We start from the raw sequence: 72,089 nt of genomic DNA, 5'->3' as shown, positions 1-72,089 counted from the left end.
TTCTTTGGATCTTAAAGAAACTTGAGAATGTTAATATCTCTCCTAATGAGGGTAGGGCAGGACTGGAGTATAAACACAAAAACTGCACCCACAAACCTATGTGTGACACTATCGACTGGTGTCATGTGCTATTCTTAAAATAGATAGTTTGCCAAAAAGGATTCTCAGTATAGAGCTCTCTTCCAATTTTTAATAAGGAATTGGCGCTTGGGCATAATGTTGATATGATTTTACTTTTTACAAAGAATCTCTACAAAGTACGTTCAAGCTCTGGAATTCTCTCTCTGCACTTCCTGCTAATTTTTAAGGAGTGTCCAATAAATTCCAGTCCAAAGGAAATGTTTTTAATCACACACTTGCTTTATGGTTCTTCTTCTTGGCCATCAATCAAGTCTGCACACACAGTAATTATTTTTCTTGTCTTGCTTCCCACTTAGCAGGTACTAGAGGGAGGATCTCGCCTTAGATGTTTACGTCACCCAAATGTAACCAAGCTCTTCTTCCAGAAACTCCGAATGCAGTTGGGGAAACTTACTCTACTTGGAATGTTGCATTAAATCTTGGCTCATGCCACCTATGTCTGAAATGTTTAATAAGCACTTGATCTCCAAAATACAACTTTGATGGTGGCAATAATTTGCTTGGATCAATTACTGTGCTGTCCTCCTCTGTGTTTCTCTACCCCTCCCTTCCATGCTTGACTTGAGCTGAAATGAAAGGAACACTGGTAGTCATACATGTCAAACAATCATGCATCTCATCACCTAGAGTCTGCGCTACACTCTGGGCATCACTCCTGACTCTAGATGGGGGCATAAGGGGTGTCCTCATGTGGCCCCCTGTTACTAATTCATGGGGTGTAAGATGGTGATCTGAACCTGGCTGATTTCGAAGAGCATACAAGGCTTGGGGTAGGCAATATAGCCATCCCTTTTCAAAGTTAATGTTATCTTTGATATTCTTTACTTTAAGAGGCCATTGAGCCTCTCACATATCCCGTTTAATTATGGGTGATAAGCATCTGCTTATGATAAAAAAAGCCCTATTTGTTCAAACAGCTCATTGACAAAGTGGGGCCCATTATCAGAACTTAAAATTTTGCACACACCCTGTCTCGGAAATACCTTGCCACTAAGAACATTGCTGTGCAGGTGGCATGAGTGTGTGTACAAGAACCAGCTTCTATAGATCTACAAAAGGGACACACCACCACTAATAGATACCTGTATCCATTACATGTCTGCAGCATATCAATGTAATCAATATGCAAATGTTGAAATGGACCATTTGGTCGAGGTATTACACCTCTGATTGTTCTCAGTGTATGCCCAGCTGTAAACATCTGTCACACAATGCAATTCACAATGAACTGTGCAACGTGTTCCAATAGATTGGGAACAAACCAGTCTTCTGCAATGGTAGCAGCAAGACTTTTTTGGGTTATATGTGTGGGGTATTGCAACTGCTTGAGTGTGACTTTTAACAATTCTGCTGGCATCACTGGCTTTCCAGTGCTGTCCTGTCTCCATAATGCTTCTGAGGGTGTTACATAATACCCCCTACATTTCCATAGCTCCTGCTCTTCTTGTGGGGCTCTACCTTCAATACCTTGTGAACTTCTCAATCACAAATGCGGCTGCAGCCAAAGATTGTTCACATGGAAAATGTCCTCTCAAAGCTGAATCTAGAATCTCACTGTAATACCCCAAAGGTTTATACCCTAATGTTCTTCTTTGTGTGACTACTGCTATTGGTGTGTGAAAACAAATAAACGTATTCATGATAATTGGGAATTACTAAAACTGGAGCCATACAGATTGCTCTTTTTAATTCCTCAAATCCTTCCTCCATTTCTTCAGTCCATTCTATCTTTTCCTTACCAATTTGTTCTTTCTGAAGTGTTTGCAAATGCGATTTTGTATGTGTGCTGTAGTTGAACACCCAGGCTCTGCAATAACTGCATAAGCTCAGAAACTGCTGCATTATCCTTACTGTAATTGGCTTTGGTAGCTTCATGATAGCCTCAGTTCTTTCAGGTGTCACTTTCTTTCCTTCTTTCCTTCATGTGAAATTAACTGGACTATCGACAAAACCTCTTCCCTGCAATACTCTAACTTCTCCTTGCCTACCTTTTATCCCTTGTCTCCCAATATAGTCATTAACTGGACAGAGTCTTCTCCACATTCATCCTCTGTTTCACCGCAGATTAATATGTCATCTACGTACTGAATTACTGCACTCTTAAGTTCAATGTTGTAGGACTCTGTTAAAGATTGACAGTGACTCACAGTACCCTTGAGGCAATAGAGTATGTTTTAGTCGCTTTTGACCGAGTGTAAAGGAAGTAATGTCTTGTGAGCCTTTGTGCAACGGGATTGAGAAAAACACATTTTTCAAATTGATCGCAGTGAAATACTTAGCTTCATTTGGGATGCTACACAATATTGTCTCAGGATACGGAATTAATTGAAATTCTGCTTCTACAATCTGATTAAGAGGGCACAATTCCTGGATAAATCTCAATGACCACCTTTAGATTTTTTAATTGGATATACCACAATTTTGCACACGGATTTGGATGGCACTAGGATTACCTGATTCAGAAGAGAGATGGAGTAAGATGATGACAGAGGGGGGATTAGAATTAAGGTTAGAGAGCAGGTCTTCACAGATGTTAAGGAAAGAAGTTTCCATGCTTCTGGCTGCTCTGAAGCCAGAATGATGGTCATGGAGACAACCAACAGATTCAGTGTGAAGATTAAGCTGGAAGATGGCCAGATTTTCCAGGAGTTTGCCCAGGAAAGGAGTGATGGAGATCGGCCGATAGTTAGCCGGGCAGGAGAGGTCAGCTGAGGATTTCTTGAGAAGAGGGTGCACAAGAGAGTGCTTCAGGGGGAAGGGAAGGCCACAGTAGTGAAGGAGTGGTTGCAGAAGTTAGCCAGGGCAGAAGTGAGGATGTCAATGTGGACCTTGATGGTATTGCAGGAACAGGGAAGAACCTGTTTGGACGAGACTTTCATAGATCAGACTTGTCTAGAAACCTTGTCAGGGAAGAACATAGGAAAGGAAGAGAAAGAGGGAGTAGAGGTGGCCACAGATGGTGCAAGAGGTAGAGGAGAGTGTAGAGGGAGGTGGAAGAGAGGATGAGAGGGTGGACAGCAGGTCCTGGGTTTTAGAGGTGAAATGAGAAGCCAGGGCTGTGCAGAGAGCCTGGGAGTGGACAGCAGAGGTAGAGACTGCAGCAGGATTGGCCAGCTTGTTGCAGATTTTAAAGAGTTCTGCCGAGTTGTTACATACCGCAGAGACACAAGCTTGGATGTGGGCTCTGTTCTTAGTGTGAACAGAGAGCCGGTATTGCCTTTGAAGCAGGTGGAAGGCCTGTTTGTCAGAGGATGCGCAAGAACCTAGCCCTTTCCTCTCAGCCACCCGGCACCTGCGTTTAAGGGCTATGAGATCAGAGTCATACCAGGAGTTGCACTTGGCTTTGGGCTTCAAGAGGATCCTCATGACAGGGGAAAGAACATCAAGAGTATCAGAGATAGAAGAGTGGAGCATGGCAAAAGCTGTGTCAGGATGTGAGTCCGCCAGAGGAGGGGGAGAGAAAGTGTTGGTGAAAGTCTCAACTGACACAAGCTTCATGGGTCGCATGACCGAGAAGGTAGGTGGTAGTGCTGTAGTTGGCCTGGCCTGAGGGGTAGAGAGGGAAAGATGGGAGGAAAGGAGAAAGTGATCACTCCAGTATAGAGGAGTGGTGAGGGGGATAGAGAGAGGGAGGTCTGAGGAGATCAGAACATCCTGAGTATGCCCTGCAGAGTAAGTCGGGTCGGAGGGGAGAATAGAGAGTGAGAGAGAGTTGTAGAGGTTGCAAAAGAGTCCAGAGAAGGAGGGACAGGAAGCATCCAAGTGGATGTTAATGTCTCCAAGAAGGAGGAGTTGAATGGTCGAGGCCACGAAGGAGGAGGAGAGGTCCGCCCACTCAGAGAGGAAGGAGGTGATCTGACCAGGTGACCGATAGATAGTAGCCACGGTAAGAGAGTGGCAAGGAGAGAGAGAGCCTGCAGACAAGGCATTGGAAAGAGGAGCAGACCTGCATTGCAATAACTGAGGCAGGAATCTACTCCGGGAAGATCAAGGTGACACCCCCTCCGGAACGGTTGGATCTGGGCATGGAGAGGATCTTGTAGCCATCAGGGAGGAGAGTGTCAAAGCTCATGACAGAGCTGGCTGTGAACCATGTCTCTGTGATGCCGAGGACATTGAGGTCAAGTTCTTTCAGGAGGAGGCAGATGTCAGAGGAGTGTTTGACAGCTTGGTGAGAGTTGAGAGTGGCAATATGGAGAAGGTTGCCAACCTTGAAAGACTTCCGGGGAGGGGTACAAATCAGAGGTATGCCCTGCGCAGGTCTAGAAGCAGCCAGGGAGGGGGCAGAAGCAGAAGGAGGAGAGGGCAAAGTAGCCAATGAGGAGGCAGAGGGGGAGGCAATGAAGCCGAAGAAGGGAGAGAAGGGAAAGCAGGAGAAGAAAGGAAATTTGATAAGGCGCAGGAAGCATCGATCAAAGAGGACAAGGTTAGCCTGAGGGCCTTGGACCAAGACAGTGACATTCAGGAAAACATTAATGATGACCTTAGAGGAGTGGAAGGGGGCCAGGAGGGCCTGCCATCAGGTGCCATCATTAATGGGAGAAGAAGAGAAAGAAGAGAGCACAGAGACCATATGAAGAGTCCATAGCTGTGTCTAGGGAACGACAAAGAGGATGTCGGTAAGGGTTTGTCTGGAGCAAGCACTGGTATAGGAGTCAGCGATAGGGAGGACTGGGTTGGAAACTAGGATATCCTTTTTGAACTTTTTCCTACTAGACTTAGTGAGGAGAGCAGGATAGTCGATAGAGAAGCAGTTTGAAAAGATAAGCGAAAAAGAGAGCACCATAGAGTAGATGGGGAAGAGGAGAGAGGAAGAAGGTGGGGGGGAGGCACACTAGGGGAGGACGAAATGAGGGGTGCAAGCAGACAAGACAGAAAGGGACAAGACAATCATGGATGATTCACTTAGTAGACAAGAGCTCAAATGGAAGAGCAGGCAGAAAACAAGGCAGTCCGGTAAGCAGGACATCAGGAACAGAGCAGCCATTAAAAAGAGAACCTAGAGGAGGGTGGAGCACAGCAGAACACCGAACAATATGCAAAAGAACAAAGCAGTCAAAAAATCTAAACAAAGAAGAAGGAAGAAGGCTGCATAACACAAAGCAATACAATGAAAACAGGGCAGTCAATGAGTAAGAGCAAAGGGGACGCGTGGGTGCAGGAGGCTGGAGAAGGGGGCATGAGGCAAATGCGATAGGAGTTGCGAGGAACCACGTGGTCAGGCAGGGACATGCAATGCGAACAAACCGCACACACACACTGCGGCGTGAGAATAAAACTTTATCAAATGTGCAACTTACTGTGCCACGTAGCATCTGTCCTCACCACAGCACTGGAGAAGTTGACGTTGGTATTACCTGATGATGGTGGGGATGGCCTGTGTGGACAGAAGGAGTAAATACATGTTGGTGCATGCTTACCTGCTGTCTGAGCAGGGGTTCTGGCCCTGGGTCTTTCTGGTATGAACAGGTGCCCTTTTCTTTGTCTGCCGTTCGGACCAGAAGGACCCAGGGCGAGAGATGCCCTTAATCTAAGAGTTAAGAGCAGTAAGGTAGAGGCAGGGCTAACATGGTGTGCAGGGCTTAGGCCAGGTGAGGCTAGATGGCTCCTTAAATATTGAAAAAGAGTGGCAACCAGGAAGGCACCAGGTGGGCAGGGCTTAGGCCAGGTGAGGCTTTAGGGCTCCTTAAGTAGGGAAAAAAGAGTGGCAACAAGGAAGGCACCAGGTCGGCGGGGCTTAGGCCAGGCGACCTAGATCCACTTTCACCTGCTCCCCATGTGCAATGGAAAAGAGGCTGGAGGGCTACTTAAATAGGGGAAAAGAGCGGCAACCACAAAGGCACCAGGTGGGCGGGGCTTAGGCCAGGCGAGGCTGGAGGGCTCTTTAAGTAGGGAAAAAGAGCGGCAACCAGGAAGGCACCAGGTGGGTGGGGCTTAGGAGTAAGAACATATATTTATTGAAGTTTTTACAAAGAATAATAGAACAGTCACACAAACATCAGCCACCAATGCCGTACTACAAAATATCACAATTTCAAATTACTTGCACCAATTGACTGACCTATATTTCTAATGGACTTTCAGTTACAACAACACACAGGTAAAATATAGAGATGGGCAGTCATCACTTTACATTAGATTTCTTGCAATGGAACCCATAGGAACATGTAAAACACACAGTGATTGCTTATTTTTTTACCATTCTCTTTTCTCCCAGCAACCTCCACCCTCCAGGCATCAAGCAAATGTGACCCCTTTGGTGTGAAGGCAAGTTACCGGGAGTAGGAGTGCAATGGGAAAATCATTTAGGCTTTTTATTTGAAAGGCAATGTTTGGGAGTTAACTCTCTGGGAAAAATAATTTTCAACACATAATAAAGTGAAATGCAAGGCTTTGAGGATTCTGGTTCGAGAATAGATGGGTATAAATGGGAGATTTTGTTTTGCACACCTAATATTCTTTTCAAAGTCAGAGTTTTAGGGTTATTTCTTTTTGGGATTAAGGACACCCCCTTCTGTACAGAAGTCAAGGATTTCAGAAAATGTATCACCCAAGTACGTATTGTCTATTCCGGCTCTAACACACTGGGCATGACCTTTGTTAGTTTTTAACTCTAACAACACTCATCCCGCAAATTTTCTATATGGGAATTAATTGATTTAGCTTTAATTAAATGTGCTAAGGATGTCACCCCCTCCCTGACAAATTAATGGAAAGTATTAAGGCAGGCAGTTCCCAAAACAATTCAACTGGATAGGGTGGTTTTCTATGGGGGAATTTATTTGGGTTATATTTAAAAAAACATTGCCAAGGGTCTCTCCAGTTCCACCCCCTGCCGGCTATGCAAGATGGAGATTAAGGATGGCAGATTCCCCCCACACGCTTTGTTGGCATTTGGATTAATCTACTTACATGGGAGACCTTGGTTATGGGATATCCAGGAAAACAGGAGGGCTCTTCTGAGAACAGCACAGATCTGGTCAAAGGCTTCGGTCAAGGATCATTCCGAGCACTCCGTCCTCCTCTGGCTTCTCAAATGGCAGGCCCACTTAGCTTTGAGATGTCCCAGTCTATGTCTCTCTTGCAAGGTTTAAGGCCTTCTAGGTAAGCACATTTTCTCCTGGTAAGGTTTACCCTGATGGCCTTAGTAGCCCTCCTTGTCTCTCTGCTAGTTGTTCCTTGCAAGAGTCCAGAAGTAGTCTACCTCCAGGAATAGACTGGACAAAGTAAAAGCAACACTCAGATTGAAAAGTGATCTCTTATAGGGCAGATGACACTAACATATTATAATAATTTCCATGTTACAGATTGGCTAGCTCTCTCCCTCCCCCTCCCACCATACACACCCACTGCCTGCTGATAGGACAATGTTTTGGGAGGTGTGGAAGATGGAGGCTGAGGGAGGAGAAAGATTCATCATCCCAAAATGAGAGGTGGGTTTAACTTTTCAGTGTTCTTAAAATCTCACAACATGGCAACTAAGTTATTTTTTCAGATAAATGCAGGCACATATATATTCTGGAGTCTATATTTTATGACGAGACAGAAAATACTAATCTTAGTATGGCACACCCTTCCTGGGAGCTATCATTTTTTTCAATTTGCTCCGGAGCCGAAATAGTTAAAAATCTGACACTTCAACATTCAAACATTCATTTCACAACCTATCTCCACACCAACTTCCATTTCCTCAGAATTATGAGAAGGGTAGAATCATAATTGTCTTTATGACTCAAATTGCATACATCAAAACGCATTCATATTTGCGTGGTACAGACAGGCTTCTTATCCCCTTTAATATGAGTCTGGGATGAGCTCACTGGAACACACAGACCTATTTTTATTAAGGGAAATGTAATCCTATGTTAATCAGCCAATGCTTCTCATCTGAATTCATAGTTTCATATGTAGCCCCCACCTTTTTTTAAGTTTCATTTCTCTTCTTTGACCAGACACATACATCTGTGGGTTCCTACAGTGTTTGAAAATCAATTAGTGGCTCTGAAGGACATTTCTTGAGGTCGAGTCAGCCCCAAAAATGTAATTTCTGTGGGCCAATAATGCACATTTAATGGGGAGGCCTGACCTTAAAGATCCGTTCTGCTGGCCGGCTTATCTAAACCCTCCCCAATTCCGATCTATTTCTTGTATTTCTTTTACATCTAACTGAAAGCCACACCTGTTTTCTTCTAGAGGGTCCCATCCCAAAGGCCTTAAGGTAGCAGTTTCATTTTAGTGCAAAGGCTAAAGCTGCATCCATACTTCCTTAAATCAACAAGATGTGTTTACATGTAACATTTAGTATTGCATCTGAGCATGTTGATTACAATAAAATCTTTCTTTACATACTGTTTGAACAGATATACATTCCCTTTTGGTATTATTCACACATGAGCCACAGTTGCATAGAAACCAGTGATGATTTTTACACAAAAAGAAATAGACATTTCCCTTTACATGTTGTCATTTTATATGATGAAATATTTCTTTTTATTGTGAACAAATGCAAAAATTCTTGGCTTTACTTTGGATTTCTGGATCACCATCTTGTGCTGTATAGAAGTCAAAGGGCCGCATTACAAGTTTGCCTGTAATATACGGCAGTTTTAAGCTCTCAGGCATATTTTTCTTCACTTGAGCGCCTCTCCATTTTAATTTCAACACAGTGGAAGGAGGCCCATTTCTTTCATTTCACTTGGCCTTATGTTGGAAATCACTGTGTTTTACTGGCTTTTATATTTCAATTGGACTCTACGTTAGCCAGCTTTACTTTCACAATAGGGGCCTACCATGGCCTCTCAATCTCTTCCACTATGGGGCTGTCTTTTCAACCATTATTTATTTCTCATAATTAAAATATTTGTTTTATACATGAGAGAGTAAGTAGCATTCATTGACGTCTATTGCTGAGAGTTTTGTCAGAAACATTTGACCATGAATATTAAGGGCTGGACACCTATTTAAATGTATTTGAATAATTGGATGTATATAGGGCATTCACCAAAGCGCCATAACAAAGTTGAAATAACAATGATGCAATCATTTGATGAACATCAAGTACTAAATCACAAAGCAGAAGACCCTGATAGAAAGTGGGACTTTAGATGGGTATGAAAGCAAATCTGCTGAATTACTGCCAAATTCGATTTCGGCTACTGTCACTTGGTTCTGTGGAGTTACCACGGGATTAAACATGGTGTTAGGCCGCTGTAATTCTCAATTTCTGAACTCCATGGACTCCAGGGGTATTTTTGGGAGATTTACCGGCAGTGGAATTACTATGGTGTAAATCCACAGATTTTCTGAGCTAAAGCTGGAGATGAATCAGCTACTTATCCTCCAAAAATCTGCTGATTTACTGCACAGTAGTTCCGCCGGTGGTAAATCTGTTAAAAATTATAATTCGGCAATGCAGGGAAAGATGCGGTAATTCTATTTCCATCAAACTTGTAATGACACCCAAAGTCCCATGCTGCTATCCGTTTCTTTGAAATTGTAACTTTTCATATTTTAAGAAAACAGCATTTCCAGCCACACATGTCTTTTCCCATTCATTGGGCATATCCAGCAGTTTTAAGCTCTCAGGCATATTTTTCTTCACTTGAGCGCCTGTCCATTTTAATTTTAACACAGTGGAAGGAGGCCCATTTCTTTCATTTCACTAGGCCTTATGTCGGAAATCACTGTTTTTTACTGGCTTTTATATTTCAATGGGACTCTACGTTAGCCAGCTTTACTTTCACAATAGGGGCCTGGCATGGCCTCTCAATCTCTTCCACTATGGGGCTGTCTTTTCACCCCACATTATTTATTTCTCATAATTAAAATATTTATTTTATACATGAGAGAGTAAGAAGCATTCATTGACGTCCATTGCTGAGAGTATTGTCAGAAATATTTGACCATGAATATTAAGGGCTGGACATCTATTTAAATGCATTTGAATATATTGGTTTATATAGGGCATTCACCAAAGCGCCATAACAAAGTTGAAATAACAAAGGCACAATCATTTGATGAACATCGAGTAATAAATCACAAAGCAGAAGACCCTGATAGAAAGTGGGACTTTAGACGGGTATGAAAGTGACGGTAGGTAGTGAAAGAACAAATCGAAAGAAGATGAGATTTCGAGTGGAGTGCGAAGAGAAAAAGAACAGAAGCGGGATGAAGCACAAGGGGGTTTAGGAACCACCAAACGAAACGTGGATTCAGAGCTAAGAGCTCATAGAGGGAATAGAAGGGAACAACAGAAGCAAGATAATCAGGAGCAAGACCAGGGAAACATTTGAAAATAATAGAAAGAACATAAAACAAAAGACGAGACTTGAAGGTGAGAATCACAGCAGTGGAGAGAGCAGACAAAATGGAAGATCGAGGGTATAGTGCAAAAAGTAGATAGATAGCAGAGCTGTATATTGAACAAAGAGGGGAAAGGCAGGTATCAGGTAATCCAATTAGGAGGGAATGACAGTAGTCAATATGAGAGAATATTAAAGCAAAGATAATGAGTTTGGCAGTGTGAAAAGACAGGAAAGGAGGAGCATGACAGAGATTATAAAGAAGTAACCGACAGTTACAGGCAGTAAGAGAAATATGATAGGTGTTAGAAAGAGAGGGTCAAAGAGAGCACTTAAGTTATGGGCATAGGAGGAGAGGGGAAGCAGGGAAAAGAAGCGGAGGCCGTGGGAAAAGGAGAAGGAGAAGAGGGGGGAAAGTACACATTTCAATTCTTTGAAGGGTTTAGGTGAAGAAAGTGAGAGGCCATCAATGCTCGGATGGAAGACAGACAAGCAGAAACTTTAGGATGGAAGACAGACAAGCGGAAACTTTAGAGTGAAGAGATTCAGTGAATTCAGAAAAGGAGAAAAAGATTTGAGAGTTGTCATCATAGAAATGAGAGAGGTTAAATGAAGAAATAAGAGAAAGGAGAGGAACAGTATAGAGCTAAAATGTGAGAGGACTGAGGGCAGGACCCTGAGGAACCCTTAGAAGAGAGTATGGGGAGAAGAAAGCTTGCCCGTCCAAGATACAGAGTAAGTGCGGCCAGAAAGATAGGGTGTAAACAAAGCAAGAGAATACAGAGAAATGCCGAGGCAGGAAAGGGTAGATATCAATGTGGGGTGATCAACAGTGTCAAAAGCTGCAGAAATATCAGGTTTAATCAGGATATAGGAGAGTTCATTGTGCAGAGCAGAAAGAAGAAAGTCTGAGATGTGCAGGAGGGCTGTCTCAGCTGAGTGGCCAGGCCTAAAACCACATTGAAGTGGGGGGAAAAGAGATTGAAGATGAAGGTAGGATGAGGTTTGTGAATAGACAATCCTCTCTAGGAGTTTGGATAGGACAGGAAGTAAAGAAATAGGTCTAAGGTTAGTGGGCAGGGAAGCATCCAGGGATTTGTTTTTAGAATAGGTATGACAATAGCAAGTTTAAATCAGTTGGGGAAAACAGACGAAAGAGAGAGGTTAAGAAGAATAGTGATATGAGAGAGTTTTAGGGTAGACCAGAGGAATTGATGTGGAAGGAATAGGATCAAAGGGAGAGGCAGTAGGGTGAGCCCAGGTAAAAAAGTGAGCAGTATACGTCTCAGTGAGGGGAGAAAAAGACAAAAAGGAAAGGACATGGTGAGAAAGAAGGAGGAAAAGGGGTAACTAAGGAAGACAAGGAAGGAGGGAAAGAGGCATGGAGATTGGAAACTTTAGTAGTGAAATAGTGAGCGAGATCAGAAGCAGAGAGAGAGAGGAAGAGTGAGAAGGGTCAAGTGGATGATGGGAGAGAATAGAATTAAGAAGCTGGTACAGATGATGAGGCCGCTGAGAGAAACATAGCGTCTGAAAAGACAAGTATTGCTTTTTACTTGTCAGAAGTAGCGAGTTATAGGAAGAGTGAGCTGTAGACAAGAGATCATAGTCAAGCAGGGACTGGGACTTTTTCCACTGGCGTTCTAGTTTCCGGGGCGACGTGCAAGAAGAGACGGAGTAAGCCATGGATATCGGGATTATAAATGGTGCATGTCGTTAATACACATACAAAGGGTTACTCAGAGGTTTGAGCAGTGGACTATCAAAAGAATTATATGTGACATTAGTAATCCCCTCCTGGGACGATGAAAGAGATTAGCTGCCTATTGCAGGGGCTGTTGCCTACTGTCTTTTCTGATGCACAGCGATAGGTATATGCTTTTCCCTATCTCTATTCCTACCACAGCCCCTGCTGGAGGGGCATTGGACACTCCCCTGGGGGTGGAGTAAAGGCTCTGGAGATGTAGGTGATAAGAATCACATCAGTAAGACTTGATTAAAGCAAGTTCAAAGAGTTCCCATGAGGAGGTGTTTTGGATGGGGAGGGGCAGGAACTGGGTGAGATCGGCCACAGGGATTAGCATGCTCATGGGCAGTCAATGGGTTGGCAAATTACCAAACGACATCTACAGTCTGTGTGTTACCTCCTCATATGTCTTTTTCCTTATCTGTACTCTAATGCAATAGTAGGAGTTACAAGCGTCACCTAATAGCCAAAACTAAAATGAAGAATAACATTGAGATATATTGGTTCCTGTGCCTGTGAAACGAACAAGAAAACACCAGTGGCTAGTGTCCCATCAGTCCTTCCACTCATGGCCAAAAAGCATGCCATCTGATGGAAGTTAAACATTCTCTCTTCACTTTAGCCTTTCTGCTGAAAGTAGAGTGATAAATCTGCCATCACATCACATGAAACGTTTGGCACTGTGTATGAAAACTGTATTTAAAAAGGCAGGATGGACACGCTATCACTAAGGGAATGGCAGGACTAGAACCCAAGAACCTGTGTGATGACCTTGACATGTTGCCACCATGTAGAACCAGGCTTTCTTATACTGTGTTTTCCACGATGCACATGGTTGATGGGCATATGCCACATGTGGACCTGAATGCAGCACACAAAGCAGCTGCAATAATAGCAGTATATTTATTGCATTCATACAATAGCATTTTCCTTGTTTATAAGGACTCCCTACATTTGCAAAAATGGTTTTCCCAAGGTAACCCAGTATGACAGAGTCCTGAATAAAACTCAGGTTTCCACGAGTACCCATCACCAACTTAGTTACTAGGCCACACCTTTTCCCAGGAAGAAGATGCTTACAAAACATGACAGTTCCCAACAAATCTCTACCTTAGAATGATCTGTAGGGCTGGGGAAGAGTCTGCCAGTCATGTATCTGGAGGCTGCCCAACTCCAGCAGAAGTTCCATATGATCAACCTTCTGACCAATAAACTATAAAGGCCAGTCCATATATATATATATATATATATATATATATATATATATATATATATATATATATATATATATATATATATATATTCAGTGAAAAAACTTTGTTAAAGGGACGTTATGGTTCAAAGTAAAACCGAAAAACCCCTGAAATTCGGCAGTTATTGTAACATAAGCAACCATAACTCGCGCCACCGTGCACTGCTAACACTAATACCCAGGACATCAAAAATGACATCACAAATGCCAAACTCAGCCTTTCATCCTTCCGTGGTCGATAAATGAGCACCACACACCGTGGTTAATAATAAGCACCGCTTAGATACCTCACGGTTCTTAGCGCTATATGAATGGGAAAATATTATTATTTTATTATTAACATACTCCGTTGCACTATCTTTGATAGCAAATAGTTTCACGCCCTAATAAATAAAATGATGATTTTTAATGAAGATCGGCTGGTGAGACTAATTTATGTTTTTTAAAACAGGTACCTGGCCCCATTTTGCCTATGTCACGATTTACAGACTCCAGCGGATGGGGTCTTCAACTGCCAGGTGCAGGTCCAAATATGCAACTTCATGACCCTCACCATTTTATGGGACAATCGCCAAGGACCATTATGCCCTTACGCAGTACTAGCGGCTACAAACAACATACCAACCAATAGGGTGGTCTAATGGCTCGTTGTTGGAGCAACCTTCCGATTATCAGAGCGACCATTTACTGCTTTTATCATACACCAACAGCCTATCTACCGCAAAGGAACAACGAGTGGCTCTAAATAAACTTTTGCTGATCGACAGCAGAGACAATAGCAAATCGCTGAATATTCACTAAACATTTCATGTGAAATAAATGTACTTTACCAAATGTACAATCCTGCTGTTTACTTTTAAACCACAGTTTCATATTCCGAATTGTGGCGCACTGAGTTGTAAGCTGATCTAACACCCTCTGTACCGCAAAGGAACATCGCGTGCCTTAACATGAACTTTTGCGGATCGACAACAAAGACAAATGCAAATTGCTGAATATTCTCTAAACATTTGATGTCAAATAAATGTACTTTACAAAATTTACAATCTTACTGTTTGCTTTTAAATCACTGTTTCATATTCCGAATTGTGGCGCGCTGTGTTGTGACATAATATGTGTTGTCTTCCGGGTTCTGTGTAAAGTCACTTAGGACTGCAGAGAACTGGGCACGTTTGATGACGCACCCTGTAACGTCACGGAGAGAGGCGGGGAATATGAATGCTTTGATAATAGCAGGCTTAGGGGCGGGAGATATGATTTAGTGTCGCAAAAGCAAGTCAGCCAGGTCAATAGCGCCAGTCATAGGATTATCACATAATGTTGGCGCACACCAGCCGGATTTATCGTTTCTTTAGTGGAAAAAAAAGTCGGTTGACGCCCATAGGAAATTGTAGTATTAGCGGACAAAAGGAGTGGTCTTAAAACACTTTCACCCTGACAACGAACAATACAAACAACGTTCTCAGAACACCCCCATTTTGTGTAATTACAACCATTTCGGGACACCGCGAGTGTTCTTAGAACACATTCAACTAGACAGATTACAATACGGACAGCGTCCTGAGGACACCCCCAGTTTGTGTATTTACGAACAATTAAGTACACCGCGAGTGTTCATAGCTCATTTTTACCTTCCTTGCGAGCAAAAATGACACATACTCCGTCCTCTAAACACCCCACCATTTAGTTTATTTACAAAATGTCAGAACAGCCGTGTTCTCCGCGGACAAATCGAACGCAACAAAAACATCTAGCACATAAAAAAACAAAACATTGAACCTATCTCATACTCCCCCACCCTCCCTAAACACTCTTACACACCAACACACGGCACTAAATACAATTTTTTATCCACGTTTCACCGCGCTGTCCGCGGTCGACGGCGAATACAAGATGGCGGGCGCCAGAGAAAATCTGACGCGCTCCATGCCCCTCGCCGTCCAATCAGCGAACACATCACATGTCCGCGGACATGACGCAAGGCCATGGGCCAATCGGGGTGCTGTCCGCGGAGCGAGCAGGGAAGTCCGTCCGCGAAGCGAACACAGATATCACTAATTTTTTTGCCTTACGTTTTGGTCATTTTATAAAAAACTACTGGACGGATTTACACCAAATTTGCAAAAGCACGCTTTTGGGACCAAGCCCCCGCTCCTGCTGCAAATTTAGTGTAAATCCGTCCAGCGGTTTTGCCTGTTGCTGTGCGCAAAGTTTTTTCCCATTATGTCTATAGGAAAAAACAAAAGTTTTGGGACCCCTAGACCAAACCTCTCCAAACTTTGCAAAAAAATTCAGAGTGGGCCATATACTTGCAAAGTTTGGTGAGGATTCGTCCAGAGGGAGCGAAGTTATAAGCCACCCAAAAAATGCTCTTCCTATGGAAACACCAACTTAACCATAACTACATGGACGCTACCGCGTCCATGTAATATACATATATATATATATATATATATATGTATATTACACTGCCACCACAGCAGTGGCTGTGTAGTTATGGTTAAGTTGCTGTTTCCATAGGAAGAGCCCTTTTTGGGTGGCTTATAACTTCACCATCCCTGAACGAATCCTCACCAAACTTTGCAAAGAAAGTATATGGGTCACTCTGAATTTTTCTTCAAAGTTTGGTGAGGTTTGGTCCAGGGGGGGCAAAGTTATAAGGGGGTCCCAAAACTTCTTTTTTCCCATAGACTGAATGGGGAAAAACCTTTGCTGATGCCTACAGCCCAAACCGCTGGATGGATTTTTACTAAATTTGGACCAGGAGCAGCGGCTTGGTCCCGAAAGCGTGCATTTGCAAATTTGGTGAAAATCCATCCAGTAGTTATTTTTTTAAATAACCAAAAAGTAGGTCACAAAAAATTAGTGATATCTATGTTCGGTCCGGGGACACACTTCCCTGTTCGCTCTGCGGACAGTGTCCTGATTGGCTAATCGGCTTGCGTCATATCCGTGGGCATGTAACGTAATCAGTGATTGGATGGTGAAGAGCGTGAAGTGCAACGGATTTTTGGAAACGCCCGCCATCTTGGATTCGCGGACATCCGCGGACAGCGCAGTGAAACTTGGTGGAAAAATAAAATTTAGTAAAGTGTGTTGGCGTGTAAGACTGTTTGGGGAGGGTGGGGAAGTAATAGTTGTGGTTAAATGTTGTATTTATTTAGGTGGCAGGCACCCCTGTTGTGTTTGTTCTGACCACGGACAACACGGGTGTCCTAAAATGTTCGTAAATAAACGAAATGGAGGTGTCCTGAGGACGCTATACCTGTTCGTACTGTTCGTAGGCAAGTTGAAACTGTTCTAAGAACACATCATGTGTCCTAGGATGTTCGTAAATAAATGAAATGGGGATGTCCTGAGGACGCTGTCCGTATTGTCTGTAGGCAAGATGAAATTGTTCTAAGAACACATCATGTGTCCTGGTATGTACGTAAATAAACAAAATGGGGGTGTCCTGAGGACGCTATACCTGTCTGTACTGTTCGTAGGCAAGTTGAAACTGTTCTAAGAACACATCAAGTGTCCTGGGATGTTCGTCAATAAACAAAATGGGGGTGTCCTGAGGACGCTGTGCCTGTCCGTATTGTTCGTAGGCAAGTTGGAATTGTTTTAAGAACACATCAAGTGACCTGGGATGTTTGTAAATAAACAAAATTGAGGTGTTCTGAGGACGCTAGACCTGTCCATATTGTTTGCAAGCAAGCTGAAACTGTCCTAAGAACACACGCGGTGTCCTGAAATGTTTGTAAATAAACAAAAAGGGTGTGTCATGAGGACGCTATGCCTGTCTGTATTGTTCGCAGGCAAGTTGAAACTGTTCTAAGAACACACGCGGTGTTCTGAAATGTTCATAAATAAACGAAATTGGGGTGTCCTAAGGATGTTATACCTGTCCATACTGTTCGTGGGAAAGTTGAAAATGTTCTAAGAACACTCATAATGTTCGCGGACATTAAAAGTGCCCATATGGCATAGTTAAAATGTTTGACTCTATGGGTGTGATATGCTGCGGTGGTTGTGTCCAGGTCATGGAGTCTTGGGTGCATGGCCATGCACCCAAGACTCTATGCCCTGGCCACAACCACTGCAGCATATCACACCCATACTGGCTTATAACTTTGGGACCCAAGAACAAATTTATAAGCAACAAAGCTATAAGCCAGTATGAGTCTGATATGCTGTGGTGGTTGTGGGCAGGGCCTAGAGTCTTGGGTGCATGGACAAGAACAAATCTATAAGCACCAAAGTTATAAGATACTATGGGTGTGATGTGCTGTGGTGGGTGTGGCCAGGGCCTAGAGTCTTGGGTGCATGGCCAAGACCAAATTTATAAGCACTGATGTTATAAGTCACTATGGGTGTGATTTGCTGCGATGGTTGTACTTATTATAATATACTTACTGTTTAGTTTAGTAACTGGAGTACATATATTCCTTGTTAATTTCTGTGATAAAAGAAAAGATCATGTTAGTATTGCTATTTTGTAATGACTTATAACATTGAATAATCAACATTTTTTTTTTACCCTCATATTTATTAGATTACAAACCAGTGTACTGTGCAATTTGCTCAGTTATTGTGTTTGTTGCTAAAATCATTGGGTCTGTGGAAAAAATAAAATCCATGTTGGATTAAAAAAACAAACTTTTTTTGTTATGCTACAGTCTATTTGTTTGATTGTTTTCAGTGTTCACTTGTTGTTTCTGGCTAATGTTCTATATGTTGGCTTGTTGCAGATTTCTGGAGCAGTTAGATACCTGTTGGCATATTCTGTCTATTTTTTGTTATAATGAAGTGGTATTGATTTATCTGTTTGGATATTGTAAAATCTTGGGGCAGTTAGATACCAGTTGGCGTATTCTAACTGTCTATTTTTTGTTATAGTAGTGGTATTGATTTACCTGTTTGGTTATTGAAAATCTTGGGGCAGTTAGATACTGTTTATTGTTTGATATGATTTAGTGGTATTCATTTATCTGTTTAGTTGTTATAGAATGTTGAGGCAGTTAAATAGCTGTTGACATATTCTAACAGTTTATAGTTTTTTAATAGAAGTTTTGTTAATGTTTAAGTACAGATTAGTTAATACATTTTGGTTTTAAGAAGATTAAATAAGCATTTGTAAGATTTGCTGGTAATCTCTGCTTTAGAGTAATGGTACTATCATTACATTTGAACCATCCACATTTTTTTAAATATATGCAGTATAGTGACCTGCATTGGTTGTGGCCCCTGCGTGGTAGATTATACCTATTGTTGTGAAGGTTTTCTTACCAAGTATTACTTGACCATGTGTGAATCCAGTCAGCTTGCAGTTGTTTTTGGTACCATCTGCATTGTAACATAGAAGCATTAGTATTATGTATTTACTATGTGTTTGTATTAGTAAGGTGGAGCGATTATCCGAATTGCAGGTAGTACATAATCTACCATGGTTTGCATTTTGTACAAGTTGCTGAAATGGAACGGATTCACAATTAGGTATGGATACATATACGAAGCTCTCATTAGGGATTTGTTCTTGTGTCACATTGTTGCAGAGAGTGCATGTATGTTTCCACATGTATGAAATCGTGAAGATTTCATTTATAGGTATGTTTTTGTTTTCCAGTACTTGTAGTACGTACATTAGAAATTCTTGTGGATCTTCTTCTGAGTTTATAGTGAACCTCACCATTCCAGCACAGTAGTCCAATTCTTGTCTTATTCCATGAACACTATACGTGTTGTCAGGATTGTTTGTTGCGTTTCTATGAAGTACTAACATTTGCAAACACAATTGGTCTGTACTGTGTAAGTAAATGTTGTCAACAATTGATGGTAATTGAAATAGAATATTCATTGCTACATTTGCCTAGCAACTTACATCAGTTATATTTGAAAGTTTAAATGGACCAGGTAGTTCTGTACCTGAGTGTTTTTTTTTTAGATTGTCTTCATTCTTTGAAGAAGTACCTGGTTTACTTTCCCTAGTAGGTTATTTTATGTGTGTGGTACTTGATGAAGTATTAATTTCTTTTACTCTCTTTGGAGGATTTTCAGTGACATCCTGTTGCATTTCTGTTTGATTTAGTTTTCTTTTACAACGTTTTACTTTTTGTGAAACAGGATATGTTTTTAGATGGGAGGTGTACAGTGAACAAAGTATATTGTATTCTAAAATGCAAGGAAAATCAGTGTTTACTTTACTTGCATCAAAGTTGATTAGAAATAGACCGTCAAGTGTACGTAAGCGTGATAGTGCTACGTAGCTCATGCCTTCTTTAAAGACTGTGTTACCAATGTCTATCAATGCTTTGTCTAGGGTAAGACCTTGTGATTTATGAATGATGACTGCGTATGCAAGAGTTAGAGAAAATTGTTCTCTACGTACATAAATGTCTTTGAAGAGAAGGAATCAAGCTGTTGAGCGTCCTATCCTTTTCACTTCTGAAAGTTTGTCAAAGAGAATATTGACAAACTGAATGTTGTTGTCACGTGGGTATGTTTGAAAGCCAACAACTGTACCCAGTGCTCCATTAACTTGTCCTTGATATCCACGGCAAGGTTACGTTTAAGCATTACTCTACAATTTAAGGATAATTTTAATATTTTTTCCGATCCAGCTGTGTTGGAGATTGAATTTTCTAAACTATTTAGTCTTTTTGTGGCTTGCTCACACATGGGTATGTCATACCATGTACGTGTCGTGAATCTCCCCCGTCTCACCTGAGATCGCTTCTTGCAAGGATCCGCGGGAAGATTCTTCTTGCGGGCGGATCGTGTTTTGTACAGGCCGGCACGAGTCTCTTCTGACTCCAGCGTGCATTCAGCGTTCCAGGATACTTGTGGGTTCAGGACGTCCAGGAAGTAAGAAGCGGTCTCAAGGATACGTGGATTCCAGGAACAAGGTGGAAAGGAGAGGGTGGAAGGAGTAGGAATAAGGGCCCAGGAACTTGGATAACAGTAGGGTTCGCAAGCTGCGAAGTATACGTCTAGTCACTACCTGTTGATAGCGTTGAGACCCTCGGGGGCGTGGCATATTTATGGGATGTACTACGTCCGCCATGAAGGCTGGTGCGAGGCGTGTCACGTGATAAAGCCATGTTGGGAGAAACAATGAATGCAAGCCCCGCCGCGATATGGACCAGGAAGTCCAGAAGGGGTGTGTTCTGTGGCTCATGACAGCATGCCTCCTCCGAAAACCTGTTCCACCAGGTTTGCCCGGGTGTATGAGATGATATCTTCGGAGCAATCGAGGGGTGTTCAGGTTAGAAAGTGGTTCCCAGGTTCTTTCACTAGGAGGATATCCTTTCCACTCCACCAGGTATTGAAGTTGACCCCCTTTATACCTGGAATCGCATATTCTGGATACTTCATATTCCAGTTGGTCGTCCACAACCACGGGACTGGGTCTGCAGGATTTCCAGGAGGATCGGATGTAGGGTTTCAATAAAAAAGTGTGAAAAACTCGGTGAATTTTCTTCCAGGAGTCTGGTAGCGTTAGCCGGAATGAGACTGGGTTGATGACTTCTTTTATGGAAAATGGCCCATAGTACCGGGGGGGTCAATTTGTTTGGTCGTAAATGTCGTGGTAGTAGTTTCGAGGATAACCAGACTTGATCACCGACTGAATAAGAAGGCCCTGGTCTTCTCTTGGAATCCGCATAACGCTTATTGTGTGTTTGGGCCTTTTCTAAATGTTCTTTTGGCTTCCTTGTGTATGTTGATGAGAGTTTCGATCCAGGAGTCAACGGTAGGTACTGGTGTAGGATGTGGAAGAACAGAAGGTAAAACTGACGGGTGGAATCCTAGACTGCAATAGAAGGGGCTGGTCTTGACTGCTGAGTGATCGGAATTGTTGTAGGCAAATTCAGCCACAGGTATAAGGAGCGACCAATCATCCTGTACCTTGGTGGCAAAACAACAAAGGTATTGTTCCAGGGTCTGATTTACACATTCCGTAGCTCTGTTAGTTTGTGGGTGATAACCTGATGAAAGAGCAGGTTGGATTCCTAGAATGCGACAGAGATGTTTCCAGAATTGTGAGACGTATTGAGGTCCTCGGTCTGATATTGATAGTCCATGAAGGCTGAAAATGTGTTCCAGGAAGATTCCAGCGAGTTCTGATGAGGATGGAAGTTTGTACAGGGGTGTAAAATGAGCCATATGAGTGAACAAGTCAATGGTGACCATGATAGTCGTGTATCCCCTGGAAGGTGGTAATTCCGCAATGAAGTCTGTAGCGATGAATTCCCATGGCCTTGTCGGTAGTGTAGGTTGCAGTAGGAGACCCGCCGGTCTCTTGTTATCGTGTTTGTTTTGACTGCAGATAGAGCAGGACCGGATGTACAGTTGTACATCAGTCTTCATTCTAGGCCACCAAAATTGTTTTTGTATAAGACGGAGAGTGATGGTGATGCCACGATGTCCGGAGTGGAGGGTATCGTGACAGAGGTTTATTATCCTTTGTTGTAGTTTCTGTGTGGGAATGACTAGAGCGTTATCTTTGAACAAATATCCATCCTTGGTTCTCAGATTCCATGAATTCTTCCTTGAAATATCCTTCCAGAGCTCAGAGGATTGGGTTTGCATCCGGACTTCTTCCAAAAGATTGACTGCTTGAGCTACAGAAATCGTGTGGGGAAACATCTTGGGATAGGCTCGATCTTCAATAGTTTCGTAATCAGGATGTCGAGGTAAGGCATCAGCAATTATGTTTTGTGATCCAGGAACATGACTGATGTGGAACTGGTACTGGGCAAAGAAGAAGGCCCAACGGGCCTGACAACTGTTCCTACACTCCAAGGATTATAGAACTTGAAGGTTTCGATGGTCCGTGCAAGTCTGAACTGGATGTCTAGCTCCCAGGAGTAGATGTCACCATTCTGTGAATGCTTGTCGGATGGCTAACAGTTTCTTTTCCAAGACGGAATAATGTGTCTCAACGGGAGTCAAGGTTCGTGAAAGGTAAGCAATGGGGTGTTCCAACTTGTCCTCAAATTCTTGCTTCAAGACTGCTCCTATGGTGTAGTTAGAGGCATCCGTCTCCACTTGGAAAGGCCGATTAATGTCAGGTTGGGCTAGGATGGGGGCTTGAGTAAACTCTGTCTTTAGGCATTGGAATGCCTTGTCTTGAGGTGCAGACCAGGGAAAGGGAGTGTCTTTCTTCAAGAGAGCGATGATCAGTTGAACAATCTAAGAAAAGGTGGGTATGAACTTTCGGTAGAAATTGGCAAGCCCCACGAAGGATTGAACTTGTTTCACGGAAGTGGGAGCCGGCCAAGATAGTATGGCCTTTACTTTCGAATGATCCATACCAATTCCTTCTGGACTACGGACAAATCCTAGATAATGAACAGAAGTAACGTGAAACAGGCATTTCTCAGGTTTGGCTAGGAGTCTGTGTTCACATAGTCATTGTAAGACTGCCGTTACATGCTCTTCATGCTTTAAAAGGTCCTTGGAGTAAATCAAGATATCGTCCAGGTAGACGATGACGAAGAAAAACAGCATGTCAGAGAACACCCTATCCATGAATCGTTGAAAGACTGCAGGGGCATTAGCAAGTCCAAAGGGCATGATGAGATATTCAAAGTGTCCAAAAGGTGTTCTAAAGGCTGTTTTCCATTTGTCTCCTTCCTTGATACGAATCAGATGCTAGGAACCCCTGAGATCCAGTTTGGTGAAGATTACAGCTCCTCCCACCGCTTCCAGGATATCCGAGATCAAGGGTAAGGGGTAGCGGTCCTTGAGGGTGCATTGATTTAATCCACGATAATCGAGGCAAGGTCTAAGTTCCTTGGTGTCCTCCTTGGGAACAAAGAACAGCGAGGCTCCAGCTTGTGATTTCAATGGTTTTATGGTGCCATTTTCAAGGTTGGTATCCAAGTATTCTCGGAGGGCCTTTTTTTCAGGTTCGGATAGGATAAAAATCCTCCCAAAGGGAATCACTGCTGAAGGCTTTGTGTCTATGGCGCAGTCTTCAGGTTTGTGAGGGGGTAGAGCCTGAACTATGGCAGTTGAAAACACATCAGCATAACTTTGAAAGGCCTTTGGGACCTGAATGATATTGGAAACCATGAGTGCCTCTTGTTGATCTGCTGGATTACTTTCAGACGATATCGAGGAGGGATCCAGGGATAAACAATGAGACAGACAATACTCTGAACCAAGAAACAAGGATCCTGCTGTCCAATTGATATATGGATTGTGTTTCTGCAACCAGGGCATGCCAAGTACCATGGGGTAGTGGGCTGATTTGATGATATCATACTTGATGAATTCCTGGTGATGGTTTATTGAGAGTTGTATTTCCTTGGTCTTCAAGGATATGGGTCCTGAATTGCCTCCACAGGTTGCATTACACCCCGGGCTTCATATGGAATGTGGTGCTTAAAGACCCAATCTTGATCAATGAATGCTCCCATAGCCCCACAATCCACCAAGGCCAGGATGGGGTAGGTCTCCTTCTTTGATAACAATAAGAAGGCTTGTAGAACCACTAGGTTGTTCTGTCCAGGAGTGTTCAAGGATGGAATAGATGTGGAGCAAACATCTCTCTCCGACACCTCGCTCCATCTAGGATTGGGAGCTGGCGTCTCCCGAACGCCGCGGAGGGGCTAGAGGACATTCTCTAACCAGGTGTGTATCCGATGCACAATACATGCACAAGCCTGTGTGGATCCTTCTCATCCTTTCTTGTGGGGAAATGGGTCCACGGAAGGCTCCTATTTGCATGGGTTCCGGGTCAGTGTCAGGGGTGGAACAGGATCAGTTTTTACTGAAGTCTCAAGAGAACTTTTCTGGAAGGGCATCTTGGTCTTTTTTCTCTCTGCCTTTCTTTCCTGGATACGAAAGTTTATCTGCATGGCTAAATCCATAGGAGCCTGGAATGAGCTAGGACGAGCTTCTCTAGCTAATTAATCTTTTATATCCTCGTTTAGGCCCCTACGGAAGAGTGAAACTTGCTTCTGAGGACCAATCTGCTTCCTTGGCCAATTGTATGAATCTTGTGACATACGTTAGCATGCCCTGGGATCCTTGCCGAAAGTCAAGTAGGCGTTCCTGGGCACTATAAACCTGTTCTGGGTGGTCAAACATGGTTTTGAGAGCCTGTATGAATCCGTCATAATCATCTAGAGGGCATCTCCAGAATTGACTTAGGGTGTAGCCCAAGTCAATTCATTTCCTGTGAGGTGTGAGATTATAAAGCCCACCTTTGCCCTGGAAGTTGAAAAATAATAGGGCTTAAAGGTAAAATGCACCAAACAGGAGTCCAGGAATTCACGAAGGGATTTTGCAGACCCATCATACTTTTCTACGACAGCACCCAGTAACACACTCTCTTTTGTAACGGAATCGCAAGACAAAACAAGTTGCTTTAATGCGGCATTCTCCGCTTTTAAGTTCTGCACCTCGGGTGTTAGTTCTTGCATGCCACGCATGAGATCCTGGATGGCCTTTCCCATGTCAGTTTCAATGTCGGTCGTTCGACGTCTCAAACTGTCGTGAATCTCCCCCGTCTCACCTGAGATCACTTCTTGCAGGGATCCACGGGAAGATTCTTCTTGCCGGCGGATCGGGTTTTGTACAGGACGACACGAGTCTCTTCCGACTTCAGCGTGCGTTCAGCGTTCCAGGATACTCGCAGGTTCAGGACGTCCAGGAAGGAAGAAGCATTTGCAAGGATACGTGGATTCCAAGTACAGGGTGGAAAGGAGAGGGTGGAAGGAGTGGGAATAAGGGTCCAGGAACTTGGATAACAGAACGGTTCGCAAGCTGCAAAGTACATGTCTAGTCACTACCTGTTGATAGCGTTGAGACGCGCGGGGCCGCGGGGGCATGGCATATTTATGGGACGTACTACGTCCGCCGTGAAGTCTGGTGCGAGGCGTGTCATGTGATAGGGCCATGTTGAGAGAAACAGCGAATGCAAGCCCCGCCGCGATGAGGTCCAGGAAGTCCAGAAGGGGCGTGTTCTGTGGGTCATGACAGCACGTCTAGTTTGTGTGTGGCGCTAATTTCAATTACTGGTTGCATTTCTTTTTTTTTTTTTGAAAATCAATTTTTATTAAGTTTCATTTGTGCATTACGAAATTACATTGCATTTGCTGATGTGAGTTAACAAGAAAAAACCAATCGCAACACACCCCTTCTCCCTCCGTCCCTTTCCCTCCCTCCACCCCCCTTCAGTTCAAATGTTCATAAATTGGTTAATTGCTTGCTTAACGGGCTCTTTAAAAAACAGAAGTGTCAATGCACTGTGCGCTTGGCACGTCGAAGTCATGTGGACCAACTGGGTAAAGTTCACAATCGGATCCGCGGGCCATGGCCCCGTGTCCTTGGGGGGGGGGGGTCCCTCGGCACCACCACTAAGCATTAGACCGTTCGGCCGTATTTGTCAAAAAAGGGGAGCCAGATTTCCTCGATGCTGGATTTGGACTCATCAAGCAGGTGTGTGAGGAACTCCATGTCGTAGATGGCCCGTACTTTGGTTACCCAGGTTTTTTCCCCTGGCATTTCCGGATGTTTCCATTTCTGTGCCAGGCAACATCTGGCTGCTACCAGCATTACCTGAAGCATATGGTCTTGAGTGCCCTCTTGGCCTTCCCCATTGTCAATTCCGAAGAGGAGGAGCCAAGGGCAGGAAGATCGCTCAACCCCATCCACCCCCTTGATCCAGGCCCGTACCTTGTCCCAATAATTTTGGACCACTGGGCATCCCCACCACATGTGAATGTAGTCTCCTCTTTCTGTCCTGCATTTCCAGCAGTGTGGGTCATATCCTGGCCTCATCCTAGCTATCCTCTGCGGGGGATAGTGCCATCGGTGTAGTATCTTGAGGGCCTGATGGCGATACTGGAGGGAGGCCGTGGATCGATTAGCCCGTCTACACATCTCCGTCCATCTTTCGTCATCGATTTCCTCACCTAGGTCCCTACCCCATTGTGTGCATGTTGGCGGCGGGTCTCTGGGGACAGAGAACAGAAAGAGCTTATAGAGGCGGGATATTATCCCCTTGGAGCCCCTCGCGGTTAGGAGAAGCTTTTCAAAGTCTGTGAGATCCCTCCTGAGAGTATCGCCCCAAGATGGCTCAGTGAGGACACCTTTGAGCTGAAGATAACGGAAAGGGGAAAGCGTGCCTATTCCCAGGGCCTCCTCAAGGTCACTCAGGGGTAGGAAAGAGCCCCCCACCCACATATGGCCAGTCCTGCTAAGGCCTGCCTCGAACCATGTCTGGTATGCTGCTGGTTCTGCTATTTTGGCCAGGAAAGGAGGGGCCCAAATGCAGCTTAAGGGGGAGGGCCATGTTGTGAACCATCTGTAGTAGCCTCCCTCTCTCCATAGGGACCACAGTACTTTCAGAATCGGATGGTTCAAGACGGTTCTGGGGATCTTATTCCTTGGGACCCAGAGCCATTCCTCTATTGTGACCGGTGCAAGGGGCCTATTATCCATGGCTACCCACTGTTTTTCCGTTTCCGGTGAGAAGTGATCAACCAGAATCCTCAACTGGGATGCCCTGTAGTATGTCCCCAGGTCGGGGTAACCCACCCCCCCGTCCTCCTTAGCCCTGGTCAATACCTCGTACGAGATTCTGTGTTTTTTACCCTGCCAGAGGAAATTAAGAAGGACTCGTTTTGTTTCTTCAAAGAAGGCCCTAGGGACCAGCACCGGGAGCATCTGGAAGAGAAACAGGAATTTTGGGAGAATCACCATTTTTATGAGATTGAGGCGTGCCATCCACGAGAGACCCGTTCCCGCCCACCTTTCTATGTCTCTCCTGATTGCTGACCAGAGGGGGGGGAAGTTGGCCGTATACAGGTCTTCAAGGTCGCGCGTGATTTGGACTCCTAGATACCGGAACCCCTCCTCACTCCGTTTAAAGGGGAGTCCCTCCACAAAGGCCATCTCCGGGTCCGATAGATTCCCACCTATGAATGCCACCGATTTGTCCAGGTTGATTTTATACCCCGATAGCTCTCCATATCGTGTGAGGCCCTGCAGCAACCGGGGGATTGTTTGGGACGGTCTGGTGACATAAAGCAAGGCGTCATCTGCGAAGAGGCAAATTTTGCAATGCATGTCCCCCATCTGTATTCCCCTGATGGCCATATCGTTGCGGACCGAGATTGCCCATGGTTCCATTACTAATGCATAAATTAACGGGGATAGGGGGCATCCCTGCCTCGTACCACGTTCAAGGGGGAATTCTCTTGATTCCGTTCCGTTTGCCACCACTCTGGCCTAGGGGGAGGAGTAAAGCGCAGATATCCATCCCAACCACCTTGGGCCCATCCCCATAGATGTGAGAACCTCCCTCATGAAGGCCCAACTGACCCTGTCAAAGGCCTTCTCCGCGTCGAGAGCCAATAAGAGTGTGCCCTCGTTTCTGGCCTCAGTTGTGGCAAGTATGTGAAGTGTTTTCCTTAAATTATCGGAACCCTGTCTGTTAAGGATGAATCCCGCCTGGTCTGGGTGTATCAGGCATGGGAGGGAGTTTTCCAGTCTGGAGGCCAAGATTCTAGCGAAAATCTTGGCGTCCAAATTAAGAAGTGAGATGGGTCTGTAAGACCCACAGTCCGTCTGGTCCCTGCCGGGTTTAGGTATGACGGTGATGAGGGCCTGCAGGAATGTCGGTGGGATTGTGTCCCGACTCCTAATCTGGTTGAACAGTTTAGCCAGGGGTTTCACTAGGATCGATTGGGTCTGTTTGTAAAAATCTGCTGTATAGCCGTCTCGGCCAGGTGCCTTTCCGGCCTTCAATCTTTTGATGGCTCCCTCCAGCTCTTCTTCTGAGATTTCCCCCTCGAGGGCCTCTAAGTCTTCGTCGGTCAGCTTGGGGAGGGGATGTTCTGCCAGGTAGGAGGAAATATCCTCCTGTGATTCGTCCACTTGCCTGGAATAAAGTTTGCTGTAGTAGTCAGCAAAACATTCCGTTATTTTCTGCCGGTCCCCATGAATTCTGCCTCCCTCATCACCAAGCTGGGCAATCCCTCTTTCCACTCTGCACCCCCGTGACCTCTGTGCCAATAGAGTGCCTACCCTGTCGCCCCGTTCATAGTATCTCTGTTTGGTGTATCGCATTTTTTTGACAACCTCCCCTATGAGAACCGTATGGAGCTCCTGCCTTTTGCCCTGCATCTCGTCCAGGAGTGCATCCCGGTCAACCCCCGGGGCACCCAATCTGGCCCGCAAGACCTTCAACTCTGCACGGAGTTTGCTCTCGATCAGGCCCCTCTCCCTTTTACGCCTCGAGCCCTCTGCTATGAGGAGACCTCTAAAAGTGGCTTTCCCCGCTTCCCATACCATGGACATGTCAGTCTCCCCGGTGTCGTTTGTCTCAAAGTAGGCCAGCATTTCTTGTTTCATAAAGTCGCGGAATACGGGGTCCCTAAGGAGCGTGTCATTGCACCGCCATCGGGATGATCTCGGGGCAATGGGCAGTGACCAGTTAGCCACGAGTAATTCGTGGTCCGACCACGTTATGGCCTCGACCCTTGGTTGGGTTACCACCCCGTCCCCCTCCTCTGAGATCAGCAGGAGGTCGATTCTAGTGTAGGTGCAGTGTGGGGGAGAGAAGAAGGTGTAACCGCCTTGACGCGGGTATGCTTTGCGCAAGGTGTCTACCCAGTAGTGATCCCTCAGGAGGGTTTGCAAGGCCAGGTTGTCCTTAGTGATCCCCTTGGGTGTCTCTCCCCTGGTGGACCACCAGTCCAGTTGGGGGTTAGCTATGAGATTGAAGTCCCCGCCAAGTATCATGGCCCCCTCTGCCCACTCGTCCATGACACTGAAAATCCGCGTGAGGAACTCTACCTGACCCGAGTTGGGTGCGTATACGGTGGCGAGAGTGACGCGCTGTCCCTCGCAAAACCCTTTGACACCTAAAAATCGACCTCCAAATCCTCTCTTGGTTTCTACCCCTGTGAGTTGGAGTGCCCTTCCCAGGAGAATGCCCACCCCCTCCTTCTTTGAGGTTGCGTGTGATGCCCAGTAGTTGCAGCCAATATCCTTCCCTTTGATTCTGGACTCTCTCCCTCGTTTATAATGTGTTTCCTGTAGGAATAGGACTGTTAGATGTTGTTTGCGGAACATATTGCTCGTAAGGGACCTCTTATTTTGAGAGTTAAGGCCCTTGACATTCAACGTGCCTATCTTCCCTTCAATCATTATCGTCTTTTCGGTTGTGCACTTTGAACCCCTCATAGTATCTCAATTTCAGAGCCCGCTGCCAAGCAAGTTTCTGTGACTTGAACTGACTTTCCCCCTTTACCCCTCTGTCTGCCCTGTTGACCATTCTTCCCCCCTCCCCCCTATTCCAAGCCCCCCTCCCTGTTTCCTCCCCCTTCTCACCTTTCCCCTGAAATATAAGGCGTTCGTCCACTTTCCCCAACATACATTGGGGTTGGTCAACGAACCACCAAGGACTCTAACCCCAGCCCCGGGATTTTCATGTGTTGGGGAATCCCAATTCTCAGAATCAATATAGATCGGCCCCTTCAGAACCTCGGTACAAGTGTCTGAGATAAAATTCTGGAACAATGAGCCCCCACTCCAGCCCACAAACCATTAACTTGGGCCTCGTGTGTGGGCTAACTCAATCAAACAGTTAACTTTTTAGCAAACTTTCGCCCACCCTGTAGACCGGCGGGCCAGCCGTAGCGCCAACGCGGCGTCCAGTTATGGCACCTCGTGGACCCAGGACCTCCAGTGCCTGGACCCCGAGTCAATGCTCACCTTGTGATTTCCTCCACCTCCGATCGAACGGTGTTATCATGACTTTGAGTGGTCTTCAGAGTTTGTCGACGGGTGTCTAGTTTTCCGGAACTTCCGGGCCCCCTTGACCTTGGATTTGCCGCTGTGGTTCACCAATCTGTCAGGACCCCTGGGGGGGTCTCGGGCTCTTCCATCCTGGGCGCCTGAGTGGCCCGCCTGGTCGCCAAGCAGGTCGTCTGTGGCCCTCCGAATATCCTCCTTCGACACCAGGTGGTGTTTCTCCCCTAGCCATTCAAATTCCAAGTAGAAGGGATGTCCCCAGCGGTATCGAACCCCTTTTCCCTGAAGCCATCTTGTGAGGGTGCCACATTTTCTCCTCATTGACAGGGTGAGGGCTGACAGATCTTGAAAGATGGATACCCTTGAGTCGCCGTATTGTATGTTGCCGAGGTTTCTCGCTTTCTCTAGAATTTTGGCCTTGTCTTTATAATAATGTAGCCGGACCAAGACCGAGCGCGGGCCTCTGCCCCCCCCGCCCGGTGCACCCTGTCAAAGTTGATCGCGCCCGCAGCCTCTGTTCCCAGGGCGACCCTCACAATGTCGTGCACTTTGCCCTCGAGTCCTTGTGTGGATTCGCCCTCGGACTCCACCAGGCCAAAAATGCGCAGGTTGTTCCTTCTCTCCCTGTTCTCCATGTCGTCGATCTTAAGCCGGAGTTCTTCCTCTCGTCTTTCCATTTCTTGGAGTCTAATGTCCATTTGGGTTTCAAGGAGTGTTACAGAAAGTTGATTGTTTTCGACTCCCTCCAATCGGTCCTCTAAGGTGGTGACTTTGGTCGTGAGGTCAGCCAGTTTGGCACCCATGTCAGTCCTCATCCCGCGTATCTCCTCCAGAATCATCTGGATATTGTTCTGGATGGCCCCCAGGTCTGGGGGTGGGGTAGCGGGGCCCCCGGTCGCCATGACACTCTCGTTGGCAACAAATTGGTATTTCAGCAGGTTTTCTTTCCAGCTCATGGAAGGACCGTGTCGGTTACTTGTTAGCGGGCACCGCCTGGTCGTCAGCCGTGTCTGGGTCAATTGAGGTGCAGGGCGGAGAGGGGGCGCGTCCCCCGAGGGCGTCGGCAGCTCGGAGCGTGTCTACCCTGTTTGGCTCCGTTAGTTAGCCCTGTGGTGGCGATCTCCAGGTATCTCAGCTGGGGGGGTTCCCAAGTTGTTGTAGGTAGGGGTATCTGAGGACCCAACTCAAGCAATGTTTCAAGAGTGCATAACGTTCCCTTTGGTACCCCGTTTACTCCGAGTGCCCTTCCAGTGGAGGGGGGTCGTAAGGGTGCTGAACAGGGGTCCTTACCCTCTATGCTTGCCTCTCTTTGTTCCCCAAGCCTCGCCGCAGTGGGGAGGGTCCTCGTCGCGAGGCTGCAGGTGTCCCTTGGCACTTTCCTCAGGTAAGAGCGGGAGGAGGGGGAGTGTGTTGGGGGGGCGCGCTCCCGCGTCGGCCCCCAGGCGATGTCGTTGCTCCGTGGGCAGATGGATGGCCCTCTTCGGATCGGGCCCCGGGGCCGTGGAATGGGCTGGTGGGCCCGGGCCTCCCTATGACAGAGCTTGCCGGCCTCGAGTGTCTGGAGTGCCAGGCGTGGAGCCTCAGAGCGCCGTGGGCTGTGTTGGTGAGTGCTGTAATGGGAGGGGGGGGCGCGCTCCCGCGTCGGCCCCCCTGCAGTGTCGTTGCTCCAAGGGCGGGAAGATGGCCCTCTCCGGGCCGGGCCCCGGGGCCGTGGGATGGGCCGGGGGGTCCGGGCCCCCCTATGACAGGCCGCGACGGCGGCGTCCCGGCTGCCCCGCCTCGAGTGTCAGGAGCGCCAGGCGTGGAGCCCCAGGGCGCCGCGGGCTGCTTTGGTGTGTGCTGCGATGGGAGGGGGGGGCGCACCCCCGCGTCGGCCCCCCCGCAGTGTCGTTGCTCCAAGGTCGGGAAGGTGGCCCTCTCCGGGCCGGGCCCCGGGGCCGGGCCCCGGGGCCGTGGGACGGGCCGGGGGGTCCGGGCCCCCCTATGACAGGCCGCGTCGGCGGCGCCCCGGCTGCCCCGCCTTGAGTGTCAGGAGCGCCAGGCGTGGAGCCCCAGGGCGCCGCGGGCTGCTTTGGTGTGTGCTGCGATGGGAGGGGGGGGCGCGCTCCCGCGTCGGCCCCCCTGCGATGTCGCAGCTCCTTGGGCGGGCGGATGGCCTTCTTCGGGTCGGGCCCCTGGGTCGTGAGATGACCTGCGGTAGGCCGCGTTAAGTGTCCGGGGGGGGGGCCACGGGCCCACAGCCCCAGGCTCACTCGTGTGTGGCACAGCCTGTGTGTGCGCGGCCGCCGTGCCCTCCCTCGTTGCCTCCTACGTTGCTTCGCACCAGGCCGTGGCGGAGGGGTTGCTGGTATCGCCTCGGTCCGGAAAGCTCCGCGCAGGAGCGTCGGATCGGGACCGGAGTTGGGTCCAGGTGGGGGCTACAGGTTCCTACTCCTCTTGGTGGGGGTCGCGTGGTTCATGGGACCCTCGTTCCGCTGGTGGACCGCAGTTTACCCGGGGCTGGGTGCGGAGCTCGAAGCTCAGGCGTCCATCCTGCCTGCGCCCCCTGGTGGCCTCTTCGCATTTCTTTTTTTAACATTGTTTCATTGAATTTGAAACAGCTTGCAAGAGTTGGCATTAAGGCCGTACAATTGCCATTTTTGTGCGCTGATTGTTCCATAACATCCGTAGCACATGCATTATCACCATAAAGTGCATGAATGTGCTGGGTTTTCAATATTGCTTGTGATTTTTGAGATAGTATACCAACTCTAATACTTTTTAAGATGTTAGCATAAGTGAGATCTGCAGATTGCCGCATGTTTTCTGTTAATTCTCTGTATTGGAAATGTAGCCAAAGGTTGACATTTCCTATGCTGCAAACAGTTTTACGGCAGAGTTTGTGTCCTAAGGTTTTAAAAAATAGGCTCACCTTTCACTGGTGTCAATTGAAGAAGATCTCCGAAAACAATCATGTGTTTTCCTCCAAAGAGCTCTTCGTAGTTTGTTTTGAGTACTTCTTGTAATCTGAGGTGAATCAAAGCCAACATTAGGTTGGAGACCATGCTCACTTCATCTATTAGTAGCATTTTTATTTGTTTTAATACTCTGCGTAGTTCCATTGCAGCTTCTGTAGAAAGTTTATAATAGTCTAATTTGTTTTGGTGTTCTACTGGAAGGAGTAGTAATCGGTGTAAAGTGACACCACCTATGTTGTAGACAGCTAAACCTGTGGGGGCAGTGACAACAGCTGACAGTTTGTTGTTTTTCAATTGTTGAAGGAATTTGCTGATGATTTTTGATTTTGATTAAGAATGTTTTGCCAGAACCAGCTTCACCACTGACGCACAGTAATTTTGGCAGGTGCATTCTTTATTTTCCATGTTGTACACCATGTGCAATTTCTTTTGTTACTTCTTGAAAAATGCTATGCTGCTCATGTTTAGTTTTTATTGTAGTATAGTTAAGTCTTCTTTATCTTCATACTGACACATGGTGTTTTCTACTTCCGTCATAGCTAATTCTGCCTCATTTGCTCTTAGTGGCTGTCCCAGTGGTTCTTGGCTTCCTGTTACAGAAGGTTGACTACTGTCAGGAGTGGCCTTATCTAGTTGGGCCTGCCGTTCTTCTTCGTGTTGCTGTTCGTTGTGCAACATTGTTTTTTAGAGTGTAAAGTTTACATCAGTTATTGTAACGCTCACCTGATTCCCGCAGAGGCGCCGGTCTTGACTGGGTGAATGCCGTATCTTCAAAGGTGATGTGTAACACACGGTTGGCTCTTTGGGCTGGACCTCTGTGCACTGTATGTCTGACTCGAAGAGTAAGATGTCTGCAGATAGAAAATATGGGATTAATGAACTGGGGTTATTGGGTGCCTCTCTCCTCTTCCCTTTCTCTTCTCCTGTAGAACCCCAAAGGTTAACGCCCTCACCTTAGGTAAGTGAACGCCGAGCTCTCCATCTGCCTCGGGGCAGGGTGCCGTAACCAGTTACTTCACTGGATAAGGGTGCAGGCCTCTTGACCTCAGAGGACTGCTGTCCGTCGTTAACTGCACGAACGGTAAGTTCTGGGCGCTTCAAATGTCTTAAAAGTCTTTTGTAATGATATCTCTTGTTTTGCAGAGTTCCGGCGATGGCGGATGGCGGGCTGATGAGAGTTGAGGATCGAACCCGCGTGAGGAATAGAAGCGCCTGGAAGCACGTAGGTAAGCGCTTGTAGCCTGCTTCACGATGCGCACTAACTGTCCCTTTTATCTTGCAGGTACAAGTTCAGAGCTTTAGAGAAGCTGAAGGGTGCTGGAATACCCACTGGATTCGGCGTGGGAAGGAGTGATGGCACGTGAGTAATAAAGTTGCCCAATGTCTTTAAACGCACCTTCTTTTATCTTTCAGATGCGGGATGCAGCGCCGAAGGCCTCCGGAGCGTGCGAAGAGCTGGTAAGCTTTTGTCTTTCAGATGCCGGAATGCAGTGCGAAGACCTCCGGAACATGCGAAGAGTAGGTAAGCCTTTGTCTTTCAGATGCCGGAATGCAGCGCGAGGCGTTGGTGACAGCCGATGGACCAGGTAAGAGATGCGCTGCCACTGAAGACCGTAGTGCTAACCTGTTCTTTCTTTGTCTTTACAGGTGCTGCTGAAGACTGGATTCCAGGATGGTAAGCCTTTGTTTCCTTAGGCCCAGGATCAGAAGCAGAAGACACGATGAGCGTTCTGCTGCAGAGAATGCAGAATAACGCAAAGCAAGATTCATCCATCGGGTGTGGTTTAAATAGCCTCCTGTAGTGCTTAGGTGTCTCCTTCCACAGCCACGCCTAGGTAAGAAAAGAGTTCCTGCTTTCCAGAAGAGTTCCAGTGTTCTGAACCTAGGGAGTGGCTCCTGCCCCACCCAACAGGAAAAGTAGTTCCAAACAGAAGAGGATCAGGGGCTCAACTGGCAGGTAAGTAAGCAGCATGGTCTGCTGCAGGTAAGTCCACCCAAGCATTATGAGCCCGGCGCTTCCAGCGCTGGGACTGGGCATCTTTATGAGCCTGGTGCCACTGGCGCCAGGACAGGGTCCAAAAGGTCCCAATTGGGACTGGCTGGCACTCGGAACCGGGGTTATGGGTCTGCTTCCAAGGGAGTCGGGCAAGTCCTGATCTTTTGGAAGCAGAGATCATGACAGCACCCCCCCTCAAGGCCCCTCCCAAACCGGGCTTCTCCGGGGGTTTGGGCTTGTTAGGAAATGTTCGATGAAATCTTTTGATTAGATGAGGCGCGTGGAAATATTCTGCAGGTTCCCAGGATCTTTCTTGGGGACCGTAGCCTTTCCAGTCAATCAGGTAAAATAGTTTAGATTTGGAGATCTTGGAATCCAGGATGCTTTTGACTTCAAACTCGAGTTCTCCATCAACTAGAATAGGTTTTGGAGATGTAGTTAGTCGGGTTTGAGGTTGCACGGGTTTTAATAGAGAGACGTGGAAGACCGGATGTATCTTCATGTGAGGGGGCAAGTCCAACTTGACCGCTACTGGATTTACTATGGTAGTGATGGAATAGGGACCAAGGTATCTTGGGTTGAATGTGCGTGGTCCTTTTAGAGGTAGATATTTGGTGGATAACCAGACTTGATCTCCTACTTGATATTGGGGGGCTTCCTTCCGATGTTGGTCTGCTCCTTTCTTGTATTGTTCTTTAGCCCTTTGAAGGTGAGAAACGGCTTCCTTAAAGGCTTGGGTGATTGTAGAATGCAGGTGGTCTACTGCTGGTGTTCCAAGATCTTGGAGTGGATCCAACTCCGAGGTTCGAGGGTGGTGGCTGGTCGAAAGTCTCACATCAATTTGAGCCGACCGACAGCAACTTCGCCAAAAATGAGAAATAAATTGACTACCTCGATCCGAAATTAGAACTGAAGGAAAACCGTGCAGTCGGACGATGTTTTCGAGAAATTCTCGGGCCAGAGTTGCTGCTGTTGGTAAGCCTTTGAGTGGAATGAAATGTGCCATCTTGGAGAATAGGTCCACGATTACTAGGATCGTATTGTATCCGGAGCATGGAGGTAGATCGGTGATGAAGTCCATAGAAAGCGTATGCCAAGGGCGAGGCGGGATGTCAATAGGGCGTAAGAGGCCGGCTGGTTTTTCCTTTTGACTCTTGTTTTGGGCGCATACTCCACAGGACATTATAAAATCTCTGATATCTTTTTTCCAAGACGGCCACCAGAAGTAGCGCTTGATCTTTTCCGAGGTCTTGGTCATACCGGGATGTCCTTCCATTAAAGAATTGTGATAACAAGAGATTACCTTTTTCTGTAAATCTGTGCTGGGCAGGTATAACCGTTCTTGGAAATATAATAGGTTGTCCTTCACCGTAAAGTCCTTTCCCTGCAGATGCCAATTCTGTATGTCTGCTAGAGTTACCAGTAGCCTGGCTTTATCCTTAACTTCCTCTATGGATTGTGTGGCGATTACACCTAGAATTCTTTGTTCGGGAATGATAGGTACAGGTTTAGGATTGATCAAATGTTCTTCCACTCCCATCCGAGAAAGGGCATCAGCTTTACCGTTTTTTGTACCAGGTCGATAGGTAATTATGAAGTCAAACTCGGCAAAGAATAGTGCCCAACGGAGTTGCCTAGAGGATTGAGCTTTTGCGGTTTTCAAATATTGCAGGTTTCGGTGATCTGTAATCACAGTAACGGTGTGTCGGGCCCCCAGAAGATAATGCCGCCAAGCCTTGAAGGCGGACTTGATAGCTAGAAGTTCCTTATCAATAATAGTGTAACTGATTTCAGGAGGCGAGAATTTGCGGGACCAAAATGCCACGGGATGCAACTGATTGGTTACTGGGTCCTTTTGTGATAGAACTGCCCCCATGGCAAGGCTCGAAGCATCAGTTTCAACGATGTAGGGGAGTTCTGGGCGAGGATGTTTTAAGATCGGTGCAGAGATAAATCTAGTCTTCAAATTCTGGAAAGCTTGTTCCGCCTCGGTAGACCATTCAAAACGTTTGTTTTTCTTTAACAAGGCGGTGATGGGCTGGACTATTCGAGAGAATTCGGGGATAAACTTGCGGTAAAAGTTAGCGAAGCCTAACATGCTTTGAACACCTTTTACGGAGGAAGGCGATGGCCATTTGAGAATTGCATCAACCTTCTTTGAATCCATACGCACTCCGCTAGGTGATAATATGAAACCCAAGAATTCAACTTCAGTCACGTTGAAAACACATTTTTCCAATTTAGCGAAAAGTTTGTGTTGACGCAATCTCTCGAGGACCATTTTCACGTGTTTCCGATGTTCAGTTTCCGATGAAGAATAAACGAGGATGTCGTCAATGTAAACAACAACACACACATCTATGAGCTCTCTGAGGACATCGTTCATAAAATATTGAAAGGCGGCCGGGGCATTGCAAAGTCCGAAGGGCATGACCTGATATTCAAATAGCCCATACTTGGTGCGGAAGGCCGTCTTCCATTCATCGCCCTCTTTTACTCGTACCAAGTGGTAGGCTCCTCTAAGATCCAACTTTGTATATATGCATGCTTTTCTGACTTGGTCCAGGAGTTCAGGGATCAAAGGTAACGGATATCTATTCTTAACGGTGATCTGGTTCAGGGCGCGATAATCTATACAAGTTCTAAGGTCCCCTTCTTTTTTTGGAACGAAGAACAAAGCTGAGGAAGCAGGGGACTTGGAAGGACGAATAAACCCATTCGCTAGGTATTGATCCAGGTATTGTCGGAGGTGAAGATTCTCAGGCTCGGTGAGGGCATAAATTCTACTACAAGGAGGAGTAGATCCAGGTATCAGGTCTATCTGGCAGTCATAAGACCTATGAGGAGGTAGAGAGTTAGCCTGATCCTTCCGGAAAACATCTTGGAATTCTAGGTATTCAGGAGGTAACTGGGGAGCCTCCGAGGAAATTGCTGCCAGTGCAACACCAGGTCGAGGGTGACAAGTAGAGACACATTCTGGAAACTAAACCGTTCTTGCTCGCCAATCGATCTGAGGATTGTGCTTCTCTAACCAAGGAATTCCTAGAATAATCTGGAACTGAGGGGCCTTGATCACATCGAACACGATCTTCTCATGGTGTCCATCTTGACTTACTAGCGTCACTTCTTGGGTGGTATGTGTTACTGGTCCGGAGGCTATCTCCGTACCATCCACCGTAGTAATGACGTCCTTTACAGCCTTTGGACAAAGAGTCAGATTCATCCTCAAAACTATTTCATGATCCACATAATTGCCAATGGCACCGCTGTCGACGTAAGCTTCAATCGCATGTAATCGATCCGGATGTTCAGGGCTAATGAGGACCATAGGTATCACGAAATGCGAGGTCACGGAACTGGTTTTAACGCTCGGCAAGAGGACCTCTATTCTTGTCGGGCGAGGTCGTTTCCCTGCTCAGAGTTTGTGACCCTGGTAACTGCAGCTCCTACTGCCTTCTTGGCTGGTTTCACCGGACAGTCTCGAAGAAAGTGCCCCGAGTTTCCGCAATAGAGGCATAATTGCAGCTGTTTTCTCCTTTCCGGCTCCTTTTGTGTTAGTGGTCCTTTCAGGCCCCCTATTTGCATGGGTTCCCCGGAGTCTACTCCTTTGGTAGGAGTTGGTGGTTTGGAAAATACTCGAGCATCAAACTTGGAACGATCGGCCTTCCTGTTCTGCAGTCTGTGGTCAATTTGAACGACTAAGTCAATATAGTCCGAACAGTCTTGCGGGGGATTCACTACTTGGGCTAACACATCTTTGAGCTCTCCACGTAGACCTCTATAAAACAGCGTAATCCTTTTGTCCTCAGGCCATCGAGTTTCCACTATCAGTCTGTTGAAAGACGCAATATAAGCCAAAAGGTCTTGATTACCCTGTCGCAATGAAAGGAGCTCATTGTCCAAGGCCTGCCCCTGTGAATGTCTTGCAAACAGTTTTTCCATACTGAGCTGAAAAGCTTGAAAATCATGGAGAACCGGATCATCTTGATTAACTAGAGGGATCGACCCGTCTGCCGCATTGCCACTAAGGTACGAAAGCACGAAAGCTACCTTAGCTTGATCAGTTGGAAAGGCTGCTGGCCGGCATAAGAAGTGCAACCGGCACTGATTAATGAATACTGCAAACCTCTTTGGGTCACCAGAAAATCGTTCAGGCAGAGCCAGAGGTACATTCCCAGGTAGGTTGATCTGCACTGGGTTCGTAGAGGATGTTGAAGGAAGATTTACCCCTGATGCGGGTAACGGAGTTTGTCCGGCTTGTGACTTTAGCAATTGTCTAGCGAGATCGTCTGTTCGCTCCTTGGAAATAATCAGTTCCCTACTTAGAGCATTCGTTTCCTGACGGGCTGCATGCACTTCTGCTCTTAGTTCCCCAAGTAACTGGGCTAGTTGGTCGGTATCCGAGGTTTCCATAGCGCCTGGGTGGGAGTTTTGCGGTAGGCTTTGCGTTCTGTAACGCTCACCTGATTCCCGCAGAGGCGCCGGTCTTGACTGGGTGAATGCCGTATCTTCAAAGGTGATGTGTAACACACGGTTGGCTCTTTGGGCTGGACCTCTGTGCACTGTATGTCTGACTCGAAGAGTAAGATGTCTGCAGATAGAAAATATGGGATTAATGAACTGGGGTTATTGGGTGCCTCTCTCCTCTTCCCTTTCTCTTCTCCTGTAGAACCCCAAAGGTTAACGCCCTCACCTTAGGTAAGTGAACGCCGAGCTCTCCATCTGCCTCGGGGCAGGGTGCCGTAACCAGTTCCTTCACTGGCTAAGGGTGCAGGCCTCTTGACCTCAGAGGACTGCTGTCCGTCGTTAACTGCACGAACGGTAAGTTCTGGGCGCTTCAAATGTCTTAAAAGTCTTTTGTAATGATATCTCTTGTTTTGCAGAGTTCTGGCGATGGCGGATGGCGGGCTGATGAGAGTTGAGGATCGAACCCGCGTGAGGAATAGAAGCGCCTGGAAGCACGTAGGTAAGCGCTTGTAGCCTGCTTCACGATGCGCACTAACTGTCCCTTTTATCTTGCAGGTACAAGTTCGGAGCTTTAGAGAAGCTGAAGGGTGCTGGAATACCCACTGGATTCAGCGTGGGAAGGAGTGATGGCACTTGAGTAATAAAGTTGCCCAATGTCTTTAAACGCACCTTCTTTTGTCTTTCAGATGCGGGATGCAGTGCCGAAGGCCTCCGGAGCGTGCGAAGAGCTGGTAAGCTTTTGTCTTTCAGATGCCGGAATGCAGTGCGAAGACCTCCGGAACATGCGAAGAGTAGGTAAGCCTTTGTCTTTCAGATGCCGGAATGCAGCGCGAGGCGTTGGTGACAGCCGATGGACCAGGTAAGAGATGCGCTGCCACTGAAGACCGTAGTGCTAACCTGTTCTTTCTTTGTCTTTACAGGTGCTGCTGAAGACTGGATTCCAGGATGGTAAGCCTTTGTTTCCTTAGGCCCAGGATCAGAAGCAGAAGACACGATGAGCGTTCTGCTGCAGAGAATGCAGAATAACGCAAAGCAAGATTCATCCATCGGGTGTGGTTTAAATAGCCTCCTGTAGTGCTTAGGTGTCTCCTTCCACAGCCACGCCTAGGTAAGAAAAGAGTTCCTGCTTTCCAGAAGAGTTCCAGTGTTCTGAACCTAGGGAGTGGCTCCTGCCCCACCCAACAGGAAAAGTAGTTCCAAACAGAAGAGGATCAGGGGCTCAACTGGCAGGTAAGTAAGCAGCATGGTCTGCTGCAGGTAAGTCCACCCAAGCATTATGAGCCCGGCGCTTCCAGCGCTGGGACTGGGCATCTTTATGAGCCTGGTGCCACTGGCGCCAGGACAGGGTCCAAAAGGTCCCAATTGGGACTGGCTGGCACTCGGAACCGGGGTTATGGGTCTGCTTCCAAGGGAGTCGGGCAAGTCCTGATCTTTTGGAAGCAGAGATCATGACAGTTATAGTGCTTTCATTTGCTTTGAAAGCATCCTAGTAGGAGTCATAGTTATCTAGTATTTCTTCTTCTTTTCTCCATGGTTTAAAGAGTTGTAGCAGGGACATGTAATATTGTTCTTTATGTTGAGGAGTCTTTAATGACAATTTGATATGATTAATTACATTTGGTTTGGTGAGTTTTACTAAGCTGCCTTCACAATTTGTCACTCTGTATCTACCTTTTATTTCATCGGGTTTTATATTATTTTTGTATGTGAAGTTTTGGGCTATGTGGTATAGACACATGGTTTCCAAAGTGGTACTTCTGTTTGGGTAGTATGTGTGCAGCAAATTGTTTTTCAAAATCTTTTGGCTGTTGGGATCATTTTTGGCTATTGTTTCTATGTCGTCATATGATTTCAGAAATCTTTTTCTAGATTTAGCAGGACCAAGACTTAGCCATACTATATTTTCAGATTTTCCATACAAAGCAGTACCGGTTAAACGATCTGCTGCTTCATAGGAGCCACATTCTCTATGGGAGAGCATTTTTATGCCCAAGCTGTATAATTTCTGAGACAGTCAGGCCGATTCATGGAATAATTAGCGCGGTGCAAGTGGCCAAAAATGTGCGAATCGCAGTGGAATAACGAAAATCGCAGTGCAAGTGCGAAAATCGCACGAAAAGCAGCGCACATCGATTCATGGAAGGCCGTGCGCGAGAAAACCATCGGATGTGCGATAAAAAAGTGCGCGGCGCACTTTGGCGCACAGGCCATCCAACTGCGTGCGCCAGGTCACAGCGAAAATCGCACAGGCCACAGCGAAAATCGCACATAGCGCGGCGCACGCAAACATAGTAGGCGGAACACGGGGCGTAACACTCGGAATGGGGAACAACTTGCCAAAATGTGGGCGTCACGGGGGAAGTACAGGGTACAAGTGCGCGGAACGCCCACACACTCGCCTACAACACGTATTCATGGAATAGAATAGGGCAAAAAAGCGGACGCTCAAACCAGCGCACAGGCACAAACACGACCGCCACAAGAAAGCAGGCGGTAGCGTCTCTGCGCCTGTAAGAAATGTGCACCAAAAGGTGCGCCAAAAAATAGCACCTATATACTGCCATGATGAATGTCCCATACTGTGGCCCTCCAGGACAAATGACGTGCAAAGGGGTACCCACAAACACGGACACCCGCTGACAAAAAATACGTGTGCGTGTATACCGGGGTGCGCGGGAAGTCTCACACGCGAATTGGCAGGGCATGTGAATTCCAGGGGTTTGCGGGAAGTTCCACACGTGATTTGTCAGGGTACGTGGATTACAGGGGTGCGCGGGAAGTTCCACACGCGATTTGGCCGTGTACGTGGATTTCAGGGGTGCGCTGGAAGTTCCACACGCGAATTGGCCGGGTACGTGGATTTCAGGTGTGCGCGGGAAGTACCACACGCGATTTGGCCGGGTACGTGGATTTCAGGGGTGCGCGGGAAGTTCCACACGCGATTGGCCGGGTACGTGGATTTCAGGGGTGCGCGGGAAGTTCCACACGCAAATTGGCCGGGTACATGGATTTCAGGGATGCGCGGGAAGTTCCACACGCGATTTGTCAGGGTACGTGGATTTCAGTGGTGCGCGGGAAGTTCCACACGCCATTTGGCCGTGTACGTGGATTTCAGGGGTGCGCGGGAAGTACCACACGCGATTTGGCCGGGTACGTGGATTTCAGTGGTGCGTGGGAAGTTCCACACGCGATTTGTCAGGGTACGTGGATTTCAGGGGTGCGCGGGAAGTTCCACACGTGATTTGGGCGTGTACGTGGATTTCAGGGGTGCGTGGGAAGTTCCACACGCGATTTGGCCGGGTACGTGGATTTCAGGGGTGCGCGGGAAGTTCCACACGCGATTTGTCAGGGTACGTGGATTTCAGTGGTGCGCGGGAAATTCTACACGCGATTTGGCTGTGTGCTCCCAGGTATTCCCTGTACACCCTCCACGGCCCCTGCAGGCAGCACACACCACAGGGGACTACCCTGCACACCTGCTCATGTCACCCAGCACCCCATCCCCCAGCAGTGCAGGGGCACCCTCCACCAGGCCCCCACTCATGTCTCCCACCACCCCCACCCCCCCAGCAGTACAGGGGCAGCCTCCACCAGGCCCCCACTCATGTCTACCACCACCCCCACCCCCCAGCCACCATGGGCAGCCCCCACCAGGCCCCAACTCATGTCCCCTATCACCCCCACCCCCCAGCAGTGCAGGATCACCCTCCACCAGGCCCCCACTCATGTCTCCCTGCACCCCCACCCCCCAGCATCCAGGGGCACCCTCCACCAGGCCCCCACTCATGGCCCCTATCACCCCCAACCCCCGCCACCAGGGGCAGCCTCCACCAGGCCCCCACCCATGTCTCTCACCACCCCCAACCCCCAGCCACCAGGGGCACCCTCCACCAGGCCCCCACTCATGTCTCCCACCACCCCCACCCCCCAGCCACCAGGGGCACCCTCCACCAGGCCCCCACTCATGTCTCCCACCACCCCCACCCCCCAGCAGTGCAGGGGCACCCTCCACCAGGTCCCCACTCATGTCTCCCAGCACCCCCACCCCCCAGCAGTGCAGGGGCAGCCTCCACCAGGCCCCCACTCATGTCTCCCACCACCCCCACCCCCAGCAGTGCAGGGGCAGCCTCCACCAGGCCCCCACACATGTCTCCCACCACCCCCACCCCCCAGCCACCAGGGGCAGCCTCCACCAGGCCCCCACTCATGTCTCCCACCCACCCCCAACCCCCAGCCACCATGGGCAGCCCCCACCAGGCCCCCACTCATGTCCCCTATCACCCCCACCCCCAGCAGTGCAGGGGCAGCCTCCACCAGGCCCCCACTCATGTTTCCCACCACCCCCACCCCCCAGCAGTGCAGGGGCACCCTCCACCAGGCCCCCACCCATGTCTCCCACCACCCCCACCCCCCAGCAGTGCAGGGGCACCCTCCACCAGGCCCCCACTCATGTCTACCACCACCCCCACCCCCCAGCCACCAGGGGCACCCTCCACCAGGCCCCCACTCATGTCTCCCACCACCCCCACCCCCCAGCAGTGCAGGGGCAGCCTCCACCAGGCCCCCACTCATGTCTACCACCACCCCCACCCCCCAGCAGTGCAGGGGCAGCCTCCACCAGGCCCCCACTCATGTCTACCACCACCCCCACCCCCCAGCCACCAGGTGTACCCTCCACCAGGCCCCCACTCATGTCTCCCACCACCCCCACCCCCCAGCAGTGCAGGGGCAGCCTCCACCAGGCCCCCACTCATGTCTACAACCACCCCCACCCCCCAGCAGTGCAGGGGCACCCTCCACCAGGCCCCCACTCATGTCCCCCTGCACCCCCACCCCCGAGCATCCAGGGGCAGCCTCCACCAGGCCCCCACTCATGGCCCCTATCACCCCCACCCCCCAGCCACCATGGGCAGCCCCCACCAGGCCCCAACTCATGTCCCCTATCACCCCCACCCCCCAGCAGTGCAGGGGCAGCCTCCACCAGGCCCCCACTCATGTCTCCCACCACCCCCACCCCCCAGCAGTGCAGGGGCAGCCTCCACCAGGCCCCCACTCATGTCTCCCACCACCCCCACCCCCCTGCAGTGCAGGGGCAGCCTCCACCAGGCCCCCACTCATGTCTCCCACCACCCCCACCCCCCCGCCACCAGGGGCAGCCTCCACCAGGCCCCCACCCATGTCTCCCACCACCCCCACCCCCCAGCCACCAGGGGCACCCTCCACCAGGCCCCCACTCATGTCTCCCACCACCCCCACCCCCCAGCCACCAGGGGCACCCTCCACCAGGCCCCCACTCATGTCTCCCACCACCCCCACCCCCCAGCAGTGCAGGGGCAGCCTCCACCAGGCCCCCACTCATGTCTACCACCACCCCCACCCCCCAGCAGTGCAGGGGCAGCCTCCACCAGGCCCCCACTCATGTCTCCCACCACCCCCACCCCCCAGCCACCAGGGGCAGCCTCCACCAGGCCCCCACCCATGTCTCCCACCACCCCCACCCCCCAACCACCAGGGGCACCCTCCCCCAGGCCCCCACTCATGTCCCCCACCACCCCCACCCCCCAGCCACCAGGGGCACCCTCCACCAGGCCCCCACTCATGTCTCCCACCCTCCCCACCCCCCAGCAGTGCAGGGGCAGCCTCCACCAGGCCCCCACTCATGTCTACCACCACCCCCACCCCCCAGCAGTGCAGGGGCAGCCTCCACCAGGCCCCCACGCATGTCTCCCACCACCCCCACCCCCCAGCCACCAGGGGCAGCCTCCACCAGGCCCCCACTCATGTCTCCCACCCACCCCCACCCCCCAGCCACCAGGGGCAGCCTCCACCAGGCCCCCACTCATGTCTCCCACCACCCCCACCACCCAGCAGTGCAGGGGCAGCCTCCACCAGGCCCCCACCCATGTATCCCACCACCCCCACCCCCCAGCAGTGCAGGGGCAGCCTCCAACAGGCCCCCACTCATGTCTACCACCACCCCCACCCCCCAGCAGTGCAGGGGCAGCCTCCACCAGGCCCCCACTCATGTCTACCACCACCCCCACCCCCCAGCCACCAGGGGCACCCTCCACCAGGCCCCCACTCATGTCTCCCACCACCCCCACCCCCCAGCCACCAGGGGCACCCTCCACCAGGCCCCCACTCATGTCTACCACCACCCCCACCCCCCAGCAGTGCAGGGGCAGCCTCCACCAGGCCCCCACTCATGTCTACCACCACCCCCACCCCCCAGCAGTGCAGGGGCACCCTCCACCAGGCCCCCACTCATGGCCCCTATCACCCCCACCCCCCCGCCACCAGGGGCAGCCTCCACCAGGCCCCCACTCATGGCCCCTATCACCCCCACCCCCCAGCCACCATGGGCAGCTCCCACCAGGCCCCCACTCATGTCTACCACCACCCCCACCCCCAGCAGTGCAGGGGCAGCCTCCACCAGGCCCCCACCCATGTCCCCCTGCACCCAGGTCCTCACAATCACCAACCATGTGCGTAATGGTCAGCCTCCACAGCCAAAAGGCCCTACCAAGTAACCCATTCACCCACATGGAAAAGAAAATTACATGTTACACCCCCAACGTACATAAAGCAAATGAACCCATGTCTGTCACACACAATGGTTGCAAATGAATTTGAAAACACCCAACATGACATGCATGAAACCAATGAGATGATACCACACAGTGAAGTATGAAAACAAAAATGTATTAAAAAAAATATGAATGCAAATGAAATGAAACAAACTTCAATGCCAATGAAAAAAAGAAAAGGTGCATGTCCATCCCAAAAAATGAAAAACACCAAATCCCCAAAAAATGTACTCAAAAGTCACATTAAAAATGAAATCAATCCGACAGAAAAAAAATAAAATCCAAACACCATTGCTCCATGGAGAAGAAAAAATAAAATTAAAAAATAAAACAATCCAACGAAGAACTATGTACAAAATATCCAAGGGTCCATGAGCCCAACTGAACAAAGGAAACCTACAAAAAACCCTAACAAAAATGCAACTATATACAAAAAGTGGAGCTGTGTCCGTCGACTCCAAATCATAAGAATAAACAAATGAAACCTAAAACTAAAGAACTATATACAAAGGCGGCGGGCAAGTCCAGCGGCTCACTCCGTAGTGTTCCGGGCCAGGGCATCATCAAACTCCTCGTCTATGTCCCGAGGCGGTCGTGTTCCATGGCCCGAGGGTCCGCAGGGACGACGCCATCTGCTCCTCCAACCCCCTGCGGATTGCCTCGAGGCACTCGGCCTGCCTCAGGGCCCTCCGCATGGAGTTCTCCGCCCTGACCATCGTGAGCCGCTCCTCTTCCGCCCGCCGCCGCTCCGCACCTATCTGCTGGCCCAACCGCAGCCACACGGAAGACACTTCCTGTCCTGGGTCCTCCTGCCCTCCGGCCGATGCCTGCCCCTCCGATGTTGATGGTCCCGAGCCATGATGCCTCCCACGTTGACTCTGCTGCTGCCTCCGACGCAACTGCCTCTGCCAGCACGACGGCATCCAGGCTGATGGAATCCACCGACGCCGTCGTGCACGTGCCCTGCCTGATGATGCCGGCACATCCTCCATCTGCTGGGGTACGGTTGCTGTGGTGTCCACCCCTGCTTGACCTCCGACTCCCGACTGTGGCAGGGATGGGATCCCCACCGAGCTGGCTGCATAGGTCAAGGCAGGTCCACAGGGGGCCCTGGTGGCATCTGGGCCGGAAGACGGCAAGGAGAACGACTGGCATATAGCCTCCACAGAGGAGGAGAGGGCCGCCAGATTGGCCGACACATGCAGGAAACCCCCGAACATGGAAGATCCCAATTGGGCCACGTCGGCACGGTGCTCTTCGTGATGATGTGCGTGCTCCTCCCGGGAAGCACGCACGTCATCACGAATTGCACCCGCGTGCATTGCAAGCCCAATCAGGACCTTCTCCATACGGACACGGGTCCCCTCGTCCGCAGGTGGAGGGGAGTCAGGTGACATGGACATCCCCTCTACCTGCGGACGGGCCTGGGACGGGGCAACCCTGCTGGTGCATGGTGGTGCACTCACAGGGTCAGGGACAGCGACATGCACAGGCCCCTCCACGGTGACCTGTGCTGCCTCCTGCCCCTGGCCCTGGACTGCACCACTTGCACCAGCAGGGATGCCCCCACCAGGCCCCATGTGTGCCCCTGTGGCGGCCTCCTCCTCCTCTGTGGAAACCACCAACCTGGATGGCTCCTCACCGTCTTCCACCGTAGCAGGCCCCTGTGGGGGCTCACCCACCCCTTCCGCTGCAGCCGTGGGGGCATCCCTGCCGCCTTGCTCCACAGCGCCGTCTCCGCCCTCTTCTTCACTAGCCGCTGCGTAGAGGGAGACAAAGAACACAAGCATCAGGGTACTGTACAATGGTCCCCTAGACAGGAAGCAATAGCAGATGAGTACCACTGTCAAAGTACACTTTCATCATGTCCCTCCACAACACATGGGTCAGTCCAGGCAAAACACACACAGTAACAGGCATGGTGCATGCCATGGACATTTCCATACATGTCCAATGGACTCTTGAAACATACAATGATATGGAACTCACATGCCTCATGGGTCATGCCTATCACATGCACACACTTCACCTCAGTCACATCCATCTGGCCCCATACACCCCAAACACAGCGGATACAAGGGTAACTAGGCTGCATCAGTGAATCTGTGCATTGTCACACACATGTGTCATGCATCCATGGCATGCACAAGTCACAGACACGCAGGTCAGGCACACAGACATGGCTACCATATATGTACCTGCCATCAGCACCCATCCCTCACCCCCACCCATGTCCAGGAACAGAGACTGGCATGCTCTCATGTCTAAAATCTGCATAGGGCTCCCCATGTGGCATTTAAACACAGGCAACAGCCATGTGGTTCACACATCACTGGTCGCACATGCATTACCATGATGTCCCTGCACACATACATGCATACATGGCCTATGTCACACATACAGGCAAGTATCTGAGAACCAGCACACCGCAACATGCCCTGTCTCACACAGCAATGCTTGGACACTTACCGCTCAACTCCAGACGGGTCTCCCTCTCAAGGATCTGGGCGTGGAGCGCTGGGCGTACGCGTTCCAGGACCCTCATCTGGATGGAACTCATGCGGCCCCGGCCCCCCTCCACGAGGCGCCGGGCCTTCACGAGGGTCCTGGACCTCAAGTCCTCCCAGCGCTTCTTGATCTTCTGGACGTCGCGGGTTGCCACCCCTTCCGCGTTGATGGCAACCACACAGTCGGCCCAGATCCTCTCCCGTCCTTCCTTGCTGGCGCGGGACGATCCAAAGAGGGCATCATACTGCCCCAGGACATGCTCCACCAGGACACCAACTTCGGTGTCAGTGAAGCTGGTGCCCTTCTGCCCCTCTGGCCTGGGGTTGCCACTGGTGCCAGATGTGGAAGTGCCCGACATGGCAACCCCAGAGGCAGGTGTGGGTGGGCAACTGGGTCCTGGGGCTGGGCTGTGGAGCGATGTAATCCCAGTCGGGAGTCTTCAGTTCCAGCAGGGGTGGACACAGCAATTGGACCCCTGCAGATGGCTGATGTCCAGGCACCAAATGGCAGGGCACGGTGGCAGCAGGCAGGCAGGCAGCAGCAGATGGCACGTGGGAGGCTGCTCGGGGCACTGGGGGGCAGTAATTCGGCCTTCTGGGAAGGAGCGTGGTCTTCCGTGTGTTTTCGCGTGGCCAGCTTGATACGGAGTGATTTGGCACGTGAGAATCCTGCACGTCAGTGTGAAATTCGAGGAAAGGCCCTTAGCGCGTAAGCGCGTCAGCACGCATACACGATTCTATTGGACCAAAGGCCCTCAGCGTGTAAGCGCGTCTGTGACGTGACCCGCACGGGTGTTTCCCACACAGCACGTGATGACAGAGCACACGTGGAAAGACTGCACGTCAGAGTGTCATCGCGTGTAATTGGACAGCACGTCAGAGTGTCATCGCGTGTAATTGGACAAAAGTGCGCGTACACGCGATTGGCCTATGTACGTGTATATCAGGGGTGCGCGGGCACTTACACACGCAAGTACGTCAGCGCACCTGTATCCCGGGGTGCGCGGGAATTTCCACACGCTATTGGACTGGGTACTGGTTTTCAGGGGTGCGCGGGTCACACGCTCGCCTACAACACGCGCAACGCATAAATTTGCGCGCTAACAAAATAACAAGCTCAGACCCAGGATGAACATACCGTTCCTAGCAGCAGTGGGCGTGGGCTACCAAAGGAGGAGGAGGAGGATAGTCAGGGCCAGAATATTCACACCCAGAACCAGCCTTTTCGGGATGCCTGATGACCAGGTGTATGGGAGGTACAGGTTTCCACCACACATAATACTGGACCTGGTGAGTGAGTGGGAGGATGACCTCACATCACCCACCCTGTGCTCCCAAGCACTCAGCCCCCTGGAGAAGGTCCTCAATGTACTGCACTTCTTAGCCACTGGATCATTTCAGCGGACAAGTGCCATAGTGGGTGGGGTATCACAGGCCACCTAGTCACGCTGCCTACACCAGGTCTTGAACATCATCACTGCACGCCCATCAGTCCGCAGGCACATATACCTGCCCAGAACACCTGCAGAAAGGCATGCTGCCGCCCTGGATTTTTATGGTGTGGCACGATTCCCCAAAGTGCTAGGTGCCATCGACTGCACCCATGTGGCTCTACGTCCCCCCAGGGCATCAGAGCACATCTATAGGAACCGCAAGCACTGGCATTCCATCAACATGCAGGTAGTATGTAATGCCAAGGGAATCATCACCTCAGTATATGCCAACTATCCCGGGTCCACCCACGACAGCTTCATTTACCGAATGTCCACCCTAAGCCGGGACCTAGAAGCTGGGCGGCATGGCGATACATGGCTGCTTGGTGAGTATGAATGCCACAGCACATGCATGCATGTCAGATACTGAGCAAGGTCACAACCCCACCAATGATACCAATCACCACCTCCACAGGGGTCAGTGCCTACCCTCTCAGCCCCCACATGATGACGCCAATTCGGAACCCCACCACGCCACCCCAGGTAAGATATAACACAGCCCACATTACAACCCGGGGCATAGTGGAGCGCACATTCGGAGTGCTAAAGTCACGCTTTCGCTCCCTTGACCGTTCTGGTGGGCAGCTGTTGTACGCTCCCCCAGTAGTGTGCAGGATCATAGTGGCAGCATGTGTCCTGCACAACGTTGCAACACGCCGGGGCCTGGCCGTGGACATGGTGGTGGCCCCACATCCCCAACCACATGCACAGCTGCTGCGCATGGGAGGGGAAAGGGCACGGGGGGAGGCAGCCCGTACACAGCTAGTGGCTAATTACTTCACATAGAAATCACACCCCTGTGGAGTGCAAACTGCCCTGGCACATTCCATCTGACAATCAATGATGACTCAACCTGACACTGATCCTGAATGTCTGGAGAATCAACCGTGAAAACCATATCAGCCTGAGATTGTTCACCTGGAAGTGTTACAATGTGTCCATCCCTACCCACACAGACACCACCAATGCAGTTTTGTGAAGAAACACATTCAAGCAGCTAAAATGAATGCCCACTTGCAAAATGCAACAAGAGGACAGTGCCATGTCAGCCAACCCATCCCCAGCACCGCCACACGACACACCGTGCCATGTCATGCTATTTGCAGGTAAACAAAGTAATCCCCACAACATGACACTAGTGTCACAATGTACAGTGTCCCTAATTGAAACTTGCAACACCTGAAATGCTCACAGTAATGCAGGACCAACAACAAACTTGAGCAGGTACTACCATTAACATGACATCACAAATGTAATAAATTAGTAGTCTCACCACCTGGAAATGCCTGCACTCCCACCACTACCAACTGTGCAGTGTTGGCGCCATGTAGAGTTGTAGGTGCACTGCTGCCAACATGGACCCCATCTCCAAACTAGAGGGCCTTGTGTAGACATGAGGAAGGGACCTGCAAATTGGGAGGTAGACACAGATGATGAGTTACACATCAATGCAACATGCAGTGTACAACACAACAGCAATATGCACTAGGAATGTATACACAGTATTGACTAGACTACCCACACATGAAGTGGGAGTCCAATGTCACCATGTACGTCAATGTCACTTGGGCACACCCTTTGCAAGCCCATGGAAACGGGAAGCAGGAGGGGTGTGTGTGACTCAAACCCAAGCATCTGAACCAAATACATGACAAGCCTGCATGTGCCCAGCCACAATGCAGCGTATGCCCACAGGAACCACGGAAGGCAACAAATTGTCCCAAATAAATTGGAAAAAAAATAATTAAAAATAAAAAAAAAAAATAAAAAAATAAATAAAAATAAAAAAAAATGGCCATTGATGGGCCCGGGTGGGTTGGGGAGGCCACCCAGGAGGTCCGAGGACAGGGTGCACACCAAAACCCACCTGTGTGGATCCTGGGAAAAAAACACCTCCATGGGCTCATGGCCCACACGGCTACCCTATTGTGGGAGTATCACTGCTGTCGCTATTATCACCCTGTGCAGCTGCATCCGGACGTGGTTGCACTATGGGAGGCAGCCCACGCAAGGCCCTAGTCTGCTCCTCCATGGCTGCAAGCATGCGGGTGTGGTAGGTCTCGTTCTGGAGGATGAGTGTGCGGAGGTCCCCATGCAGCAACTCACGGGATGCCCGGACCTCCGCCCTCGTTGCCTGCATCTCAGCTGAGAGCGTACGGGTGAGACGCTCCAGCTGCTGTTCTGTCCTTTGGTGTGTTGAAGCCTCAAGCTCAACAAGAGTCGTCCTGAGGTGAAGGAGCTCCTGCCTCAGGGCTTCCCTGTGGCCCTGGGACTCTATGGAGATGGCCTCCTGCAGAGTCGCCAGTGCTGCCCGCCTGTCCCTGTTGGACGCCAACATGTCCTCCCTGTGTGACTGGCAGATGGAGTCGGTTGCCTGCTGTAGTCGCTCCATCAGCCTTTCAGGGGGGACAATGGAAGTGGCCACCCTATCCATGGCCTGAGCCATCATCTCGGATGATGCTGCCTGTTGGGTTGGCATACCGTAAATGGATTGCTCCCATGCGGTATTGCCAGGTGGCGTACGGCCACCACGTCGGCGGGCACCACAACTGTCTGGGGCAAGGCGAACTGCGCCTTGCTGTGCCGGCACTGCCTGAGGCTGCAGGACTGCATTCCCCCTCTGATCTACTGGCCCAGGAACAGGATCAGATGTCGCGGAGTGTGACCCTGCATCCGTAACCACCAAAGGCGTAGCTGCCAACACTGACATCCCCATTGAGGGTTCTGACCCTGGTGCAGGTGGAGTGGGACACTCCAGGGAGTGTTCCTCCCTGGAACACTCACCTGCGACGGCACGTAGGTCTCATCATCCGAATCAACACCTGAGCACAGCTCGGGGGAGGTGCAGCCAGAGACACCCCTTGAGAGCACGACCTGCAGCACTTGCGGGTTCTCACCCACCACCACACCACGTCCCTCACTGGTGGTTGGTCGGCCCTCGGACCCCTCCTGGGTCTGCACCATCTCCACAACCCCAGCAGTATCAGGTGCGTCTTCCCCTGCAAAGACATAAAACCAAAGAAATGGAAACAGGCATTAGCACCATGGCACACAATGGGGGCTGAGAAGCAAGAGAACCAGTACTTGATTGACACATGTCCCACATGACTAAAACCCTCCCATGCATGCACCCTCACTGCATATGAAGGGCAGGCAAATGGCACACACTGATGACACCAAGATGGAAGATGAACACATTTTCTGCATGCTGCCTGGCAGTGGCATCACACATTGGCCTGTGATTGCCAGGTGAAACACACATGCCATCACACAGATGGCATGTACCATTGCTATTGAGTGAAGATGGAGAGGAGGGCAGCACCTATTCATTCAGTCCAGTTCCCGCATGTAATAGCTTTTCTAATTCAAACAGGTCAGATTTTTCACCTGGAGCTGCCAGTCCAAAATGGTCCAATTGCACAGGGACATGTGTGAACAAATGATATCCAGGTAACAAAGTCACTCCACTTTACCATAGCCATGTCAGACATGTGACTAGAGGACTGCGAAATGCCTAGTAAAAGTGGTGGAATGCAAACAATCTGACTGAATGAACAGTGAAAAATAAGCAACAATGTTGTGGCAAGGTGACACTTCAAGGGCAACTGGCGTGCATTTGGGCTAGATGTCTACTGTTGGCAGAAGGGATACTGCTATGGCCAAATGCAGCTGCGCAGGATGTATTACATGAAGCACATGGCTGACCCATACGACTCAGGCGCACACACTCTCACCTGGCACACAAACAGAAGCCCTCACACACACACCATGCACATGGATGACACACACATGCATGTGCACTCACCGGACAATGCCTCGTAATCAGGCAGATCTCCCATGCCTTGGATCTGTTCCTCCGTGACGTAGGTCCCAGCGACTGACTCATGTGGAGTGAGTTCCATGTCTACTACTGGAGACCCACCTCCAGTCACTAGAGTTGCGGCATGACTTGAGGCCAGCTTACTCTTTGCCCTGCGCTTTAGGTCATTCCAGCGCTTATAGCAATCATTGGCTGTGCGCCTCACGATTCCAAGGGCACTTACGATGTCCGCAACGGTCTGCCAGTGTGCCTGGCGTTGTGCAGGTGTGGTCTTGGATCCTGCAACAATGACCATCTCGTTATCATGTGCGGACACATACTCGACAAGTGCATTCAGTTCGTCATCCGTGAAGCTGGGCTTCCTCGACGGGCCGGACTGTGTAGCCGTGTCTGGGGCATCAGCCTGTGCCGGACGAGCACTCTTCCTCTTCCGCTTGGAAGGTGGTGGTGATCCTGAGTGTCCTGCGCCGCTCTGGACACTAGGGGCAGGAGCCCTGGTGGACTCTGTATCAGGAGTGTGGGATTGCACACTCAGCATGGGAGTTGGTGCAGGCATTGGCTCAAGTGTAATGGTGTCAGGGGGAATGTCAGCAGGATGGACTAGGACCGACACTGTCCTGGCTGGGTGTGTAAGAGCTGGGGTGGATGGAGCCGCAGCTGCCCCTGCAGCCTCTCCGCCCTGCCTACTTGGGGCAGCAGATGACCTTGCTGCCCCAGATGCACGTGGCATGATGACATCAACGTGCACCGGCGCACGTGTCATAGGCCTGCTGACCTGGAAGTCAGCCATAGAGTCAGCCAGGTCTGGTGCCACAATGGGCTGGTCCAACAAGGGCTGAGCATGGATGGTGTCAGCCACATCAGCCTCAACGGGAGTGGGGGGGTATTATGGGTGCCCTTGACTGGTCCTCCACACATGGGGGGACAGGCTCACCCTGCAAGTAACGACCACGTCCCCTACCGGATCCACCACGGCCACCACTTGTGGCTCCTCCACCTTTGCCACCCTTACGGAATCCTCGCCTCACAGCCATGGCACTGATGTTAATGTGCGTATGGGAGTGGCTGTAAACTATTGTCCTGGGCAATTGGGGGTCAAAGGGGTTGGGTACCAGATGGTAATTGTACCCTAGTGCTCTAGCAAGGCTGAATGTAACCCCTGGGGAAAGATGACGGGTCACGCTACGCACAGGAGCCCCACAAAAGGGAGATGACGTGCACGCAACCCCTCCTAGACCACGTGTGCAGAAAGAAAAACCTGCACTACGCTGTGGCACCCAGTAACACAAGAATGAACGTATGCGTGTCACACGCAGCCTAGAATGACCTCTGAAGGGGTAGGCTACACACGGGGCAAGCACAGATGTTAGATACGTGCGTGACTCACCGTCTGCCAGGTAACAGAGCGTGAAAAAGGAGCGCGTTTGGTTGGCAACACCCCCGCCAAAAGAAGATTTGTACGCTGTCTGAGGAGACAGGACAACAGTAGAAGGGAACACTGTTTGAGGGAACAGGCCCAGGTAAACCAGTAAAAGAGAAAAAGGAGAAAAAGCTGTCAGAGGTAACAGGGAATACGAACTTGAAACGCCGTGAAGTAAATCGCGTGTGAAACGACAAGAAGTACAGAATTCACCCACTCGCTCTCCACGAAAAGCACGTACAAGGAAATGGTGTTCTACACGTACCTTTTATACAGGCCCACACGTCCAGCGTCACTTACGCGGCGTGTACGCGCTAGGGCCATTACCACCAATTACACGCTTTGTCACTTCTGCGTGTAGGGCCATTTCCACCAATTACACGCTTTGTCACTGCCACGTGTACGCGCTAGGCCCATTCCCACCAATTACACGCTTTGACACTCGGACGTGTCTTTCATTTTTTTCACACGCAACATTTTCAAACGTGTGCCCAATTCAACTTGCACGTGACTTCATAGACGCGCATACGCTGGCGACGCGTTTTACGCGCTAAGGGCCTTTCCTCGAATTACACGCAGACGTGTTGGATTTTTCACGTGCCAAATCACTCCGTATCAAGCTGGCCATGCGTAAGCACACGGAAGACCACGCTCCTGCCCAGAAGGCCGAACTACTGCCCCCCAGAGCCCTGAGCACGCTCCCACCTGCCATCTGCTGCTGCCTGACTGCCTGCTGCCCACGTGCACTGCCATTTGCTGCCTGCACATCAGCCAGGGGTGCTGTTGCTGTGACCACCCCTGCTGGAACCGAAGACTCCCGACTGGGATTCCATCGCTCCACAGCCCAGCCCCAGGACCCAGTTGCCCACCCACTCCTGCCTCTGGGGTTGTCATGTCGGGGCAAACACCATCTGGGACCACTGACAACCCCCGGCCAGAGAGGCAGAGGGGCACCAGCTTCAGTGCCACCGAAGTTGGTGTCCTGGTGGAGCAAGTCCTGGGGCAGTATGATGCCCTCTTCGGAAGTTCCCGAGCCGACAAGGAAGGACGGACTCGGATCTGGACTGACATCGTGACTGCCATCAACGCGGAGGGGGTGGCAGTCCGCGATTTACAACATGTCAGGAAGCGCTGGGAGGACTTCAGGTCCAGGACCCTGAACAAGGCCCGGCGCCTCTTGAAGGCAGCGGATGCCAAGGGGCGCCGGGGCCACTTGTCGGAAGAACAGATGAGGGTCCTGGAACGCATATCCCCAGCGCTCCACGTCCAGGTCCTAGAGAAGCAGACCCGTCTGGAGTCGAGCGGTGAGTGTACATGCATCCTGATTGTGAGCAGTGCGTGTGGTGATTATTCGGTAGTGTGCAGGTTGCACATCTGTTTGTATGGGGTCGAGTATGGGTGGGGGTGTACAGGGCCGTGGGGCTGACACATGCGAGGGCTGTAATGTGTGAGACATGGATGGTGCTTGTGTGTGTAGGCTTGCATGCCAAATGCAGTTGTGTGGGCACACATGTTTGGATGAATGTGTATGTAAGTAGACATGTCCGTGATGTCACGCATGTATGTTGTTTTCGGCTGCATGTATCAGCACTGTGTACATGTGCATGTGTGTGTATTTGACAAGGGTGCAACATGGATGCATGTGACAGCGGTATGTGGAAGCCTGATTGGCAGATGTGACATGGATGCCCGTCTGAACAGTGCGACACTTGGCAGAGGTGTACACATGCATGCAAGTGTGGTGGTGTGTGTACATGTGTGGTGCACTTCCTGTGTTGCATGTGATGTCTGGCTCACCTTTGGCTGCTCATGCTGTTGTATGTGTAGGGATGGTGGTGGCAGTTGCGATATGGCTGTGGTATGGCTCATGTGTGCGAGTTGTAATGACATGTGTGTTGGGGATTGTGATGACATGTCTGAGGTTTGCCAATGCCACTCATGTGCAACTGTCATGTGTGTATGTGTCCATTGTACAGTGCCCTGATGCCTGTGTTTTGTTTCTCCCTGTCTGCAGCGTCAACTGATGAAGAGGGCGGAGAAGGTGCTGTGGAGCACAGCGGCGGGGATCCCACCGCCAGCCGGAGACGCAAGGCCCGGCTCCCCTCCCGTGTTGTCATCTCGTCGGGGAGTGAGGAGTCCGGTGCCGCGTCCCAGGCCGCAGCTGCCGGGGGGAGGTCCAAGAGGCGGAGGTTGGAGTTGGACTCCTCGGCAGCAGAAGGGGCAGCTGGGACCCCACAGGGCCCAACAGGGGAAGATGGCACGGAGTCATCCAGGTTGGTGGGGGGTTTGGTGGAGGAGGAGGCCGTGCAAGCACCAGAGATGGGGTCTGGAGGTGGGGATCCCACTGGTGCTAGTGGTGCAGTGCAGGACCAGGGACACGAGGCAGCACAGGCCGCCGCGGAGGTGCCTGTGTGCAATCCTGTCCCCGATCCTGTCCCTGCATCATCTTGCACCAGCAGGGATGCCTACGTCCAGACCCGTTTTCAGGCAGGGGATGAGCTGACGTCAACTGGCCTTCCTCTGCCTGCGGACGTGGCTATCCAGGTCCGGGTTGAGCCTGTCCTGGCTGGTGTGGCGTTGCGTCAACGGGCCATGCGAGGTGACCTGCAGTCTTTTCATGGAGAGACTGCACGTCATCTCGAATGGCTCGTTGACCACGTCAGCCTGCTGGGACAGGTCACCCAGGCCGGATTCCTCCGTCTGATGGGGCTTGCTCCGACCCCCTCCTCAACTGGACCCCCTACGCGCCAGTCGTCCTCTGTGCCATCTTCCCACCCATCAGTCACCTGGGTGCCCTGTGGAGCTGCCTCTGACGGTGCGGCCAGGCTGGTGGAGGAGGCATCCCTGCCACAGTCGGGAGTCGGACGTCCAGCAGGGGTGGCCACATCAACAACTGCACCCCAGCCGGCGGAGGATGTGAAGGCAGCAGGAGGCAGTGCACGGGCAGAGGCACAGCAGCAGCAGCAACGTGGTGGGAGCCATGAAGGCTCGGGGCCTTCAACATCGGAGGGGCAGGCATCGGCCGGAAGGCAGGTTGACCCAGGACGGTGTGTGTCTTCTGTGTGGCAGCGGTTGGGCCAGCAGATAGGTGCGAAGCGGCGGTGGGCGGAAGAGGCGCGGCTCACAATGGTCAGGGCGGAGAACTCCATGCGGAGGGCCCTGAGGCGGGCCGAGTGCCTCGAGGCAATCCGCAGGGGGTTGGAGGAGGACACGGCGTCGTCGCTGCGGACCCTCGGGGCCATGGAACAGGACCGCCTCCGGGACATCGAACAGGAGTTCGATGATGCCCTGGCCCGGAACACCACAGAGTGAGCCGCTGGACTTGCCCGCCGCCTTTGTATATAGTTCTTTAGTTTTAGGTTTCCTTTGTTTGTTCTTATGATTTGGAGTCGACAGACACTGCTCCACTTTTTGTATATAGTTGCATTTTAGTTAGGGTTTTTTGTAGGTTTCCTTTGTTCAGTTGGGCTCATGGACCCTTGCATGTTTTGTACATAGTTCTTCATTGGATTGATTTTATTTTTCATTTGACTTTGGACAACATTTTTTTGGATTAGGATTTGGTGTTTTTATTTTTTTAAACGGACATGCAGCTTATCTTTTTTTCATTGCCATTGTAGTTTGTTTCATTTCTTTTGCATTTTTTTTTTTAAATACAATTTTGTTTTCATACTTCACTGTGTGGTATCATCTCATTGGTTTTATGCATGTCATGTTGGGTGTTTTCCCATTCAATTGCAACCATTGTGTGTGACGGACATGGGTTCATTAGCTTTATGAACATTGGGGGTGTAACATGTAATTTCCATTTCCATGTGGGTGAATGGGTTACTTGGTAGGGCTTTTTGGCTGTGGAGGCTGCCCCTGGTGGCTGTGGGAAGGGGGTGTTGGGAGACAAGAGTGGGGGCCTGGTGGAGGGTGCCCCTGACTGCTGGGGGTTAGGGGGTGGTGGGAGACATGAGTGGGGGCCTGGTGGAGGCTGCCCCTGCACTGCTGGGGGGTGGGGGTGGTGGGTGACATGAGTGGGGGCCTGGTGGAGGCTGCCCCTGGAGGCTGGGGGGTGGGGGTGGTGGGAGACATGAGTGGGGGCCTGGTGGAGGCTGCCCCTGACTGCTGGGGGGTGGGGGGTGGTGGTAGACATGAGTGGGGGCCTGGTGGAGGCTGCCCCTGGTGGCTGGGCGGTGGGGGTGGTGGTAGACATGAGTGGGGGCCTGGTGGAGGCTGCCCCTGGTGGCTGTGGGATGGGGGTGGTGGGAGACATGAGTGGGGGCCTGGTGGAGGGTGCCCCTGACTGCTGGGGGGTAGGGGGTGTTGGGAGACATGAGTGGGGGCCTGGTGGAGGCTGCCCCTGCACTGCTGGGGGGTGGGGGGGGTGGTAGACATGAGTGGGGGCCTGGTGGAGGCTGCCCCTGCACTGCTGGGGGGTGGGGGTGGTGGGAGACATGAGTGGGGGCCTGGTGGAATCTGCCCCTGGTGGCTGGGGGATGGGGGTGGTGGGAGACATGGGTGGGGGCCTGGTGGAGGGTGCCCCTGACTGCTGGGGGTAGGGGGTGGTGGGAGACATGGGTGGGGGCCTGGTGGAGGCTGCCCCTGCACTGCTGGGGGGTGGGGGTGCAGGGGGACATGAGTGGAGGCCTGGTGGAGGCTGCCCCTGGTGGCTGGGGGGTGGGGGTGGTGGGAGACATGCATTGTTGATCAGTAGTGCATGGTGACATGTGGGTTGGCTGGGGGGCATGGCCATGGTGGATGGGCTGCCTGCGGGACATGAGCAGGGGTGCAGGGTAGTCCCCCGTGGTGTGGGCTGCCTGCAGGGGCCGTGGAGGTTGTGGAGCGAACACCTGGGAGGACCCACACGGCCAATTCACGTGTAGTACTCCCCAGAACCCCTGAAATACATATACCCTGCTGAAATCGCGTGTGGAACTTCCCGCGCACCCCTGAAATACACGTACCCTGCTTGCACGGGGCCAATCGCGTGTGGAACTTCCAGCGCACCCCTGAAATACATGTACCCTGATGGAATCGCGTGTGGAACTTCCCGCGCACCCATGGAATACACGTACCCTGCTCGCACTGGGCCAATCACGTGTGGAACTTCCCGCGCACCCCTCAAATACACGTACCCTGATAAAGTCGCGTGTGGAACTTCCCGCGCACCCCTGAAATACACGTACCCTGATGGAATCGCGTGTGGAACATCCCGCGTACCCCTGAAATACACGTACCCTGCTGAAATCGCGTGTGGAACATCCCGCGTACCCCTGAAATACACGTACCCTGATGGAATCGCGTGTGGAACATCTCGCGTACCCCTGAAATACACGTACCCTGCTGAAATCGCGTGTGGTACTTCCCGCGCACCCCTGAAATACACGTACCCTGATGGAATCGCGTGTGGAACTTCCCGCGCACCCATGGAATACACGTACCCTGCTCGCACTGGGCCAATCGCGTGTGGAACTTCCGGCGCACCCCTGAAATACACGTACCCTGATGGAATCGCGTGTGGAACTTCCCGCGCACCCATGGAATACACGTACCCTGCTCGCACTGGGCCAATCGCGTGTGGAACTTCCCGTGCACCCCTCAAATACACGTACCCTGATGAAGTCGCGTGTGGAACTTCCCACGCACCCCTGAAATACACGTACCCTGCTTGCACGGGGCCAATCGCGTGTGGAACTTCCCGCGCACCCCTGAAATACACGTACCCTGATGGAATCGCGTGTGGAACATCCCGCGTACCCCTGAAATACACGTACCCTGCTGAAATCGCGTGTGGTACTTCCTGCGCACCCCTGGAATACACGTACCCTGCACGCACGGGGCCAATCGCGTGTGGAACTTCCCGCGCACCCCTGAAATACACGTACCCTGCTGAAATCGCGTGTGGTACTTCCCGCGCACCCCTGGAATACACGTACCCTGCTCGCACGGGGCCAATCACGTGTGGAACTTCCCGCGCACCCATGAAATACACGTACCCTGCTGAAATCGCGTGTGGAACTTCCCGCGCACCCCTGTAATACACGTACCCTGCTGATTTTGGTGTGGAACTTCCCGCGCACCCCTGATGCACACGTACACAGGACAATCGCGTGTGGAACTTCCCACGAACCACTGAAATACACGTTCCCCGCTTGGCGTTTGCTGTTTGCCAGCCCGGTGAACTGGTCCAGGGTTGGCGCAGCCCTTTGCGATTATTTGGGGATTTTGAAGGCTTTTCCTTGCGCGAGGGCGTTCTTGGGGGCGTAACTGGCGCTGCTGCAGGGTCGCTGCGCCACGCTGCGCCACGGCTGGTTTTGGATGCGAAAATCCATGAATACGCTGTGCGCGGAAATCGATTTTAGCGCACGCGGCTGGCGCAGACATTCGCGCGGGCATGCTGTGCGCCAGTCGCGTGCGCCACTTTTGTGCGAATTTCTATGAATTACCCTGAGTGTTTTGTCTGATGACAGGTCATTCCAGAGGTCTTGAAGCTCTGTTTTTTCTGCTTTGGTTAAGTATGCTGTACCATATCGTGCAACTGCAGTGGAATTGTCTGCAATGTACTGCACATTCATGTTTGCAGTCCATAAGAGGGCAATGATTGCATTGTAATCATTGATATATTTTTCGTCTTCTGTTCTTTTTATGTAATATGTATTTTTAGGTGATTTACCTTTAACACTATGTCTAACTGAAGACATGAAGTTGTTCACTTGATCTGTTTTTGTAACTGGTCTAGGAAAACCAAAGCGGCATTTGGTGTAGTATTTCCCTTTGTTTTTGTATTTGCAACGACAATATTTGCCACATTTGTGTCTTTGAAATTGTAAAATGTGTGCATGAAGATCACTATTTGTTGCTTCCGATGGAATTTCACAAGTGACATATTTTTCGATAAACTGTAATACAGTGGCATCATTGTCTTGTCCAAATTTAGGAGCATCTTTAATCCATAAAAGCATGTGGATATGTGGTGTTCCTCTGGCCTGATATTCTTTTCTCCAAAAGAAGTATTGCACTTTTCCGAGGGGAGGAACAGTTTTATTACAAATAAAGTGTAGCGTAGCAATGAAGCGATGGTGAAAATACCTTGAAACATTAACAGGATCTAGAGAACAAAGTTCTCCAGTGTTAGTATATCTATGTTTGTTTTGTTTTTGTTTGATATGCGTAGGAAATCATGTAAATCTTCCCATGCATATTGTGCACAATTTAATGTAACAAACCAAGTGGATGGGCCAAGGTTTCTTATCATACAACGTACATCTCCATGACGTTGGAACCAGTACTCTTTAGTACCACGCATGTTTGCTAATAGATTTGTAATACTTGATTGTAAAACCTAATTTTTTTTTCTTGCACTTTTTGTAATAATTGTGTAGCTGACATATTTTGAAAGTGGGATCCTGATTTTAATGTGTGTGCAACTCTGTGACATAGAGTTGCTAGTTCACTGTCAAAGAGTAGGTGGAATATGTATTCCACATTTTGTCTAAATCTGGGATCTTCAGTATACATCCGTAACGAGCGGTATTCTGATGCTGTTATTTAAATAGGTCTACCATCGTACCTTCCTCCTTTGCCAGTAGGAAAGAGTAGAGGAAAAGCATGTGCTTCTATACTTTTTTCCCATATGCTGATTGGTGATCCTTTTTTTTGTCGCATTTGGTACGTTTATAGTGCATCTTCTAAGGTGTCATTAGAGTGCAATGGATGAATTGTATAATGGTCTAAAGTATTGTATACTGTAGCAGGATCTAGAAGCTCAAATTGACTAGTTTCTGATGACTCTTGAATTATTTCAGTGGTTTCCTTCAAGTTTTCTTCAATATTAAATTCTTTGTAGTATTCATTATTGTCTTTTAGATATTGCAAGACTTGTCTAACTTTATGTAAGTCTACCAGTTGTTGCCAATTTTTTTTGTCTTTTGTAGGTACACCATTTACTAAGATAATTAAAGATTGCTCCATTGGACGTTGCACTCCCAGAGTTTGCACATTTTGTTTTAGATCCAATGGTAAATACACTACTTTGCCACGAATGCCTTTCACCAATTCAGAGGGAGGTAATTTTGCTGTTTTTGGTTGAAGGAGTATTATTGCTTGAAAGGGGTGCACCGTTTGAATTATGATGCTCTCATATAAATTGAGTTGTTGTAGGGGTTTTGGTAGTGGGAATAATTCCAAAATATTTGTGATAGCACGTGAAGAAGTTTGGTTGTTGTCAAGTTTTGTAGTGCAGTAACTGCAAAGTATTAAGGTGTCAGTTATTTCGTATTTGTTTTCTGCTATAAGGTAGAGAGCTAATTCAAACCATTTAGAATCTTCATTGTTTTCTATTTTGTATGTTAGGTCTACAGTTTTTGTGTTACTTTTATAAAAAGTTCTGCGGCAACATACACACACACATGGTTTGGTACTTCAGTAGATGTACTTTTAAATTTCAGTATTTCTTTTTTGTATGTGTGTAGTAGAAGTTTGCCATGCGTAGAATTGTTGCTAATTTGTTGTAAAGCTATTGCCTTTTGTAAGTGGCTTTCACTTTCAAAATATTTTTTCTGGATATAGTCGATTTTTTCAAGTAGGTCTTTTGCTGTACCATGTAGAAGAATGTTATTTACATTGGCTACTGCTAAAGCAGGACTTTTAGCATAGTACAGTTTATAGACTAGATTTTCTTATAGTTGAATGATGTGTTGATAACATTTTGATATGATGGAAGGTGGTTTTGCAAATAGGTCCTGAAATGCAGGCCAATGAATGTCCTTGTAGTCCTGTGTACTTGCGCACTGGACAGGTATCCATATTTTGCAGTAGTTTAATTTTGATTTTGTCTTTGCCTTTCACATACTGATTGAGGAATTGGCATAAAGACTTGAAAGATTTTTTGGGAATGTTACACATTGACGTGCATGGCCATTTGTATACTAGACGTTCTGGTTCAGTTGAATTGAGAGGTAATTCTAAGTTTCCTGGGGATATTTTTGTAAGCAGTATTTCTTGTTCCATTATGGTATTATTAACTTTTTCATAACCTCGTCCACTGCTATGCATGGCAATTGTATTTGTTTGTTTTTGTTTGTATGCTTCTTCATTAAAATATGGTTCTGTGCTTGTGGTGTGACTCCACTCACCTCCACAGATATTTAAGAAGTTAATTTTGTTGACATTTTGTTTATTGAGAAGTCTTTTTTGTAATTTAGTCATTAGTTTTGTTAGTGGTTTCATTTTGTTTAACACTAAAATAAATAACTTTCTTTTGAGAAGGATTGCACTGTCTATCAAAGCTTCTAAGATTAATATCCTACGGTAGGTTTTAAGGGTTGTGCATGATTTCTCTCCTGTTTTTAGAAGATTTTGAAGAACTCTGTGGCGGAACATTTTTGCTAAAATACTTTTTTTGGTATGCTTACTTGGCACTATATCAAGATTTATAGGAACAGTTTTAAAAGTAGTGTTAGCTGAATTCTTGTTAATCGTTTTCTGTTTTGTTTTACATTTTGACAGAGGAGGCAAAGTTTCTGTACTTGAATCTTGTTTTGTTTCGCTAAATGACTGTATTACCTGTTTTGTTTGAACTTTTTGTACTAATTCTGCTAGAGATGGATGCTTATTTTGGACACTTCTATTTTCATTTGCTCTACTTCTGTGTTGCTTTCTACGGACTTGATTTTTGGTCGGCATTCTTTAGGGTCTGTTGAAAAAAATAAAGAAGGTATGGGTTGAGGTGTTCTGCAATGTATCTGTGCTGTGTGCATGAGTGTCTGAGTATGAAGATAAAGATGTATGTGATGATGTGTGATTGTGCATTGGGCAACTACAACTAGTTGGGATGGGTATTGTTGAATTTATGTGCTACTAAACTGGGGTTTAGATGACAGTAGAAAGTAAGCTAGTGGTGAGGAGGATCACAAATAGTAAATCTAATGGTATAGAATTAAAACAGTTGTTAGTTCTATAATATTAAAATTCTAGGGGCTGAGTTATGTCATTTGTGTGCTGAAAAATGGGGATTTGTGTGCCATTCTGCCTGTAAATCCCTGTTTAACAAATGGGGATTTGTGGACAGAATGGTGCACAATCTCTGTTTTTAGAAGCAGAAATAGCATGAATGAACCCCCCAGTGTGTTTGAGTAATAGTAAAATATTATGGTGGTATTTAACTTACTTTTCTTGTGGAATGAGCAGATTTCTTCTTAGTTGTTGTTTGTACTTCAAATGCTGCTGCTGCTTTTCAGGAGAGTGGTCTTCACTACAATTGTAAAGGAAACAAAATAGTAATTTTGTGTGTTTATAGCCCTGATGTTAATTTAGACATTGATTTTTATGTTTTTGTACAACTATTCTTGTTTGATATCTGAACATAGTGTGTGCATGCAATTTATATTTTACTTTAAATATGTTAGTTCAACATGCTTTGCAAATTTGTGTGTAAAAAGAAATTAAATAGCAGATAGGTTTGGAAGTGACAGTTGATTATAGCAGATGGGAAAAATGACAGTAAGTTCATTTTATAGGTTATACAAGTTAAAAGTCAGTTAATTTGTTTATATGAATTTATAAGAATTGTACATGTACTATACAGAAAATATGCATACATGTAGTTTGTGTTCATGCATATGGACATGCATGCAGCTGCAAGTAGAAATCTTGGAGACTTGCACAGTATTTCTTGTAGTAGGTGCTTTCCAATGATATGACAATTGTACTCAGAGTGATTAACAGTACATTTGAAGTGCTGATCTATGATGATGGAGTTAGATGTATAGGTCTTGGATGTGATTGGCGGATGGTCGTGTGACTGCTTAGCTATATCCAATGAGGGAATGGCACAGAGAGTGAAGTGGAAATGGTAGAAGGGCTGTCCAGGTAACGATATGTCAGTGGACATGTCGGTGGTCTGCGGACATCGCATGTTACATACAGGGTTTTTCGGGTGGGGAGGCATGCAAATGAGAATGAGCAGAGCAAGGGATTGGTCATTAAAGTTTAGTGGGTGTGTTGTGCCTTGAGAGAGTTTGTCAGATAGTCTTTTTCCTGAGAGAACAACAGATAGCTATGGCTGTGTGTTTCAGAAAACAGATTGTTTGGATTTTGGGAGACTCGTGGATACATTGGTTGAAGGTGCATGCAGAAAGCTGTGGAGTAGCTGTAGATCTTGGATTCCCACATGTGGAAGTGCACTGGCATGGAGTACATGGAATGAAGTGGTTGGACTTGCTACCTCTCTGTGCTACTTTGGAGACAGAGCATCATCCAGACATAATGATAATTCATTGTGGAGGGAATAGTTTAGGACATGTGTCTGGAATTTCTTTGCAATTTGCAATGAAAGAAGGACTTGGGAAGGTCATGGACATGTTTCCAAATTCTCAAGTAATTTTTTCTCGGATTGCGCAGAGACAAATGTGGCTGCGGTCTTCTTCATTTGGCCCACAAATGGAGAAAGCGAAGCTTAATGTCAATAAGGCTGTTTGTGCCTTTCTAAGAGATGTTGGCATGTCCTCTTTTCACAATGAAAATATTATGTTTTGTAGCACATACATCTTTCACAGAGATGGAGTCCATGTTACTTATGCTGGCAATCAAATTTTTCTGAGAAATGTACAAAATGCATTGCAACCTTTTTTGGAATTACAGCCATCCATTTTGCAGTAGGTGTTGACCATTTCAAGTTTTTCAAACACAAACAAACACCACCAAAAGGCTCTTTTCAGAGCCACCACTTCCTCCCAGAGAAAAGTGCAATGGTTATGATAGGGCAGCACCCCAAAATTTTAGATGTCCGTGAACTGTCCGCGGACTTCTAAAAAATACACAAGGCCCTGCTCCATTTATTTTCCACTTCTATTTTTAAACTGTGAAAGGCGTGTAAGAGGATTCAATTCAACACTACAGCTAAGTCAATGCCTAGTCTGGGATACTGAATGGAAACCCTTATTGATATATCTTTATGTCCAGTTCATGCGTTCTGGATGACTACCCCTATATAACACCCCTGTCTTGGAATCCCCCTGACCCCACTGAGCCAAGAAGTAGTTCTGTTTTGCAAGTTTAAAAGGTTTATTTGATAATTTAAACAATAGATATATATATCACACTTTATAATAAATTAATAATTGAATATCACACTTAATCTGAGCAGTAATCAATAATGGATAGTATGGCACTAGCACACTTGTGAATAGGAACAGAAGAATAAGGTGGTAGAGAATACTTTATATAAGTTCAGATGGATGTAATGTTGAATGAAAATGCAATACAGAAAATACTCAATATGATTTCAACAAAACAATGTAATCACTTTTCTCTGGCAATCCCCTCCCTCCTTTATGCAATGCAAGGAAATGGAAGGAAAGCACACAGTTCTCAGAAATGCAATCAAATGTAATTCAGTTCACCCCAGCAAGCTTAGACTACAGAAGTTTGAAACACAGGCCCAAAATGCTTTTATATGTGCTGGCAAGGAAGTGAAAAATATGCTAAAATGCTTTTAATTCCCTCTTGAGGTTCAGGGTGAGTGGTATCAAGTTAATATTAGCCCAGGCTCACTCTAGCAATGATTCAGGGATGGTTCTTAAGAGGCAAACGAATTTTTAGCAAGGAAAGCAAGGAAGCTGCTGTTTTCACACGTGGAGAAATTTGCAAATCGCGACAAATTCGCGAGTGCGTTTTTCGCGTTTGCGGCAAAAGTGTATGGAATAGGAATGCGGTTCTAGGTTCGCCGAAAAGCCAAGAATCCCAGCTTTCAGAGGAAAGTTACTGCAAGTCTCTAAGACAAACGGTCACGGAGATATGAGCGATATGGTAAAGGTCGTTTTTCAGATTTGAAATTTTAAAGTTCAAAGCGACAGGTTACAGCTTGCAACTAGAAAATGACAGGTGACAGCTTTGCAAATGACAGGTGACAGTTAGGAGGCAGTTCTACTTAGATTAAAATAGCTTGGATTAGATTATTTTAACTAAGAGATTGGTTCTGCACAGTTCTGCTAGGTACTCACAATATATTTAGAAATAGAATGGGCCTCGCCACGGATCTGGTCAGGTTTTCTTCACTCGCCACGGACGGTCTCTGCGCACAGCGGTCTGGGTCAGCTCTCTGGTTCTGCGAACAGCGGTCTGGGTCAGCTCTACTCTGCTGGTCTGGTCTGGGTCTCTGGTTCTGATCAGGTCTGTGGGTCCGGATACAGCGGTCTCCGGTTCAGCTGGTCTCTCTCTGGATACAACACTGCTCTCTGGCAAATGGCAAGAGTTCTTGCAAAGAATTCAAACAGCTCGCCTGGCTGTGATAATGGCAATGATTTGAGGCCTGCTAAAGAGGGATTTAGCTTGTAGTTGACCTCTCTAATACAAATTCTGAAGTAAAGTCTTGGTCTCTGAAGGTGGATAGATTGAAGTCTCTATGTTGGCTCTCTGGAGGTTGATGGAGGTAAAGTATGGATTTTCCCGGCAGAGCGTCCCGCAGCAGATGGAATAGAATGTCCCTATCTGTCCTGACTGTCTGCTTTTATGTGTTTTGAAAATGGGTGGAGAGGCTAGCTTCCTAGGCCCTACCCCTCTCCACTTGTCATTGGCCACTTCCCCCTCTTCCCCTTGATTGGGGGAATGAAATGAAGTGTCATCATGATGAGGCCTGTTTATGATACAGAGAACCCACCCCTGTCAACTTTACACACAATCTATATTTGATCAAAAAGACATATTTCATAGCTACACAGTGGTTTGAAATTACATGCACCCATCATGCATATCACATGAGATATACCCTGTTCAAATCTGCTCTTCCTGAGAGCTTGCATTGAGAAATGGCAACATATTTCACTTTTTAGTGGTTTTGCAACATCAGATTTTTCTCCAGATTTGTACACATGTACACGGCCTGTCCATACATACTCCAGTAAATTAACATGTCTCTAGCTTAAACACAGAGTCTGTAGTATACATAAATAGCAGGGTTTTGCCCCAGAACATCACACAAATTGGAGTTTGGGCTTGAATTGAAGGTACATTTTTTAAATTAAGGCTCTCAAAGTTATACATTTCTGTCATTTGATTACAAAGAGTTATCAGTGTTTCTGTAAAATATATATTTTGCTTTCAATTCAGTTCTCAGAGTGTTGGAGTCCGCCTCCAAGACTTGGGTGGGTCAGTCACATGTGTCTTCTGGCAGGCAGGCCTTTGTTGACAGGAAACAGTCAAAATCAACATATCCTATTCAATTGCAAAGAGCCTATTGTGTGGTCTCCAGGAGGCTCCCAGCCAGTCTGCCTTCTATCAATCAAGAGGTCATGTGAGATTCTAACTCCTGGTGTGAATCTCTGGAGGTGAGAGGGTTTCCCAGGCTTCAGGCCTCTGGGAACAGCAGGTGGCTAATTTTTAATTAAAATGCAGCCTTTGAAGTCAGCTGAGCCAAATCCCTTTGTCAGCAACTGCACTCAGTTCTCCTGTCAGAGTTTAGACCACTAGCGCCGCCTTGAGGATTTTGTTGGTACTGCATGCAATTTTGGGATCTTTCTTTGATTAATGCATTCTAAACAGGAATGGTTCTTACATGGCAGTAAATAATCCTTGCTTAACATTGTTTTGATGGGGCTCCTTACAGTAAGATGGTTATGTGGAACCCCACAAAAGGGTTGAATCTTTAAAGTGGTCCAATGAGTCACGATTTCAGCAACTTTTTGACATCAGTAACAGTGGATTTTGTTAACAAAGATCTTTCTTTACACTGGTGGGTGGCAAGTTAGGTAACCATTTTGTTGTGCGCACAAACTGCGTGGTTCTCCTGGATTCTGGCGCACTTGTGGGCTTTTTGGCCATCTTGGATTTTCTAATCCCACAGCACCAAATGTTGCAGCATGATAGCTCAAACGTGGGTCAGGACACCCAACAGATCCCCCCACGTGACTGCCCTTTGAATTTGAGTCGATGGGGAGTCGGGTGCACAAGGGTTTTGACCCACGCACTGGTCTGTCCGCATAATCTTCTTCCAATTCTGCAAATGGCACAGTTCAGCATCTTTTCCTCCATCCAGTACTGATCGATCGGTTCTCCTCGCCGGTCCTGATGGGAATATTGGGCGGTACCCTGGGCCCCCCGCGTCTCTGCTCCCGGTCTCCGGATCGTCCTCCTTGGCCAGTCTCAAGGTTTTCTTTCTCCTAGGACGACAAAGGAAGAGCGGCAATACCTATTCATAGACATTTTTCCCTCACCATTGATATAGTGGGGTGGCATATAAATTTATAGTCAAAACATATGGACATGCACATTTCTTTTTGCATTCAAAAACGAAAACACCCACATTGAGAAACTCAGAATTTGATAGGCGATATGTAGGATATTTTAAGTTAGAACTGAATTAATCTGAGACAGTACCCTCTAGGATTCCAGAGGATTCCTCCAGTTGTTGCAGAGTGTGCCTGGGATGGCAACACTTCAACTGGTTTATGTGGACCCACTTGTCTTCCTCCTCTGCCAAACCGCCTTTGGGGATGCGGATCTTGTAGGCCACAGGGGAGATTTTGTCTATAATCTCAAAGGGTCCCTTCCATGTAGGCAAACATTTTCGCTGTTTGGCCTGGTTCCTTTGGAAATTGTATAGATAGACCCGGTCCCCCACCTGATATTCCTTCCTGGAAGTCTTCAGGTCATAGTGGGTCTTCATGCTATCAGCTGATCTTTCTAGATTCCGCTGAGCATAAGCAAAAGCATGTTGAAGGTGTTTCCTTAAATTCTCCACATACTCATGAGTTGTGGAGGCATTTATCAGTGTCTGCTCTTGGGTCCTGTAGAGCAAATGCTGAGGAAGCACCATCTTGCGCCCAGTCATCAACTCAAATGGTGACATTTTGGTTGCAGATGAAGGGGTAGATCTGATGGCCATTAGGACCAGAGGTAATCGGATATCCCAACTTGGCCCAGAATCTGCCACAAACTTCTTTAATATGCTCACAATGGTTTGGTTATATCTCTCTACTGCCATAGAGGAAGCTGGCCGGTAAGCAATATGCAACTTCCTTTTGACCCCCAGTATCTCCCACATCTTTGTCATCACTTCACTGGTGAAGTGGCTACCTCTGTCTGACTCAATCCTTTGAGGTAGACCAAAACGGGAAAAGATGTGGTTAATCATCAAGGCGGCTGCCGTTTCTGCCTTGCAGTTTGGGGCTGGGAGACATTCCACCCACTTGGTAAACAAGGATGTGTCAGGAAAGGAAGAAGGCGATGGATATGGCAGGGGAAATGTGCACAAAATACACAGTAAACAACCTTGAATATAACAACGTGCATTCAATACCCAAGACTCGTGTATACCACTATATGAAAAGGAATGTAGGGTAAGCACTTAGAACCTCCTTATGACTGAAAGGAAAGTCGGCAAACTCCTTACCCACTATGCTATTACAGATACTGACAGCGCTAAGCCCACGTAGAGGGCAAGCAGGGACAGAATCTGTAAACTGACACTCTAGACGGTACTGAATAAAGAATTTGGAAACAGTACTCACAAGGACCGGAATGACCACATGAATGCCAGTACTCACGAAGACCGGAAAGACCACTTGGATGTCCGTATTCACGAGGACCGGAAAGACCACTCAAAAGTCAGTACTAACCCACAACCCTGTAAATCAAACAAGAACCCAGAAGGCAGTAAG

This window comes from Ambystoma mexicanum, chromosome 10 (genome assembly GCF_040938575.1).
Source record: "Ambystoma mexicanum isolate Mex_15411 chromosome 10, UKY_AmexF1_1, whole genome shotgun sequence".
NCBI lineage: Eukaryota > Metazoa > Chordata > Amphibia > Caudata > Ambystomatidae > Ambystoma > Ambystoma mexicanum.
This window is presented reverse-complemented; position numbering follows the sequence as displayed.